At 42.6% G+C, this 60,948-nt stretch overlaps 2 protein-coding genes across 4 annotated transcripts; one reads left to right on the top strand and one right to left on the bottom strand.

The window, feature by feature from the left end:
* The first annotated feature begins 2,890 nt into the window (after window positions 1-2,890).
* Window positions 2,891-6,453, top strand: LOC114053403 (small integral membrane protein 29). Of its 2 annotated transcripts, none has more exons than XM_027876422.1 (5): window positions 2,891-2,958; window positions 4,630-4,827; window positions 5,012-5,037; window positions 5,573-5,678; window positions 5,890-6,453. In XM_027876422.1, exons 2-5 carry the CDS (start codon window positions 4,717-4,719, stop codon window positions 5,953-5,955), a joined length of 309 nt encoding a protein of 102 aa, XP_027732223.1. In that variant the 5' UTR covers window positions 2,891-2,958; window positions 4,630-4,716; the 3' UTR covers window positions 5,956-6,453. The 2 variants fall into 2 exon arrangements, with proteins under 2 accessions (XP_027732223.1, XP_027732224.1); XM_027876423.1 differs by having other exon boundaries at window positions 2,906-2,958; window positions 4,516-4,827.
* Window positions 6,454-6,713: 260 nt separating this feature from the next.
* Window positions 6,714-20,254, bottom strand: HMGA1 (high mobility group AT-hook 1). Of its 2 annotated transcripts, none has more exons than XM_027876425.1 (6): window positions 20,183-20,254; window positions 19,389-19,525; window positions 14,770-14,919; window positions 11,178-11,261; window positions 9,700-9,750; window positions 6,714-8,231 (listed from the first exon to the last, which is right to left on the bottom strand). In XM_027876425.1, the coding sequence occupies exons 3-6, from the start codon at window positions 14,869-14,871 to the stop codon at window positions 8,178-8,180; spliced, it is 291 nt and encodes a 96-aa protein (XP_027732226.1). In that variant the 5' UTR covers window positions 14,872-14,919; window positions 19,389-19,525; window positions 20,183-20,254; the 3' UTR covers window positions 6,714-8,177. The 2 variants fall into 2 exon arrangements, with proteins under 2 accessions (XP_027732226.1, XP_027732225.1); XM_027876424.1 differs by lacking the exon at window positions 20,183-20,254 and adding an exon at window positions 19,849-19,946.
* Between the last annotated feature and the right edge of the window lie 40,694 nt (window positions 20,255-60,948).

The raw sequence follows: 60,948 nt of genomic DNA, 5'->3' as shown, positions 1-60,948 counted from the left end.
TTTTCTAAGTCAATATGTGGCACACAGGGATTAGTTACTGTTTGAGTTGACACCACTGCCCTACATGGTTAGCCTGAAAAAGGAAGTAAATAGCTTTTATTAAGTGCCTATTACATACCAGGCACTGTGCTAAGTAAGCAATTTACAAATATTATCTGATTTGATCCTCACAACAATTCTGGGAGGCAAGTACTATTATTATCCCCAATTTACAGATGAGGAAACTGAAGCAAACAGAAGCTAAGTGGCTTGCCCAGGGTCACACAGCTAGTAAGTCAGGGGCCAGACTTGAGCTTGTCTTCTTGATTTTAGGCCTAGCACTCTATCCACTGGGCCCCTGAGAGAATACATTTCTTTTCTCTTCTTTGCAGAGGTATCGGTGGATTATGGATGTGAACTTTTGTATATTTGACTCTTTATTAATTGTGTAATTAATAATTGTGTATATAAAATGCAATACATCAGACCTAGTTGATGTGTTGGTTGATTTTGCTAAACTGCTTTTCCCCTCCCTCTCCTGTTTTCTTTTTTGACCTTTATTATACAGAATGTCTTTCTGGGTAATGGAAAGATAGACAGGAAAGGGATATTAAAACAAAATATATCCATAAAACATTTAAAAACCCTTAGATCAAAAACAATGGCTGGTGTCATTGTAATAATTGCAGACAAAAACCAGAAAGCAACATACATCCTGTTACAATCAAGCTATTAGTTTTACTTAACTTTTTTTGTGTGTGGAAAAGTAGGTATTATATGGAAGAAATTGTTGGAAGAGACTACATCAAAATGAAATGTATGAATTTTAAAGGAAATAATAAAATTCATGTGTTACCTGGGAGGGATTCCTACATTATTTTGTCCTGGCTTACAAGTTGAACAAATGTTCAACATTTTATCTCTCCTCTCCATACTTTTATCCATGTTCTCCATGACTAGAATGGATTCTCTCTATATCTTCAATTCTCTAGCTGCATTCAAAGCTCATCTCAGATGCCAGTTTCTATAAGACACTATTTCTGAAGTCCCTTGGGGAATTGTTTCACTTTTGTCTTGTCATTGACTCTGAGCTTGTAACACTCTGGGCATGATTCACTTCTTTCTGGACCTCAGGTCTCCTCCTGCCTCTCTCCAATAAAGGAATAGGTTCAACTATGTGGCTTCTAAGGTTCATTCCAGCTCAGGTGATCTGTTCTATAACAATTACATAGTATGTTCCTAAAGTCTTAGTTCAGTTCTAAGGTATTAAAGCTTAAAACCACACTAAGATTTTGGAACACCTTGTATACAAACACCCTGTTTGTATCTATTTACATAGTGTACATAATATATGTATAATAATTATATGTATCTCCAATATTCCTTTCAGCAGTTTCTTTGCCTCCAGTCTAAACTCTAGAGGGGAATTGCTATGCAACCACCCATTTTTGAGCCTGCACCTTCTACTCTTGTTCTATTAGACTGGAAACTCCCTGAAGGCAGGAGCTGCATCTTTTGTAAAGAAGGCACTGCTGAAATATGAGTTATTGTGGAAGAGTAGCAGTGGTATGTCGTATTGGTAAACATATTTGGTGGCACAGTGGATAGAGTACTGGCCCTGGATTCAGGAGGACCTAAATTCAAATGTGACCATGTGACCGCAGACACAAAACACTCACTAGCCGTGTGACCCTGGGCAAGTTACTTAACCCCATTGCCTAGCCAAAAGAAAACAAAACAAAACAAAAACATTTGGAGTCAAAAGATCTGCGTTCCAGTCTAGCCTCTACCATTGCTAGCAGTGTGACCATGGGCATCTGTAAAATAATGGTAATTGTCCTTGCCTTGCTGGGTTATAGGGGTCATCAAATGACATAATGGCTTTAACGCAGTGGAATGAGTGCTGGACTTGGAGTCAGAGAACCTAAGTTCAAGTCCTGTCTTTTATCATTTACACATGTGAATTGAGGCAAGTCACCTATGTGGGTCTGTTTCCTCATTCATAAAATGAGAGTGCAGGACAAAGACAGAGGCCTTTTCCAGCTCTAAAACTTTGATATAATAAACAGTCAATTTAAAATGAATTTGCATAAATATAAGCTATTATTTTCATTCTTTGCCTTGCCCTCTCTCCCTCCTGGGTGTAGCAGATGGAAAGAGCTAATTAAAGGCTGCGGCCCTTCCTGGACCTGCTCCCAAATCCTCCCTGAGTCTGTGGGGAAGGGAATGGGCACGGGTGTCTCTCCGCATCCCAAAGGGCTTGATCTATGGATCTGGGAATCCTAGCATCTCCTGGCTCCCCAGAGGACGGATTAGGAGACGAACAGACCTCGGGAGATGCTACACCCCGGGGATTTAGGTCAGCCATCAAGAAGTACTGGGGGGTGGGGGTGCGGAAGGGGAAGGATTCGGTGGGCTTCTCTCTCTTTCCCCGGGGCTTCTGAGCCACCATGATTAATAGGGGTGGATGCGGGGGATGCCGGAAACATAAGAGGAACGGTCACCATAGCTTCTCCATTTTCTTTGCCAGCCTCAAAGGATGCTGGGAAAATAGGTTTCTCTTCTCTCTCTCCTCTTACTCCCTCCCTCCCTCCTTGATCCTCCCCTAACCCTCCCCGGCTCTGCAGCCCTCTGCTGCCCCCTGACGTCTCGCTCTGGCCCCTGCGGCTCCCGGCCGCGCCCTCCGCTTCCGTCCTCCCGGAGCAAATTGGTCCCGCCCCCTCCCTCTCTTCTTTGTAATTGGCGGCTCGGGGACTCCGCCCATCCTGCCATTTGGGGTTGAGCGTGCTTTTTACCTCTCCGGCCCCGCCCACCGCCTCCTCTCCGGATTGGCTGCTCTCTGGCTCCTGGGCCCCGCCCGTTTTCCCGGGCTCCTGGCGTCACGCGCTGCTCCGGCCGCTTCCGGGGTGGGGGGGTGGGGGGGGGTCCTTGCTTGCAGCCTTGCGGAGGCCGTGTAAGCTGGGGCCGCAGTCGCGGGAGGTAAGGCCGTTTGGCAGTGCCCGGGGGGGCTGCAGAGTGCGGGCACAGCGTCCGTGCCCCGTAGTGCAGAGGCCTGGCTGACCAAAAGCAGCTGTCTCCTCCGCCCCCCCAGGAACTCCCCAGGAACACTGCACCCCATTTTTCTCCCACCCGGGCCCCGGAGAATCCGGAGGCGCTTGGGTTGCGGGAGGTGGGGGAAACTGAGCAGGTGCTTTTTGAGGGAAGTGGCTCTGGGGCAAAGGATGCCCGGCGGTTCCCCAGCACCAAGTTAGGCGTGTGCACGAGCTGGGGAGGCGGGAATGTGTGGGCCGGGCCTGATAAATATGGGGGCCAGTCCCGGACACCTTGACCAGCGGGGATTTGGAGGGGTGGGGTGGGTTGCTTCTTGGAGTTGCTCAGGGAGCCTGACTGCTTGGGTCTGAGTTGCCCCCATCCCAGTGTGATGTCACTTGGTCTTGGCATCCTCAGGATCTTCAGAACTTGGTGCTGGGTCAGGTTGATACTGCCCAGGTCTCCCAACCTCATGCCAAACTAAGGGTGCTACTGGCCCTCGGTAGATGATGGGAAGGAATTAGAGGTGTCACCAGATGATGACATCATCCTTTCTCTTCTCTGTGCCCGCCCCAAATTTCAGTCCCTGCTCTCGTGCGTTTTGGGGATTGGAAAGGTTGAAGCCATGGAGCCTCTTCCTGGCCCTGCCCAGACCCGAGTCTGGGGATGGGGGTAGGGCATTGTAAAACTGGAAGGGATCTTTTAAAACCATGTTTAAAGAGTGAGAGGATAGGGATGAAGGGTGTGTCACATCTTGCCTTCCCTCTTTGGGATGGAGGATGGCTTTGGGGTGTGTGGGGCTCACTAGGTCTGCCCTGAGTTACTTATTTGGTGCTCTTGGAAATGGAGCCTCTGGGTGTGGTCATATATCCTCTAGAGCCCAGTCTGGCCTTGGTGCCAGAGAGTAGAAAGTGGAAAAGGTGCATAGTCAGGTGGGTTGCAACACCTCTTCTGAGGTAGGACTTTGCCTCTCTCTGCTGGGACTGGTTCCAATCCAGCACTTAGTATAGAACCCTGCACACAGTAGGTGCTTAATATCTGTTGCCTTGAATGAAGAGTCTGAAGTGGACAGTGGAACAAAGATGAAATATTTTAAGAAGTGGAAAAGACCTTAGACATCATTGAGTCCAACTTTTTCATTTAAAAGATAAGAACATAGGCCCCAGGAAAGGAGGTTATGACTTGCTTGAGGCCCCAGGGATGGGATTTGAACCCAGGTGTAGTACATTCTATTGGTGGATCACAGGTGTCTGACAATATGAATTGTATCTGAAATTAGGAGTTTGAATGTCTCACCACTTACTAGCTTTGTGGCCCTAGAGCAAGTCACTCCTCTTTCTGGGCCTCAGTTTCCTTTTCTTTAAGGAGGGAAATTTTGCGCATTTGCCCTTATTTTAAAACCCTACCTTTCCACCTTCCTGCCTCTTAGTGCTGTTGTGAGAAATGCACTCTGTAAACCTGAAAGCCCTATAGAAATGAGTTAATATTATTATTGTTCTCGTACAGTGTCCTGAGGCCTGGGGTAGGGGAAGGGCAAGGTCAAGATCAGCCGCCTGGAGGGGTTCAAGGTTTGAATCCCACCCTGAGTGAAATGGAGAACTTTTGTGCCCCCAACCCCAGGGACCCGAGTGGAGGTGTCCCTCCCGAAGCGCCCCATGCTGACGGCTCTTCCCTGCTGTTCCTGCCCCTGCCCTGGCTACTGGTGTGATGAGTAACACGACAGCACCCAGTGCCCCCAGGGCTGCCAGCGACTCCATGGTGGGCTACGTGCTTGGCCCTTTCTTCCTCATCACCCTAGTGGGGGTGGTGGTGGCTGTGGTAAGGAGAGAAGCCCTGCCTTTATCCCTCCTTGCACCTCCCTTTACCCCAAAGGCTCTTCCATAGGGTGGTGGAAGGATCTCATGGTTGGGGATGGAAGTTGATGACGGGGAGGGGAGAGAGAGATTCTTCTCCTGCCTGGTGCCCCCCTACCACCACCCAGCGTGCTTTGTCTTTATTGCAGATGATGTACATCCAGAAGAAGAAAAGGTAAGTGCTCGTTTAGGTGAAGGTAAGGCAGCGGCTCTTTCCAGTGGAGGGGGAAAAGCAGCAGGGGAGGTGATTCTGCTTCTGACTGGGGACCTCCTCAATTGGGCAGCTAGGTGGCGCACTGGACACAATACTGGAAATGGGGCCAGGAGGACTGGTGTTCAGATTAGGCCTTAGGCACTTAATAGGCCACACTTAGCTCCCCATCTGTCAGCACACCTACCTCATAGGGTTGTTGTAGAGATTAGATGTATAAAGTGTTTTGTAAACCTTAAATTGCTGGCCAGTTGACTCAGCCTGGGGTTAAAGTACATTTTACCTTACAGGTTTTTGATGTCTGTTTTGGGGCCTAAGGCCACTTGGGCTGAGGAATGGTTAGAGGGAAATTAGGAGACCCCCCTTCTTTCTGGGGTGAACAGGTTCCATCACCACCTGCTAGTTCCCCAGCCAGTAGACAGTGTATTGTAGTTTTCCAGTATGTTCTGAGGCCTGAGGAATGGGAAGAGGGACATTGGGGGACCCCCTTCCTTCTCAGGGTGGACAGGCTCCGGCACCATCTACTGCCTCTGTACAGCTATGACCCAGCAGAAGAGCTGCATGAAGCCGAGCAGGAATTGCTGGGTGAGGGGGGGGACCCTAAGGTGAGTGACCAACCCTCCCAGGCCAACATGGTTGGAATTCTGAGCATCCTTGAATAGGGGTTATTTGGGTCATCTGGGAACGAGAGGAAATACTTCCCTGATGGGTCGGGGAGGTGGGTTCACACCTACCCACTTGCCATGCCAGGACCTGCGGTTCAGGGTTGTACAAGGGGGGGAGAGGACTTTTCGGGTCATCTTTTCTCCCTTACAGGTGGTCCATGGCTGGCACAGTAGTTACCAGCACAAAAGGATGCCCCTTTTGGATGTGAAGACATAAACTAAGGAAGCAGACCCCCACCAAGCTCTGGCTCCACTGGAAGGGAGACCTTTTTACCTGTTACAAGAGTTCTGAATTGCTCATTTCTGCCCTCTCCCACTGGAAAGCCTCCTCCTCCCTTGCCCAGTAATAGGACACACAATAGTCATTCCTTATTGACCTGCTGGCAGGGGCAGCTGTCCTTTCCTAGCAGAGGATTAGAACCCCATCTCTGTCTTACTTTTTTGAACTGGGCACTTGCCCATAGCATCTTTTGGCAAATCCTAAAACTGGAGAGGAGGGGGCAGGCATTACCTGGACTTTGGTTGTATCCCTCACCTTCCTCAGAGATGTCCCAGCATGCTCAACTTTGCCCTTGCTACTGTCAGGTGCTGGGTTATGGTTTCCTAGGGAGGGATTTGTAGAATCCCACCTCTAGGGATGGCTTTGTTTATATTATACAGTGTATATATATTTTGTAAATAAAATGTTTTGTGGATGGGAATGTGGCTGAAGATAGCTCTGGCTAAGGAGAAAGCACTTCCACTCCCCTACTGACATGTCCATTGCTAGTAAGGTGAAAGTCCCAAATAAATAGTCCCCCTTTTGGGTCCTGGAGCCAGCTGTAAAACTGGCCCAAGAACATTTAGGAGTAGACGGTTTAAGCCTTTACAAACTAACAGTTCAGGATGTTGCCCTCCTTTCCCTCAAATCAAAATTTTAATTCAGCCTTAGGACATATGGCTCTATCTGCATATCCCCTATAATGAGACTGTTTGTCCAGAAAAAAGGAATTTTTATTCAAGTAACTGCAAATAGGAAACCAGAGTGGGGGGCCTCATGACAGTCTGGGACCACCCCTTCCCCCACTTCAACTGGACCTCCTTCCCTTAACCCTCCCAACTTGAAGATTACCAGAGGAGGGACTGATAGAAGTGGGGTTGGGCAGCTCCCCTGGGGCCCACCTCCCCAAACAATGTCACTTTTTAGTAAACTAGGCCTGGTGTCCACTATCTCCCCAAGCCCTCCTTTGTGATGATTTGGGGAGGATGAGCAGGGCTGAGATGGAGCAAGGGTAGAGGGCAGGTGAACATGACAACCAACAAAACTGCATGGCTGAGTCTGGAAGCCACAGAATATAAGAACAGAACCGTTTAAAAAAAGAAAACCAACAAAATGTTCAGAGGTAGATTGTGAACGGAGGGAAGATGTAACCAGCTCCGGGGGGGAGGGGGATGGCATTCTGAAAGGAGGGAGGGGGGGGAGGAAAAATCCTTGCAAAACATGCATTCCAAAGGCAAAAATCACGGGCCAAGGAAGGCCAACCCAGGGTTGGGGGAATTTAATAGGATTGTCAAGTCCCCCCCCGCCCCCTTCTCCCTAGATCTCCTGAGCAGCAAGGAAACAGATGAATCAGACCCTCTCCCTTCCCCTTAGCTACTTCTCAATTAGTGCCTGACACCCTAGGCTCCAGCCCAGCCCCATTCCAGTTTGATACTCAGGAAATGCCAGTGTGGAGAGGGCAGAAGGGGGAAAGGGGAGGGTATTGGACCCCCCCCCACTCCCCCTAAAAAGCCTGCTCCCATCTCCACCCTCGGGACCAATCTTGACTGAGTAGAAGGTAGAAAGGAGGGGTTTCGGGGATACAGAATATCCCCAAACAGAAGTCAACTGAAGCTGAGTTCTTATGATCAAGATACTCACACATCTGTCCTTCCCTCTCAAACCCTTTTGAGTTGGAGTGGGGGAGTGGGGAGATGGGAAAACAGGAACCCTGGTCCCATTCCAGAGGGGCAGAGACAAAGAAACAGGTGTTGGCAGCTAAGTCAAAAGGTTAGCTCTGTCCAGGGAAGGAGGCATACAAAAAAAATCCCAATCCTTGGAAAGGATGGGTGGGTCTGTGGATGGGTGGATGGATGGATGTGGGAGATGGGGGGAGGGAGGCTTAACCACCTGCTGCTGTCTGCTCCACCCTACCCAGCACAATCCCGTATGGGATGGCCAGGGTTAGTGTGAATATGTTCAATGTGTGAATGGGGAGGCATTTTTCCCAGGTAGAGCTATTATTTCTCTGACCAGTAAAACCAGGAAGGACAGATCGAGGGAAAGGAGAAGTGGGGGAAGAAAAATGGGGGCTTAAAGATCAACATTTTTCTGTCTAGTCCCAGAACGAAAGGGCCGCCGCCGCCGTGGTCGTCATCGTCATCAAGGGGAATGAGGTAGCGAGATATAAGCAGACTTGGTTACTGCTCCTCCTCTGAAGACTCCTGGGATATCCCTTCTTCCTCCTCTTTCTCCTGCAGAGAAGGGAAGCTACTAGTTGTAGAAGGATGGGAGGGGGCTGCCTGTGTGGGGAGGGAAGAGGGAGCCCAAGCCCCCACAGAAACCCACAAACACCAGCTAGCTCCCCATCCTCCTAGGGAAGGGCCCTCCCCCACCCCCCGAACCCACAGGGCTGGACACATCAGGAAGGGGGGCCCAGACTGCCATCCCCCAACACACGCCCAGCCCCCCCACCCCACCCCCTGCATCCAAGTGCTCTAGGGTTGGGATGACTCAGGGCTGAGTGTGTGGGTGACTCAGCACTCTTGCTGCCCGGTTTCATTCATAAAACGAGGAGGAATTTAAAGGGAAAACAGAGCTCCTTCCACTTGCTTCCTCCCCTCCCCAAGCCCTGCTGGCTCCCACAGCAGCCTGGCTGTCTTTCCCCCACCCCCCAAAGCATTCTTTCCTCTCTACTGCAGTGGGGGAGGGGAATTCAAGAGGAGGGGGGAAAAGGAAGTAACTGGCCTAAGCTCAGAGCGAGTCTCCTCCTTGGAAAGAGAATGCTAGGAAAAGCAAGCGCAAAAGGAGACAGAGGGCAGGGGGACCCCATGCCCTGGTGGGCAGTCCTGGCAGAGCAGGAATAGACCAGGTGAGTAGCCACCTGGATAGCTCTACCCTATGTTCCCTGGTCTCTCCGGGGGACCCTGGCCAGCCTAGAAAATCCTTACCGGGTCTAAACAAGATCCCCAGAGTACTAGAGAGCAGGAGCTGGCTGAGGGGGTGGCCGAGAGCTGACCTTGGTGGAGGAAAGGGAAGTGAGTTCTGGAGCACACTCACAGGGTGGGAATTCGGGGACACCGCACGGACCCAGGGCGGCCCCCATGCCAGGCAGAGACTCCAAAACAAGTTGCTTCCTGTTACTCACTCCTGGAGGTCTGCCAGATGCTGTTTCCTCTTCTTCCACCCCCCACCCCAGGGGAGGGGGACTGGTTTGGCTGAAGACAGAAAGCCACTGGTAGTAGGACAAGGTAGAGGGGGTGAGTGGGAGGAGGAGGAGGGGAAGGAAAACGGTTACCATACGCAGCTGCTTAGGAGACTACAGTACCTGGCTTCAGGCTAACCACCACCTTGCAGGGTCGTCAGGAGACTACCCTGGGCAGCTTCTCCTCACCAAGAGGTCCCCAACCTTGACACCAGTAACCACGGTACCCCTGTTAGTGCTTCCCTACTTCTATTGGTCTACAGTAGGTAGTCCTTGGAGGGGGAATTGGGATTTTTAGTGGATGAAATTTCCTTGGGAGGAATATAGGAAGAGTAGGAAAAAAGAGAAAAGATTGGAAGGAGGAAAAAGACACTGTGTTCAGGGCACTGATGCTTGAGATTTCTAGCAGCATCCTTCTCCCTTCCTCCAGGTTTTGTCCTTGGCCAAGCCGGCGCCCAGTCTACCCCAGAGTGCAGTCTCCCCTCTCATGTGCTCACGTGAGCGCCTCTTGTACTTACCAGTTTTTTGGGTCTCCCTCTTGGTTTCCTCCCTGGTGCAGTGGTAGTTTTCTAGAGGAGAACAGACCCGGGAATTAAATAGTTTAAAAAAAGGAAGTAAAGGCGCTCATTTTGTCCCACAGGTGTGGTGCATTGATCCCATCTCTACAGGACAACCCAGAACTCTTGACATCTCTCCCAGGCTAGGTGGGATTTGCCCTCCAACGCTAGACCTTCTATACACACACCCCATCACACAACACACACACACACACACACACCTCCTCACTCCTCCTTTTTCCTCCCACCCATGACTCAGAGGATATGAGTCGAGCCCTCAAAACAAATAAATAAATAAAACAAAAACAGCTTCTCAAAGAAGCCATCATATGTACCCCCCCACCCCAAGTGTTTGGCCCTTTCTCTAGCCGTCCCTCCTCTTCCTTCACCACCCCCTCAATAACAGAATTTCCTGGGGGATGAATGGAACACACCCCCTCCCCTTTCCCTCTATACTCCAGATGAATCATTTCCCATTCTCCCCAGGGCCAGGAGAACCAGAAGGGGGCCGAAGCCCCTCTGGCCAACATCAATCTCTTTCCTCTCCAACCCTAAGCAATAAACCATTTTTATAAAAGTTTTGTAAAAGACATTTTTTAAAGCGCTAGTCTATAGCAGATCATCTTTTAAAATGTTTTTCATTCTTCAGACCATAAACAGCCCCGTGAGATAAAAATACAAGTATTCTTTGATCTCTCATTTTACAAATGAGGAAACCAAGGCACATGTGTAACAAGGTCACACGGCAAGTAACAGAGCTGGGAGCCTCAAGTCTTCTGGCTGGAAATTCAGTGTCCTTTCCCACTAATAATAGTAGTTTATATTCATATAGCTCTCACTGTGCAGCCAGGCACAGCGCTAGGCTCTTTACAATTACCCTCATTCGATCCTACAACTACCCTAGGAGAGAGGTAGGTGCTATTACTTATCCCCATTTTACAAATAAGGAAACTGAGGCCAAAAAGTGACTCGCTGTGGGTCACGCTTGAACTCAAGTCTTCTTGACTCCAGGCCCACAGCTCTATTCTCTGAGCCATTCCCAACCCTGCCACTGTATCCTCACCCCCAAAACAGGTTGCTGCTGAGGACACACATCTCCCCAACCTCCCAAGCCCACCAGACACCTATGGAAGCCATACTTTCCACAGATCTTTTTGTACACAGACTGCACAGACTGTGCTGGTCCATCTGCTACACACACACACAAGCCTATACATACACACATCTACATAAACCTTGCCTGTGTATGTATACACATACACACACTTTGCCTCCAGCAGCTCTCCTCCCACCTCCATAAGTCATCACTGGGTCTTACTATGTCTTCCAAATTCTGCTGAGGAAAAAACCTCAACTTTCTCCTAATCTATGCCCCATGAGACCAAAATGGCTGCCTAAATGGAGGAAACCTTTTCTCCTCCACAACCCCAGGAACTCACCCGGCCTTTAGCAGCCCCCTTGTTCTTACTCCCCTTCGGTCTGCCCCGAGGTCTCTTGGGAGTTGGTGCCTCACTGGGCTCCTTCTGGAGGGAAGACAAAATAGGGCAGGGATAAGAAATAGTGGGAGAGTAAACAGAGGGGACGAGACAGGTGTCTGTCACCCATCAAATAAACAATTGCGTCACATTTCTGAAGCATCTTTAAAGTCTTATCTATACATTGGGATACCATTCTTCCTCAATGCTTTTTCTTAGGGCAAAAAGACCATTAAAAAAAAACCCCTCTGGACCTGCTCTCTGCCCGGGGCCCCAGGAGACTGATAGCCTAAGTTCCCTTCTCTCTGATTCTATTCTATTCCCTGTCTATTGCCCCCTACACATACTCCAACTGCTCCCTCACACCTTTCCCTATCAGTCCTTGGTGGGGAAAAGAGGAAGGGAAGGATAAATTTAACTTGGAGGGGCCCAGAAGGAAAAGTTACTTCCACCACTCTGGGGCTTTGCCAAACTACCTCCCCCAGCAAAGAAAGTGAAGCCTAGGACCCCACCTTGGAGGCCCCTACCTTTGCTGTTGAAATTTTCATAAGCCAAAGAGAAAATAAAAAGCTCATGAATGATGCATGGACAATGAGGGAAAGGCATCCCAGCTATCGTTTCTTCAATCACCTGGGCTGTTTATAGCTACAGTCCAAGTAATCCAACACCCATTCCTCTGCTCCACAGTAGCCAGCCACAAGAAGTAAGGTGACCACTGGGATAAGGAGGGGCAGATGGAAAGGATGCTCAAGGGTGATGAAGGGGAGCAGAGAGTGGCCAACCTCTCCAATTAGGGCAGACCAAGCCAGTCAGCCTCCCAGGGATGGGGAACACTGAGCTGACCCATTCTGCCCCTACACAAACCTTCTCTCTCATCTAGAAACTATCCCTTGAAAGATTTCACATCCATTACTCATCCAATGACTCTGGGAGACAGTGAGCAGGGATTGTGGACGATGGGCCTGTGTCTCCATTTTACGGATGGTTTCCAAAGGTTCCTTGGGCATACCCAAGGTCATGCAAAGCCTTCCCAGCTCCAGATTAGGAACAGAGAGGATAAGAGAAGTTTTCTCACCTGAGGCCCTCTTTACATCCTTCATAATCCATCCCACAAAGGGGTTTAAGTGTTTAGATTTACCAGAAGATGCTTAAAGGGCTTGGACATCATCTACCAGATTATAGCTGCAAGGCTCACCACTCAGTAAATACAGCACATTCTAGTAAAACAGCTAACATTTATTAATATAGCACCTACTATGTGTCAAGTGCTTTACAAATATCATATCATTTGGTCCTCATAACAACCCTGAAACATATGTCCTATTATTTTCATTTTACAAATGAAGAAACTGAGGCAAAGAGATTAAATGACTCGCCCAGGGTCACACAGCTAGTAAATGTTTGAGGTCCCCACATCAAACCTATCAGACTGGCCAACATGACAAAACAGGAAAATGATAAATGTTGGAGAAGGTGTGGGAAAATTGGAACACTAGTGCATTGTTGGTGGAGTTGTGAAATGATCCCACTATTTTGGAGAGCAATTTGGAACTATGCCCAAAGAGCTATAAAAATTGACCCAGCAATCGCACTTCTAGGGCTGTATCCCAAAGAGATTATACAAATGGGAAAAGGACCCACATGTACAAAAGTATTTATAGCAACTCTTTCTGTGGTGGCAAAAAATGGGAAATTGAGGGGATGCTCATCAATTGGGGAATGGCTGAACAAGTTGTGGGATATGAATGTAATGGAATACTATTGTGCTATAAGAAATGATGAGCAGGCAGACTTCAGAAAAACCTGGAAAGACTTGTATGGACTGATGCTGAGTAAAGTGAGAAGAATCAGGAGAACACTGTACACAGTAACAGCCACATTGTGTGATGACTTTGATAGACTTAGCCCTTCTCAAGCAATGCAAAGATCTAAGACATCTCCAAAGTTCTCATGATGGAAAATGCTATCCACATCCAAATAAAGAACTATGGAGTTAGAATGCAGACTGACTATACTATTTGCTCTTTTTTTCTCTTCTGTTTTGTTGCCTCTTTCTTGTGGTTCCTCCTATAGGTTTTGATTCTTCCTTACAACATGACTAATGTGAAAATATGTTCAATAGGAATGTGTATGTAGAGCCTATAGCAGATTTCGCACTGTTTTGGGAAGGGAAGTGGGAAGGGAGGAGGAGAAAAAATTAAAACTCAAAAGCTTATGGAAGTGATTGTTAATAAATAAAAAAAATAATAAAAATTAAAATACCTAGGTCAATAAAACTTATATAATATTTTACATTACGTACTTTAATAAATCAACAATATAAAAAAAAGAATGTTAAAAAAAAAAAAGTTTTGAGGCCAGATGTAAACTCAGGTCTTCCCGACTCCAGGCTTAGGACTCTATCCACTCTAACACCTAGCTGCCTTGGCTTCTCTCCCTCACCTCCAAACCTAACCATCCCAGTGGTCACCTTCCTTCCTTCTGGCTAAGGTAGGCCAGAAAGAGGCTTGTGGGCAAAGGGGAGTGAATGGGTGTTGGATTACTTGGACTTCAGCGATAAATAAGCCACCTGGGATCCATCCCAAGGACAAAAGCTCATTCGTTCCCTGCTTGGTGCAAGTTCCCCATTGCCCCCAACACATCATACTGATGCTTACAGGGTTCTCATCACTTACTTATCTTGCTTCCCTGGAGGATTGTAACAGAGCAACAGAAAATGTTTTCTCCCCTCTCCTCACACAAAGGGTAGGGCTGGGGGAGTTGTGGCAGAGAGGGAGAAGACTGATACTATGATCCAACCCTTTCATGTTACAAATGGGAAAACAGAAGGTCGAGGGTCAGTGATTTGCTTGGGGTTACACAGCTAGCAAACAGTAGAGATGGGAGCAGAAACCTGGTCGGCCGGTAGTGTACTTCCACACTCTCCTGGCTGATACGATCCTGTGTCTTAAGTTTAGCTCAAGGACAGGGGCTAGGATGCCCTGGGTTCTGTGCCCCACCTCCTCAGCATTGTGTCCTTCCTCCTTCCCCAAGGAGATGACTGAAGATACCACGTTCTTTCTCAGGGTCAATATTGTAGCAGTACGTATGATGGGAGGGAGGAGAGGATGAAGTCTGTCTCCCTACTGGCCTTCCTTTCTTCCCCTGCTCGAATTTTCCTGGTATTCCAGATTTACTTCCCACAGTTACCCAGAAGGTTAAAATGAGGCACCACTAGGTACTCATTCTCAGGTCCAACAGAAAATTGTTAGCCTAAATCTTCATAGTCATATAATAAGATTTATATGTTGCAGGATTTAGTGACTGTTTTATAGGTGGGGTTCCAAGAGGGGGAGTCACTTTTCAAATGCTGAAAAACTGATTAAGTAGGAAGGCTAGATTCGAATCTGGTCCCCTGATTCCCAACCCAATGATCTTTGTATTTAACAGATGGGTGAAATAAAAGCATTCTACCCTTATTTGAACACCCCGAGAACTTGAGGGGGGTGGGGATCTCGAAGGACAGGACAGGTTGGGGGTTGCTCATGCTTTAGACATATCTTTACCATGCACTTACCGGGGGTTGTTTCCGGGGTCGGCCCCGCCCTCTCTTCTCAGACCCGTCTTTCTCCTGTTTGGAGGCCAGAGGCTGGCTGGACTTTGAACTAGATTCACTCATCCTCCCCCTTCTCTAATGAGAGGTGGTAAAGGGTAGGGGGATGGCGTTCTGGGTAAGGGAGAGAATCATTAAATAAAAAAAAAAAATTAAAAATTCTTTTTGTAGCCACCTAGCACCAAGATATTACCACTGTCCCTCCCTCTGTCCTAAGGATGGAATTCCCTGGCTCCAACTCAAGTCGGTTCCTCCCCTCCTCCCCCAGTAACGTGTGCTATCGGAGCAGTGGTGGGGGCCAGACAGGATAGAGTTAATCTGTGTCTTATCTCCCCAGCTCAGAAAGGTTCTTTGTCCTAACCCCAGCTTCTGCCACCCCCACAGGGCCCAGGGCAGAACCCGCCTACTACCCTGGCTTTTCCAGGTAGGGACCCACCCAGATGCCCTAGCCCAGGAGCAAAGTTTGGGACAGGAGGGAAGGGTAGCACAGAACAGAGACCGTGCTCAGCACCACAATCACTTAGAACCCTCCCTTTCTCTGCCAAGCCTGTTTCATATGAGAAAAGAAACTGAGGCACTAAATAGGGGAGAAAGTACCTTGAGGATGGGGCATGCTTGTAGAGAATGCAGGACTTACCACTATGCCCTGTGTGACCTCAGGGAAGCTACCTAATTTCCCTGGTCTCAGTTTCTTCATCTGTTAAATAAGGGGGCTGATGATCCTGGGTTCTAGTCCAGTTTCAGCCATTGAACATTTGAGAATTATTCAGGGTCAGCTAGGTCACACATAGATAAAGCTCTTCGCCTACAATCAAGATGACCCAAGTTCGAATCCAGCCTCAGAGACATACCTACCACTTATGTGACCCTGAGCAAGTCACTTAACCTGTTGGTCTGTTTCCTCAACTGTAAAAGGGCAATAATAACAGCACCTACCAGGCAGGTTTATTGTCAGGATCAAAAGAGATAATATTTGTAAAGCTCTCAGCCTAGCAGTTGCCATATAAATGTTTATTCTTTTCCCCTCCCAACTCAAAAGACTGAAAGATCTATGCTCCCTCCTTTTCGGTTTCCTTCAACCCCCCATCCCTTTCCTACTTTGCTATCTCCGAAAGAAGATCAAAGGTCCAAACATGCCTTTTGTGTGCCCAGGAGGGAATAGTTGGAGATGTAAAACTTCCAGAAAGTTCTAGAAACCTGGTTCTAGGGAATCTAGTCTATCCCATTTGCCTACCAGCCGATCACTCTTTTAAAGCATCCTCTTTTAACTTTTCTCAAAGTTATAGAACTGAGTCACCTTCAGCTAGAAAAGTCTTCCAAACATTAAACCTGAGATTTCTCTTGCTGCAAAAAGGTGAAGCATTTCACGACCAGACAGCAAGAAGAGCACTGTATGGTACAAAGGAGGTCCAATCAGAAGCTTGCTCATTTAATGATAAATCATTTCCATTCCAAGCCTCAGACCCTATCTGTAAACTGGCAATAATATGCTATTACTACCTACCTCACAGGGTTGTTGTGAAGCCCCTAGATGAGGAAATTCCTTCCACTAATGCAGATCTTAGAGAACTGCTGAGGGTGCTAAGAGGCTGAGGTAAAGTGACTTGCTCAGGGTCACAAAGTCAGCATTTGTCAGATGTAAGGCATGAACTAGTCTTCCTGACTCAGAGATGAGCTATGTACTAGTTTACCTCACCATCTCCCCTATTCCTTAATGTAATCCTAGAACGGGCTAGGGAACCTGCAACCTTGAGGCCACTTGGGGCTCTCTAGGTCCTCAAGTGTGGCCCTTTGACCAAATCCAAATTTCTTAGAACAAATCCCCTTAATAAAAGGATTTGTTCCGTAAAACTTGGACTCGGTCAAAAGGCTTCACCCAAGGAATTAGGAGGCCGAAGGCTGCCCACCCTTGTACTTGGAACCTTGAAGAAAGGAAGCATGGCTCCTATGAGAGAATGGAACCTCTCTTTCCCAGACTTAAAATATGAATTCCATGGGTATCACCCCATTCTAAGTTATGATTATCATCATTCCCAAGTTACAGATGGGAAGAGCAAGGTTAAAATGACCATTGATCACAGTCACATAGTAAGGGACTGTAGCCTCTTGAGAGAACAGAACCTTGGAGTTTGGACTCCCAGATCTTTTGTCTGTCCAGGATTAATCTTTCAGGAAAGGCTCAGGGAACAGGCATTCATTTGCTCCAAATTCCACACACTTTTCCCCTGAACACCCAACCCATCACTTTAATGAGAATCAGTTTTCCTTCATCTACAAAATGGGGATAAATAAAAACTTGCAATGCTTATTCCTGGAGGATCACAATGAGGATCAAACAAGATGATGGAAGGGGAGGAAAGAAGAGAAATAGACTTGAAGCTGAAAGGAACAGAGAGTTTAAGTGGCTTGACCAAACTCATACAGGTGAATGAAAGAGGCAGGATTTGAATCCAGGTTTGTCCTCCAAAACCAGCCCTCTTCCTACTGGACCACATGCCTTTCTAATTCTACATGCCATTAAACTAAAGAAACTACAAGCCTTGAAACTTTTAATTTTTTTGTTGTGTTTTTAAGCAGTTTTTTAAAAAGTTTTTCCAGTACATACTCATATGTACACACAGATTTTTAAAACAAAACATGTTTTGTAAACTAATTTCAATGGATTCTGAAGCCCCCTCATCCTTCTGCCCTGGGGAAATTCTCTCTACAGCAGGTCTCTGCCCTATTGGTAATTATTCTATTTTATAACATTTCAGATTTTGAGATACTTTTAAACAAGGTGGTTTCATGATTTATCCTGCTTTGTAATTAGTGGTTTGCCTTGCTTTTTAATTAGACAGTGATTAGAATCTTATATTACACCACAGGTTTCCGTTAAAAACTAAACAAAATTAATCAGCTAAATGAGAGCCCAACTCATACGAAATCTGGACCATCTGCCCCATCCCTCCCCCAAGTTCCCACCCAGGAACTGCAATTCACTCAGTCATTCTTTCAAGTCAACTCTGAGCACAAACACCTGCTTGTTCTGGGACAAGAGGTTTTGGGGGGGTGGGGGTGAGGTAAGGGATGGGGAACCCAGCCCTAGCCCCTTTTAAGTATCTTCCTGCTTAGTCATACCTGAAACCTTTCAGACTCATTCTCTAATAGTCTGGGTGACTTTAACCCACCCCAGTTGCTCTTGCTAAGTTCACACAAAACCTGTGTGTTTCTACTTCCTGGGAGAATGGAGAATGAAATTAAAATGAATGGCCTAACTAAAAGGAGGTCCAATTTTTGCGAGATAAATTAAGTCATTCCACCAGAAGTCTTGGAAGACTTTCGAGCCCTTTGGAAACGACCTTCCCTATAAAGCCTATCCAACTCGTGCACTTTAAATAATGGGGAAACTAAGGCCCAGGTTGGGTGAGAGGCGGAAGGGAAAGAGTGGCTTGCTGAAAGTCACAGATGTGACTCCCTTCACTTCCCTTTCACAGGTGGAATCACACTACCTGGGTGGGAGACTTACCCACCTCTCCTCCCCAACGAAGCTGGGCTTGTGCAGAAACCAGGCCATAAAACCCGGCAGGCAGGCCAGGCCAGAAGGGCCAGCCTCCGAAGCTTTTGGGGGAACCTCATTTCCAGGCCTTCTGTTTCCCACTGAGTTAGTGGCTACAGAGCACTTCCCCACCCCCAATACCTACCAGCCCGCCTCTCTACACCCCACTCTAGCAGGGGGTTACCTGTCCCTTTAGGGGTGAAAGGGGAAACAATGGCCGAGTGTCGGGGGCGAGTGCCCCTTCACACCACCACCCCCGGTAAAACGTGGGGTGCCAAAAGGGCTAGTTCCAACAGGGCCCAACAAAGCTGAGAAACCTGTTTGTGGGGGCGGGAAGGCTGGCCTGGCCGAGCCCGGGGTGAGAAGAGCAGCAAGCCGCCGGCTCTGGTCTCCAGGCGGGGTGGGGCTGGGTCGCAAACTGGGGGTAGGGGCGCTTCCCCCTCCTCCCCTTCCTCCTTCACTACCTTGACTTTCCTTTCCCTCCGCTCCCGTGGGGGGATGGGCATGAACCCGACGCACGTGCCCACTCTCTCCCCCTCCCAGCCCCAGCTTCTCCCTCGTGCCCTTCCAACCCGAGCATTCCCCCCCCCACCTCCAGCACCAGGTCGGGGTGGGCTCCGATCCTCTGCAAAGAGCAGCCCATACCCTTATTATTATAAAGCCTCCATGCAGAGCGGGAGGTGAAAGCGGGGGATGGGGAAGGCCAAAAGAACCAAACCCCGGCGTCTCTCTTTCCCGGGGGGCTACCTGCGGGCGCGCGAGTCCCCTCCCCCCCCAAACCTCACGCGCCAATCCCCGGGTTTCCGCCTCAGAGAACGGGGGAGGGGGCGTGCAGAGAGGAACCCCCCCCTCCGAATGCGGCCCCCTCCCACCTCGGCGGCCGCTCGCGCAGCCCGGGAGCCTGGGAATAAAGCCGGCAGCGCGCGCGCTTCCCGCCCCCCTCCCCTTCACGCGCGGCGGCGGCGGCGGCGCCCCCCGCCCCCCTTACTTCCCTTCCCCTCCCCTCCCCTCCATCGGCGGCCTCCCCGAAGCCGCAGGCACTCACCGGCGGGCCGGCTTGGGTGCGTAGCTCCGGGTTGCGGGGGAGCAACGCGGACTGCGAGCGAATGACCTCGCTAAGCTTCCCTGCTCGGGCTCCTCCCGCCGCCGTCGCCGCCGCCGCCGCTTGTTGCAAATGCGGATCTGAAACCGGGAGAGAGGAGAGAAGCGCTCAGAGACCGCCGGCCGCGTGCTCCGCCGCCCAGGCCCCCGCGGGGTATTTATGTGTCACATTCGGGGGGGGGGCGGGGGGAGGAGGGGGGGGGGGGGGGGAAGGGGGGGGGAAATAAATATAAATTTTTTAAAAATCAAGGCAAGAGGCAGGAAGCCGGGTCCGGCCCGTGCATTCCCCCCCCATAAATAAATAAATAGAAATTATTTAAAGAGTGGTGGGTGGGGAGAAGGAAAGGGGGGGGGAGGAGAAAAAAAAAGGTAGAAAACCGCCCGAGCAGCAGCCGCGAACTCACGCCCTCTTGGAGTGGCGCCAGCTCCAGAAATAGCCCCGGCTCACACTCCCAATTAGAGAAGCGCAGCCCCGGCTCAGGAGAGCTTAAAAAGAGAGACCGGGGCAAGGGGGGGGGAGAGTTTGGGGGGGGCGGCCCGGGGGCTGGCCCGCGCGGAGGCTGTGTCACCGCAGGGGGCGGGGCCATGCAAATGAGCTGGGGGATTTAAAAAGGCGGCCTCGGGCTATCGTGCTAGGTGGGCGCGGATGGGGGTGGGGTGAGAGGGGTTGGTGAGTGTGGGCCTGAAGGATCAGGTTTGGGGGGGGGCAGGTTCGGGGCATGGTGGGTTTCTTAGTACCTGTCTCCACGTGGTCCTGGGGTTGGGGGCTGAAGGCGCGTGGTCGAGTGTGGGGTCTGGAGGTGGAAGTGCGTTACTACGCACTGTTCGAAGAAGCCCTGGGGTTGTGGTTCTTGGGGAGGGACGCACATGCCCGATTGGATAGTCTCTTTCCTTTTCCCCTCCCCTTTTCCCCTCCCCCTCCCAGTTTCCCTTGGTGGAACTAGGGGTCTCTTTTCTTGTTTGTTAGGGGCAGTTGTGAGCTGGAGAGGCCGGGGTGGTGTAGTGAAAAGGGCGCTAGGCTTGCAGCCGGGAGGTCTTCTCTGCCATTTGTCGGCTGTAGTACTTAGAGGAAGTCAACGTAACCTCTGTGGGACCCAGTTTCCTCATGCGTGAAAAGAGGGACTTGGACTAAATTATCTGTAGGGTCTTTTCCAGCTTTATTCTAGGAAAAAAACCAAAACAAACCTCAAATCCTGCTGTGGAGGTGGGAAAACTTGGGTGGAACGATCCTAAGTATATGGGTGGGGGAGGTGTACAGGTATGTGCACGCGGGCTTAGTCCCGGGGCCCCCCGAATAGGTGCCTGCAGTGTTAGGGCTAAACACTGAAAACACCTGTTAGCATGGATCCAATAAGAAAGAAAAAGACAATTAGCCAATTTATGGTTTTTCTCCTTATAAAGTACTCCACTTCCCTAAACTAAGTTAGGTTGTCTAGGGGCTTTATTCCTTGTCTACTTGTAAAAGGGTTGACCAAAGTTTGGCTGACTGGTGAAATGCGAGACGGTTTGAATTGAAACGTGTGTGAAATCAAACTAATTTATTAGTGGACACTAAAGGCTTGTAATCAAGGGACAGCCAGTTAAGGGAACAATTAGAACATTTGGCTAAAATGTAAACCAGGGAATGCCCTTTGGGCAGGTGACCTAGCGATTGTTTCGGTTTTTCTGGGGTTTCTTGTGCCCGACACCCATCTGTGCCCTCTCCCAACCCCATAAAAACGGGAGGCGGACAGACTTGAGGATCGGAAGAAGGAGGAAGTAGAAAGTCACTTGCAGTGAATGGGACAGACCTGGAGAGGGGAGATGGCGGCTTCAACTCTTCCCAAACCTTCGGGCCCCTGAATTCCTGAAGGAATCCTCACACCACCTCCCGTGATTAGGGGTATAGCAATGCGGGGCTCGGTGACACACTCCACTGTGACTCATCTGTTTCTTTTCTTTCTTTCTTCCTTCCCGTGTCATTCATTCCCTGGCCCTTTCCCTTCAGGAAAAAAAAAAAGTTCCAAGGAAGAAAAACTCGGAAACCCCTAAACCAAGAGTGATAGTGAGGATCCAGTCCTGCCATGGGGGACCTCCTCCTTTCCCCTACCTTAATCTGAAAGTCTTTAAAATGTTTTTAAAACTGGAGGTGGGGAGGCACTGTGCAGTTGGCTGTAACTTTGGGTTCTGTTGAGATGGGCTTTTAGGAGGAGGAGATAGAATTAGGGGCAATCCTAGAAGGTTTGGATCATTTCTCTGAGGTTCAGGACCAGGAAATCTGGGAGAGAAGATGCCATGTGGAGAAGGGCTTGGACGAATGAGGAAGTTAAGATTGGAGGATGTAACCCAGACCATTCCTGGGGGTAGGGGGGGCAGCCCAAATCACATATATGTCAATGGATTTAAAAAAAAAGCAACTGAATCCCTTCCTCCGGAAAGAAAAAAAAAAGTTTTACACAGGTGAAATCAGGTCACTTTGAACACCAAAGGGCAGCTTTGAAGGCAGGGAGGGAAGAGTTGAAATCACACAAAAAAAAAAAAGCCCGGAGGAAGAGGGGGAAGAAGGCGGGAGGCTGCGGGAGGCAGCAGTCCCTCCACTAGACCTAGTCTTTCAGAGAGTGGGGGGCGGGGTATTGAGAGTTGATTGTATATGACCCTCTAGGCGCTTTTAATAGAAACTGCTGGAGCTTCCTCTTTCTTTTCCCTTCCCAGCCCTCCCCCACCTTCTCCCCAGTCATTGACCAGAGCAGCAATGTTGCATTCCCAAAAGTCCTGAATTGGGAGCCATCTTGTTGTATCCTAAGGATCCATCTGTCCTTGAAGAATGTGGTTAGGGTTTCCCCATTTTCTACTGGGGAAGTGTCTGAGGCTGGGGTGGGGGTGGAGAGGGCTTGTCTGTTCTAGGGCTATTTTAGGTTTCCTCTACTCCCCCCTCCCCCTTAAAAGTGTTTTAATTGCTGGAAGTATGCATCTCCCTGCCTTCCTGTGTGGCCTGGAAAGGGGGAGGGGCTTCTCTGCTACACAGGCAACCTGATGTGATGTGGAAAGAAACCTGGGTCTTCCTGGTTCTGCCATGAACTTACTAAGTAACCTTAGAGAAATGAATGGCTTCTCTTCTCTGGGCCTCGGTTTCCTCTTCTGTTAAAAGTAGAGAATGGGGCTACTAGATTGTCTGTAAGGTCGATTTCAGCTCTGAAATTCTGCGAGTCTCAAGAATCCAGTGTACTTTAACTTCGGATAATTTTCCCATTCCTCCTTCCCAGATTTCCTGGGTCCTACTTTCCTGAATTCATTCATTTCTTCACCCAGTGTTGACTTACTTTACTACATGCCAAGCCCTGCACCAGGTATTTTGGAGGAATATGAGAAGATTTCCAGCCCTCAAGGTCTCTATATCAATCCAGCACCAAGACACACCATGATTTAAAAAAAAAAAAAATGAGGAAGCTTCAAGAGAGATGCTGTAAAATATCTTAAGAAGAATGTTAGTGCTAAAGTAGGAAGTGCAAAATTGGAGTCTGAGGACAACTTACCTGAATCACCTTGGGGCACTTAATTTACCTCTCTGGGCTTCCATTTTCTCATCTGTAAAATGACAGGGTTGAAGTGGGTAATCTCTAAGGTCATTCTATCTCCAAGTCCATGATCCCATAATCTGAGTTTTAGTCCCAGCTTTGCTATTGTGTTAGCTGTGTATACTCGGGCAAGTGATTTCCCCTTCTCTTTGGGACTTAATTTGCCAATCTGTAAAATGAGAAGGTTGGACTAGATACACAGGTGGGGAAGCTTCGGCCTCAAGGCCACAGGTGGCCATCTAAGTCCTCAAGTTCAGCCCTTTGACTCCAAACTTCACAGGAAAAAATCCCCTTAATAAAAGGATTTTTTCTGTAAAACTTGGATCTTCCAAAGCTGTCATAAATTTCTTCCAGCTCTAAATCTAAATTCCAGCTCGTATGCCTCCTAGTACCAAATTTGATCAAATGATTTAGACTGTTAGGAAGGGGGGAGATTATTTTTGTGGGTTAGAGCGGGTTTCATGGACAAGGTAGGTCTAGCATTTATAGAATGTTTTTAGGTTTGCAAAGTGCTTTATGAATATTTCATTTTGTCCTTACAACAACTTTGGGAGGTAGGTGCTATTATTATCCCTATTTTATAGATGAGGAAACTGAGGCTGACAATGGTTAAATGCCTAGCTCAGCTTCGAACAACTAGTAAGTATCTGAGGATGGTTTTGAACTCAGGACTTCTTGACTCCAAGCACATAGATGTTTAGTAGTAAGCACAAATTAACTAGAAGTTTCTTAAATTTCTAGAACTTGGGTAGAGAGAGGAGTCCATTTGGGGCAAGAAAGATGCTGGTAGGCACATGTGGACAAAAGTATGTAGAATTTTCCCTGTCAGATGAGGGGAGGGGAGAGGAGTGAGGTGCTCATTTTGGTTGGGATTTAATCATATATAGTGATTTTGGCTCTATTCGTTGTGATTTTACCTTGTTCATTTTTATTTTGGTAATTTAATTTTCTACTCTCTTTCAAAAAATCCAGTTAGCTGAATATAATAAGATGAAAGGTAATTGGGATAAATGCAAAATCTTATACTCGTGTTTGAGAAATCAACTTTACCAAGGTGGTAGTGGGGGGAACATTTAGAAAACAGTTTGAAAAAGATAAATGGGGGTTTTAGTGACTTGCATATTCAACATAATAGTGTGACTTAAAAAAACATTCATCATTCTGCATTAAGAGAGGCCTGGCTTCCAGGAATGAGATGGTGATCCCTCTGCACTCTGCCTCAATCAAACCTCATCTGTAATATGTCTTTCAATTCCAGACACTATCACATTTTAGGAAGGACATTGATTTCTGGAAAATTCCAGAAAAAGACAGCCAGAATGGTCAAAAACTTTTGAATCCATGTCATCAAAAAAAACTGTGGCTAATAAGCCTATAGAAGAGAAGATTCAGGGGAATGGGTACATGACAGTTGTCAGTAAGTGTTTATTAAGCATTTACTGTATGCTACATGCTGAGGATACCAACCAGAGCAAAAACAAGGTCTCTGCCCTTAAGGAAGTCACCTTCTTCGTCTTCTTTGTAGTCTTTAATATCTTATTTTTTCTAATTACATGTAAAGACAAATTTTAACATTCATTTAAAAAAATTTGAGTTCCAAATTTTCTCCCTCCCTCCTTTGCTTCCCTCCTACCTAAGACAGTAAGCAATTTGATATAGGTTATATATGTGCAATCTTGTAAAACATTTTCATATTAGTCATGTTGTGAAAGAAGAAACAGACAAAAAAACTCCACAAAAAGATAAAGTGAAAAAAAGATAAAGTGAAAATAGTACATTTTGATCTGAATTCAGACTCCATCAGTTCTTTCTCTGGATGTGAATAGCAATTTTCCTCATGAGATCTTTGGAATTGTCTTGGATCATTGTTGCTGGGAGTAGCTAAGTCATTCATAGTTGATCATTGTACAGTGTTGCTGTTACTGTGTACAATGTTGTCCTGGTTCTGCTCACTTCACTTTGCATCAGTTCATGTAAGTCTTTTTTCTTGTCATTTCTCATAGCAGGGGGTCACATTCTAATGGAGAAGACAATATATAAACAACTTTGTACATACAATTACGTATATATATATATATGTAGTGTAAATTGGAAGTAATCTCAGAGGAAGGATAAGGGATGGTTGGGGAGGAAGGGAGGATATTAAATGAGGAAAGAGAGAAGGTGGGATTTGAGCAGCTGAGTCTTCAAGGAAGCCAGGGAATTGAGGAAGCAGAGGTGAGGAGGGAGGTCTGTTTCTGGATCATAGAGAATGGAGAGCAAAGAAAATTAGAAAGGTATTAAAGGACCATATTGTGAAAAGCTTTAAAAGCCAAACAGAGGATTTTTATATTTGAATCTGGAGGTAATATAACCACAGGAGTTTATTGAATGAGAGGGTGACATGGTCAGATCTGCACTTGAAGATCACTTTGGTAGGTGAGTAGAGGATGGGCCAGAGTAGAGATAGACTTGAGGCAGGACAACCAACCAGAAGACTATTTCAATAGTCCGTCCAGGTGTGATGTGAGGTGAAGAGGCTCTGACCAGCATGGGGGCAGTGTCAGAAAAGAGAAGAGAATATGGATGAGAGATGTTTCAAAGGTAGAAATGACAACACTTTGGTAAGAAGTAGGAGCCATTGGTAGAAGTTACAAAGAGGCAAATTTAGGATTGATTTCGAGAAGAACAGGGAAATTCAGTGCTTTGGTAAATTCTTCCTGGATTCACATCCTACCTGACCACAAAACCTGGCCCTCTCAATGCCCTCTGTCTGGCCCCCCTTTTCACTTCTTGCTCAGGGAACAGTAATCAAATCAACACTGCCATTTTTCCTATGGCTCCACTCATCATCTCTATGACTTCTTCAAACAAAACACCCTTCCCTGGCTATACCCTTTACTAGAGTAAAGAGTCAGTTGTGGAGTAATGGTTTAGAGAAATAGCCTCGAGAACAGGAAGACCAGCATTCAAGTCTTCCCTTTGGGGGAAAATACATACATATACATAGATGTATGTACAAGTTTGTATGGATATACATATGTATATGACCCTGAGGAAGTCGCATAATGCTCTAGGCATCTCTCTTAAGTGACTAGCTCAGGGTCATGCAGTTAGTGTGTGCATTTGTTGTATATATCTATGTGTGTGTGTATGTATGTATGTATGTGTATATATATATGTATATACATATTTGTGTATGTATATAAATATATATTGCAGAGAGGGTGCCTACCTTCAGTGGTAGAGGGAATTTTTTCACCTGGAAATTCTCTATAGTTAATGAAATCACAAGACCAGTCCCTAAATTTACTGCAGCGTGAGTTCCTTTTTCTACCTTTGGCCTAATGGCCTTCTTACCCTGGAGATGCCTCCACCCCCTCTTCTCGTGGATGAGTTGCTGCCTAGAACCAGCTACCTCTCTTCCAGCTCCACTCCTGACTCTTGACTTTTCCACCTCCAACCTAGCATATCAGAGCTAGCAAACTGACCAGACAGGGTAACAGCCTCATGCCCTTTGAATCAGGGATATGTATGTGTGCCCATCCTAGTACACATTTCTATCTGTAAGTGTGCATAAGCTGTTTGGCACTGATTCCTTCAAAATATTAGAAACTATATTGTATAGAGGAATCATATGAGTTGGTAAAATCAAATCTCATATCAGTCAACTATCTGGAAATCTCAGTGAACTGGACTTGCTTCTTTTCCATCCTTCTCAAGCTCCATTTCCCTCTTTTCTTCTTTCTAGCCCTCTGTGCCCTTGTGAGCAGGGACTGTCTTACTTTTTCTATCTGTATCCCCAAGAATTTAGCACATAGCACTTAATAAATACTTCATTCATTCATTCATTCCTCTCTTTTGCTTTTTCTCCAGACCTTTCTTTATTCTCTAGACCTTTCTTTTTTCTCTTTCTATCCCTTGTTTTTCCCTTCTTCTCCCCCCTCTTCCTCTTTATCTTTTTCTTCTTTCCCTCTTTTGTCCTCTTTTATCCTCCCCGTTTCTTTATCTTTAGTGATACTGGTCTTCTGACTATTCCATGAACAAGATACTCCATCTATGACTCTGGTCATGTTCTCTGGCTGTCCCCCATGCTCTCCCTCCCCCTACTCCAACTATTGACCTTCCTGGCTTCCTTTAAGTCTCAACTAAAATCCCACCTTCTACAGGAAACTGTCACCAACCCCTTTTAATTCTAGTGCCTTCCCTCTATTAATTATCTCATATTTATCCTGTATATGTCTTACTTTGTATGTATTTGCATGTTGGCTCCTCCGTTTGATTGTAAGCTCCTTGAGGGCAGGGACTGCCTCCTTTTACAGTCCCTGAGCTGAGCTCAATGTCAGGCACATAGTAGATGTTTATTGATTTTATTTATTTAAATAAATTTATTTATTCTTTAATTTCTTTCTGTTTGTCTCCTTTCTACTTTCTCTTCTTCCATCCCTTTTTCTTTTTCTCTTTTTAAATTTTCTCCCTTGACTACTGAATTAGATTGTGAGGAAAAGGAAGCTGATATCAAGGACATTTAATAAACATACATTGCTTCTAAGGTATGAGTAACAGGGTAACTGCAGGTTTCGGCATTAGAATGTCCATAAATATTTGTTTGCTTATTATCTCCCCCATTAGACTGTGAGCTGTTTGAAATCAGAGACTGTCTTTTGCCTTTCTTTGTATCCCTAATACTTAGCACAGTACCTTTCATAGAGTAGGCAATTAAAAAATACTTACTGATTGACTGATTTATACAGTTATAGAGTTAAAGAATCTCAGAGCTGGAAGGGGCTGTGGAGATTCTTTAGTCTGTCTTGCTTATTTTTCCCTTTTGAAACTGAGGCCTAGAAATGACTTGCCTAAGGTCACACAGGCAGGTAAACTGGGATTTGAACCCAGGTCTCTTTATTCCCAGTCCAATTCTCCTGCCACTCAGCTGCCTCCTGTCTCCTCGGAAGAGGGCATCCGTGTACCAAAAAAAAAAATGGTCTAGAGCAGGCTTCTTTTTTTTTTTTCTTTCAGATTTTAGGGAGTCTGTGAACTTGGATAGGGGGAAAAAACCTACATCTTTATTTTCACTAGCCTATAATTGAAATTTAGAATTTCCTACAATTGTGAATTAAAAAAAAATTACTCTGTGAAAGGTTTCATAGGTTTCACCACATTGCCAACACACGCACGCACACACACACACACACAGTCACACACACACACACACACACACACACACACACACAAGATTGTCTATCAGATCCTTTACTAGCTATCTCTATGACCCTGGGCAAGTTACTTAACCCAGTTTATCTCAGTTTCCTCATCTGTCGGAAGAGCTGGAGAAGGAATGGCAAACCACTCCAGTATCTCTGCCAAGAAAACCCCAAATGGGGTCAAGAAGAATCAGACATGACTAAAAAATGACTGAACAACAAAAATCAGATCCTTTATCACCCAAGAAAGATTCCAGCATGTTTCCTTGTGGTAGGATATTGAAACCACAAAGATGCTAGAGGTAGGGGGGTATATTAGGAAACACTGATGTTGGAATTAGAATACCTGGAGTATCAGCTCTAGCACCTACTGACTGTGGACAAGTAAGTCACTTTATCTCTCTAACCTCATCTTTCCTCTGAGGAAATGGGAATGATCACTTGCACTTGCAGGGCTGGGGTGAGAAGAGAAGCCATTTGTGGTGTGTAAATGTTAGTTATTGCCAGCTTCGTAGACTCCCTGTCTTCATTCAGCTCAAGAGCCTCCTTCTTTGCCAGGTGTTTCCTGGTTACTGTGCCCGCCCCACATCCAAACCCCCAATTATTCATGTTCTCACCTTCCTCTCGTGATGACTTTGCATTTACTTATCACCGTACAGTCCTTACTTGTGTGCCTGTATACTTCCAGGAGAATGAAAACTTCTTGAAGGCAGAGAAAGTCTTGGGGATTTTTGGTTTGGTTTTGTGGACCCAGCACCTAACGCAGTACCTTGCATGAAATAAAATCCTAATGAATATTTGTTAAATTGTGTATGTATATAAAGCATTTTAGAGATTCCTAAGCATTATACGAGCACAGACTATTATTTCTCATATTAAACTGTAAACCTCTTGTGGACACAGCAAGGACTATGTCTCATTCTGCTGGGTATCCCCCATAACACCTTAAGAGGTGCCTAGCCTGCATTCAGAGTTTTTCATTAAATAGCTAGGGGAAGGAATAGACGAATATGAATGAAAGGAAAAGGTCGGGCAAAGTGGGAGAAGTGGAGTGGGAAACTGGACAGTGGTATCTGGGTAATGAGAGGGGAGCGTTGGAGGGAAGGGTGTGTACAGTGGCCAGGCTTCCCCTTCCCCCTGAAATTCCTCCTTGGTGACAGAGCAGTTGATCTCTTGGAGACCTTCCTTGGACCCATCCAATCACTTTTAGAAGCTCTGAGTTGGGGTGTGTTGGTTTGGTGTAGTATAAGGAACCCTGAATTAGGAATCAAGAGACTGGATTCTATTCCTGGCTTTGCCTCTGATTTTCTGTGTGACCTGTAAACCTGAATTTCCTCAACTGTAAAACTGAGGGAAGGCAGTATCAATGGACTATATGACTCCTGAGGACCCTAGGGCTGAGAGCCTGAGTTCAAATCACTCAGTAACTTGTGTGAGACCTTCTTAGTATGGCTTAATATTCTAATACTAGGCTTCATTTTTGTCACCTGTAAAATAATAGGGTTGGAATAGATGTCCTCTAAAATCTTGCAGTCCTGTGAATTGTACTAATTTGTGAGCCTTGAGCAGGGAGGGGTTGGGGAAGGGAAGGGAGAGGGGAACCTAACATAACTTGAGGTTCCTGTATAATCCTCACCATTAAATTCTTGCCTTCTCCCTAGCACCTCTCCCACCCCATCCATACCAAAATAGCATCACACAGGATGTTTGTCACAGTTGGTATCTTTCTACCCCCCCCCCTTTTTTTTTACAAAATATGTTTAATTGATGTCCTTTGTGTCTATATAAAAATCATTTTCCATCTCCCTCCTGATTCAGATATTGAACCCTCACTTGAGAGAAAGAACAATTAAGCAAAAACATTGGCTATATAAACCTTGTCTGACAAAGTACATCATAAATAGTGGTCTCCTGCCTCTCTACAGTGAGGGAGGAGGTTAGGTTTTATTATTTTTGCTGGTTTTCCCATTACTCAGTTCAACTTCCTGTTTAGTGATTTTTTTTTGCGATTATTGGTATACTCATTCCGTATATTGTTCTCTTGGCTCTGCTTATTTCACTTGGTATTGGTTTATGTAAATCTTCCCATGTTTCTCTGTATTCCTTATATTATTTCTTGCTGGACAAAGTTCTTACATTCATATGCTACAGCCATCCTCTGATGGATAGGCACCCACTTTGTTTCTAGTTTTTTGGGATCATAAAGAAAGCTTCTATGAATATTTTGATCTATATTGGACCTTCGTTTGAATCTTTGGCTTCTGGGAGTAGGAAAAGGAAAGAGAGAGGAATTATATAGGAGTGCTTCCTACATGAGACCTTCTCTTATCCCCCCAGCTACTAATACTCTCTCCCTACCCCAATTGCCTTGTATTTATTTATTTTGACTATGCTTATCTGTGTACTAATGGCAGTTTATCTAGTAAGTAGAGAGCCAGCCTTGAAGATAAAAAGAGCTGGGTTCTGGTCTTACCTCTGACATTGATTAGCTGTGCCCCCAGAACAACTCTGTAAGACCAGATACCCCCTTGAAGAGAAGGTGCCAACTTTGGTGGAAGGAGTTTGCTATTTCACTGAAATCACAGGTCCATTTCTTGTGCCTAAACATGTACTTGTTGTCTCTGATGATAGATAGTACATTTCTCGAAGGCAGGGACCATTCCATCTTTTTATCTTTATATCAAAGAGTGAAGCATTTCCCTTTCCCCAGGACCTTACACAATGCCTGGCACACAGAACACTTAAAATGCTTGTGGTTGATTGATTGATTGATTATCTCCATACCTGCATCATAAACTCCTTGAAGAAAGAGAGGGACTCAGTCTTATAGTTTGTCTTCTTCCTGGCACCTAGTATAGGACTGGGCCCTTTGTCAAAGCTGAGTAAATGCTTGTTGAGTGAGTGAATAAATAAATGACCTCTTGTTTTTTTGAATATTGTACAGATGTGTCAGAGGATTAGAACATGGGGTTCTTTTATGCCCATCCTGCTGACTAAGTTTTTATGTCCTGTTCAGGCTGTCTTTTCCCCAGATGTGGGCTGTGATACTTCTCTCTGATTCCTTGGTATTGCTGGAACAGACTTGGTATTCAAGGGAATGAATGAATGAATCAAAGGCATTTATTAAACATTTAAGCACATGCTAACCACAGTAGATACAAATAAAAAAGCAGGACAAACCTTGTCCTCAGAGAATTTATATTTCTGAGGCAAGTAGGAGAAGACAGATTGGGGATGTGTCATGATAATGATGAAGAAAGATATTTTTGCTTGGAGAGAAGGGAAAAAGAGGACCTTATCTTTCCTGCCCTCAAACCTTGACCTTTTCCCAGACTTTTCAGTCAAACTGGGGAGCAGCTTAAGTGCATTGGAAAAGAGTGTTGAATTTGGAATCTGGGGACCTGAGTTCCAATCTTATCTCTGCCATTTATTACTAGTATGACTTAAGGCAAGATACTTCACTTTAATTGGTTTCAGTTACCTCATTTGAAAAACGATAGGCTTTGATATTGCTTGATCTTCAAGGTCCTGTCAATTGTTAAATCCGTTATCTTTGGTGAACCCTAGCTAGTAGAGATAGCAGAGTATGATAGTAAGAGCAATAGACTCTGGCAGTTCAGTCAGTGCTCTTGATTAGCTCTGAGGTATTAAGCAAGCCTTTTGGGCCTCAGTTTCTTCATTTGTCAGATAGAGGTGAGGATGAATTAGAGGAGTGTGAGCAGTGTGTTGGCGTCAGCTCCAACCAAATCCTGCCTAGAGAGTGATTGTTAAGTTTTCATCAAGAGCCATTTACCCCTCAGGATGAGCAAAACTACAGATCAGAGCTTGATTTATTGTTTTGTGAACTGTCTAGACTTGTTGTTTGTCCTTCGTTTTCCAAGAGGACCAATGACATCACAGGAGAGGTCTTGACTTGTGGGAGAATTGGATTTAAGCGAGTCAGAGCTCCACAAAGTCATCTGCCTCACTCTCTTCCAGAGTCATGGAAATCCATTGGTAAGAGAAAAGTCAGTGGTGATTGGTGATGGCTCAGGATGCAGTGGATAAACTTGGTGTCTTAGATGTCTGACCAAGCTCTAATGCTCCATAGCGCCTGCTTTAGCTGCCTTCATGGCCTTTGGAATAAATTGATCTCGTCCTCCTGTTCCATTGGGGGAAGTCTTCACACGCTTGGGTAGACATCCCCAATTCACCAGTCGTTTGAGGCCGTCAACCTGGTTTAGCCTTCTGCTGAGATAGCTTACTGGGGTGTGGCCGCTGTACGTGCTAAAACTTCTTGGAGCCACAGGTGAGAGTTGGGGGACAGGTGGACACCAAAGGTGGATGGGCAGCCTTGAAAAAGGGTTCAAGCCAGCCCTCACTCCCAAGGTGCTAGTCCTCTCTGAACAACCTGTATACCCTAACTTATGAAAGTGTTACTATTATATACTACACTTTAAAAGTATGTCATTCGTATTTTTTTCCCTCATTCACTAGCACACCCCTGATGATCTCATATGCCTTGAAAAGTAGAAAGCCCTATAAAAAGGTAAGGTATTATCATTACTAGACCGACAACAATCTTACGTTTTTAGCTGCTGGAAACATCTTATTCTGACTGCAAATCTGTAAATTGGAGAGATTTAAACTGGAATGGAGGAAGTGATTAGAGATTACTCCATAGAACGGATACTGATGTGATGTTCATCTCAGGTCCAAGAAAAGTAAGAAGTAAGGTTTGGGGGAGTGGGGTGGGGACACAGAGGTTCAACATAAAATCTGGGGCCACCATGCCAGCTCAGTTGATAGGAGAATCCAGAAGTCCTAGGATCATAGGAATTGGAGCACAAAGTAAAATGAGTTCCCCCAGTTTCCCCCAGGTGGAAAAACTGAGGCTTAGAAAGGGGAAATTGATTTCTCCCAGGATAGCAACTAGTAGATAGCAGAACTGGCAACCTAGGTCCCCCAACTGTGAATACATTGCTTTGTACTCTAGACCATCCTGACTTCCCTTTAGACAGGCAGGTGTACTGAGGACAGCTCAGGCAGAGATACTAGGCTACAGGGAATGGAGGAGAGACCCATTTGTGTGTGTGTGTGTGTGTGTGTGTGTGTGTGTGTGTGTGTGTGTGAGAGTGACAGGCATACTCTGGTGCCTCCTGGTGACACTGCCTTAGCCACTGGGCAGTGCCAGGTGGGGCTTCCCTGGGCTGCTGGAAGCATAGATTTCTAGGTTGCTACTCATGGTGCCCTGCCAAATCCCAGGCCCTGCCCACATCTGGGCCCCTAAAGCCAAGCCCTTCCTCCCTCTACTCAGCCTTCTAGTTCCTCCCCCAGGGCAGATTGGTCCTAGTTTATACCCTTCTCACTCAATCCTCAAGTTTCATAAGCATCTCAGTTTCGCTCCTTGACATGGGGGTGAAGAACATCTGTATGTGACAATAGTAGCCCCCAACTAAGGTGCCTTTATTGCCCCATTTAGTTCTTCATCCTGTCTTTAATAACACAGAAATAAACAAGATCTCTAGAGATGGAACTAGAGAGAAATCTTCTTGTTTATCTAGTCTCTTTTGGTGATCCTTGGAGATATTTGGGGTGGGGGGTGGAGGGAGGAGGGAGGATGTGTTTGGAGGCATTTCTTCCTTACTTCATGGTATACCCCTTGGTCTAGTCATAACTTAGGTGAGAAGGGGGATGGACAACTCTTTATCTTAGTTCTGGCCCCTAGCTCAATCCAACTCCTGAGATCTACCCAAATTCAATTCAATTAAATTTAAAAAATAAATTGAAATTTTAAAATTTAATTTAAAAAAACATTTAGGCATCTACTCTATGTTGCCTTAACACCTTGTATTAGATTCTGGAGGAAAATAGAAATTTTAACAAACAAACCACTAACCTTGCCCTTAGGGAGCTTACATTTTAGTGGGGATATGACATATGCCCCTGAAAGTTAGACTAGCTTTTCCTTAAAGGTATTTAAACCATCCTTGAGACTTGAGAGGAAACTAAAGGTTGAGGCTCTTGACATCACTTCTTGGTCACCTGAATAGAAAATAGAGCTCCAGGTACTCTCTGATATTTGGCTGGCAGACAACTATGGGCAGCTCCGAGGTAGGGGAGTATTGCTCAGTTGAATCAGCTCAGGTTGTCCTCATGCATGTCTTAGTTAAGTATCCTTCTCTTATGGCTAAGTAGATTACTTTTGTTAACTGTTGTTAACACCTATGAGTGTCTCATTTCATTCTGTCTACTGAGACCTCTTTCTTAGAGTGCATCTTTCTTTTTCTTCCATGCTTGTTTTTCTTGGTTTCAGTATGACTTAAACTGCCAGAGAAATAGCCTGAGGCCCAGCCCAGAACAACACACATGGATAACTATAACATAAAACTATTACATGAGTGCATTAGAGCACAAACCCCAAGGAGGTCACTGATAAGAAGAAAGCCCTCCCATACATCGAAATATTTATAGCAGCACTATTTGTGGTAGCAAAGACCTGGAAACAAAGTAGATGCCCATTGATTGGGGAATAACTAAACTATTTGTGGTATGTGATCGTAATGGAATATTCCTGTGCTGTAAGAAATGACAAATATGATGAATACAGAGGAGCATCCAAAGAGCCAAGAAAACAGTATGTGAAATGACTATAACAGTGTAAATGGAAAAAACAACTACTACAAAACCATCAAAAGGGAATGCTGCAGAATTACAAAAAATAAGGATGGCCCCAAAGAAGAGATAAGATTCTCCGAATCCATCCCTTTGCAGAAGTGGTGGAGGTCCCTGGGTGTAGAACATTGTATATATTTTCCATTTTTTGATGTATCAGCTTTGCTGGGTTTTTTTTTCTCGTCCTCCTTTTTTTAAAAAAAATGTTCTTTCTTATATGGACAAGGAGTGGGGGAGAGATACTGGAAGAAATTTTAGCAATGTAAAAACAAAAGATGCTAACAAAAATTATTTTAAAAAATCAATATACTACAAAATATTTATAGCAGCTCATTTCTGGGGGCAAAGAATTAGAAATTGAGTGGATGCCCATCAATTGAGGATTGGTTGAACAAGTTGTGGTATGTGATTATGATGGTATATTATTGTAGTTAAGAAATGATGAGCAGGATGTTCTCAGAAAAATCTGGAAAGACTTGCATGGACTGGTACAAAGTGTACTATGTACTATGTACAAAGTAACAGCAATATTGTCAGCAATACAACCATCTAAGACAACTCTGAAGGACATATGATGAAAAATGCTATCCATTTCCAGAGAAAGAACTGATGGTGTCTGAATATAGATTGAAGCATATTTTTTTTTTACTTACTTTTCTTGTTTTTTTGGTCTATATTTTCTTTCACAACATGGTTATTATGGATATGTTTTGCATGACTACATATGTATAGCCTATATAAAACTGTTTGCCTTCTCAATGGGGGAGGGTAGGGAGAAAGGGAGAGAATTTGGAACTCAATTTTAAAAATAAATGTTAAAAATTGTTTACATGTAACTGGGAGAAATTTTTTTTAAATTAAACACATGAAAAAAGAATGTACTAGAAATGAATAAATGATACTTATGACCTATATGATCTTGAACAAATCACTTCAACTCCCAGTACCTCAGTTTCCCCATCTGTATAATGAAGGGGTTGGATTAGATGGCCTTAGAGGTCCCTTCCAGCTCTAAATCCAGATCTTAACAAATTTGTAGAGATGGTTTTGAAGTTTATGAGGTCCTAAGAGTATCTATCCATTCTCTGCCCAAAGGGAAAGAAGAACCTGTCATGAACCTTGGTTGGTCTGGTTCAATGGTCCTGACTATAAATTTGGGAACCAAGGGCTACCAGGTGAGGTAATCACAGGTTGCCCTAGGAGGGAGTAGGGTAGCAATTGGAGTATGACTGATACCCACAGCTTGCCCTTTTACGTGCCTGATTTCTGTGCCCAGGAAAATGATGGTCCGAGGAGAAAGACTGCAAAGTGAATTCTAAGGTCCTGACACATATGGGTGGCTGATTGCCTGTCCTTCCCCTTTCATCCTCACTTTACCTGAATTGGGAGCACATGCTAGTGATGGGTGGAAAACCTCGCAATGGAATGAGAGACATCAACTCTGGACCCTGGCATGCAGCATTCACTCTTTCTCCTTCCATTTCCCTCTAGATTTGTTGATTGGGACTCTCAGCATTGCTGTTGGAAGCCTTACAGGTATGGCTAAGTGGGAGCCACCTCTGAATTCGAATTACTGTGCTTTTAGGAAGTAGACTAGATCAGCTTGGGCTGGGGCTGGCTACAGGTGCTATTCCTATGGCCTGAGACGTGGGATAGGACTGCAGAAGTGACCTGGCATGGTAAGGTGAAAAGAAACTTAAGTTAGGGGTCTGGATGTAGGTCCAAATCCTGGTTCCACCACTTTACTTGTTAAATGAATCTGGAAAAATCACTTCACCTGGTGGGCCTCAGTTTCCTCGTCTGTAAAATGAGGGCATTAGGTGACCTTTAAAGTCCTGTCTAGCTTTAAATCTGTGCTCCTAGAGTAAGGGCTGGGATCCTGCAACTGGCAGCTTTTGACAAACCCAAAACTGGTAAGCAAGGAGGGGAAGACTGATTTTTCTAACAAATTTTTGCCTTGATATAGTCTGTGACCTGGAGCTAAGGTCCTGGACACATCCCCCTCTCTTTATTCTTCTGTGAGAATTTTGGATACTTGTGACTTGGGAATTCCTCTGACTATACTCTAAGATCTAGAGGGTAGAGGGAAGAAACTGGGGGAAGGTTTGGGAGATTATTGGAGATGGATTATTCATATGAGAACGTTTAACCTATTTCCAATTTTGCTGTGCCCAATAAACTATATAATCATGGTATGTTAAGTTTCTGAGTCCTGTGAATGTGGAAGGTCATAACCAGAAAGAAGATATGAAATGGGGCTTTATAACTTCTTACAGATCTTATATTTTAGATATTTTAAATAATATTCTTGTTTGATCTACTAGATTAAATTCTGTACTGACACAGCATGTCACTGAAAGCCATGGGCTTGTCCCCAGTTTGGGGGAGGGAAGGAAGGAAATAGTCTAGGCATCTGTAAGCCAAATACCATCTGGTGGACATAAGGGGTGCTGCAGCCTCTCCTGTACATGTGCCAAGACATCTGGGGTGGCTACTGGCCTGGTATCTTAAGGCAAACATCACCTTGTAGAAAACTCAGATATTGGACTCCCTTGTTGGATAATTAATACAGTGACACACTACCTTTCTTTAGGCTTATGGTTGTTATAAGGATTAGATGAAAAAACATAAATGTGGATCAAAACTAATTCTCAGGGTGTCTGTTAATAAGTAACATCTAGGATGGCTTACAAGGGCCTGATACTGAGGTAAGCAACAAATTGTTGAGTTTCAGAAGCTGTCAGTTTTCCAGACTCAAATGTTCTGGACCTGTTTTTATATCCAGGATTGAATCACCATCTCCACTATCCAGCTTCCTCTGAATTCCCTTTAGATCTGAGATTCTCAACCTTTATTTTTATACCCTGAGCCCCTTCTGGCAGTCTGGGGAAGCCTATGTACACCTTCTCAGAATAATGTCTTTAAATGCCTAAAATAAAATACATAGGATTTATATTAAAACAGTTTAAACATAGTTATTATGGTTTAAATTTATATTAAAACATTTAAAAAACCAAGATCAAGGTAAGAGCCCCTGTTTTAGATAAAAAGATGCTATTCCACATCCCTAATTGTTTACCAGGGCCATGGTTGATACGTTACTTACTTGGTGTTGGGGGAATAGGGCAGAAGAGGAGGGAAAAGGGATGGAAAGGGGATGTGGGAAAAAACATTAGGTTTCATGGAGAAGACATTTGAGGTGGAGCTATAGCTTGTGGCTTCTAGGAGCCTGGGCTGATGCAGAAATAGTTCCTCTTTCCAATGGGAGGGAGAGGGGTTACCTGAGCATGAGTAAGTGAGGTGAAAGAAGATGCTTCTCTACCAAGGAGAGTAATGTTCTTTTTCCTCTTCTTTCTGAGACAACTGGACAAGAAGTTGTCCTCCCAGACCTCAGACGACTTGAGTAGCCAGCTGCTTCATACATACAACAACACCACTGCATGTAGACACAAATCAAAGCTTTTGTTTCATGTATAGATGCCAGTCTGGAGAGTTCTAGGGAAAGTTTTAGACAAGGTGAAGTTTAGACAAGGTGAAGAAGAACAGATAGAAATTTAAGAGAGATGAGGAGAAGGCATTCTAAACATGAGTAATGTTGTGAATATAGGCAAGAAGGTGGAAAAGCATGGGCTATCTTCAGGTGAATAGCCCAGCTCAGAGGTGTCAAATACAACTCCTGTTGTAGCCCCCAGATTAAAATGTAATTTGGGAAATATTTAACAAAATAAATAAATTTTGTTGTTGTTGTTTTTCAGTTGTGTCCAACTCTTTGTGACTCCACTTGGGGTTTTCTTGGCAGAGATACTAGAGTGGCTTGTCATTTCCTTCTCCAGCTCATTTTACAGATGAAGAAACTGAGGCAAACAAGGTCAAGTGACTTGCCCAAGGTCACACAGCTAGTAAGTGTCTGAGGCCAGATTTGAATTCAGGAAGGAATTTTCCTGACTCCAGGCCTGACACTGTAGCTACTGCCCCATCTAGCTGCCTACTGAACCACCTAGCTGCCCAAATAAAATATGAAAGGACATAGATAATATTACCAGGTTTTCTAAGTCAATATATGACTCTAGGAATCCTTATGTACTGTTTAGTGGCCCCCTTCCTGTTTGAGTTTCACATCACTGGTCCAGTTTATTTGTATTGTAGAGTACACAGAGGTAAGACTGTAATAATAGAGTAACACTAGATTTTGGTAGACCTTAAATGCCAGCCTTAGAGATTTGAACTTTGTTCACAGTAAGCACATAACAATTTGGAAGCTGTATGGCTATGAGGTCTGTGTGTCTGTGTGATAGGTTTTGAATAGAGGAATGATGTGACAGATCCTTGAATTAAGGTGAAAAATATACGAGATGATTGGAAAGGGAAGGGAATGGAGGCAAGACTTGTTAGGAGGCCGTAGCATCTGTTTAGATGGATGGTAATGTGGGATTGTACTAGCGCAGTGACAATGGAAAGAGAAGAGAAAATGGATGGAGAGTTATTGAGAAGAAAGAATCACATAACAATTTGGAAGCTATGTGGCGGCTATGAGAGGTGAAGGAAAAGAAAGAGTCAAAAATAACCCCAACATTATGGTACGGTGGACAAAAACAGTCAAGTCAGAAGGAGACTCAAGTATAGGATAAAAGAATATATGCTGGGTTTTAGACATGTTAAAAAAAAGTCTAATGTTTTTCCCACACTAGAGATCTATTTAGTAGAGGCACGGCGTGGAAGGGCAGAGAAAAAATGAGAAGGGGTGGGCATCTGGAGGTGGAAGTAGAGCAACTGGCCCGAGATGGCGGGGTGGTCTAGCAACCAGAGAGGATTCATTCTTTAAACAGTGAATATTTGTTAAGTGCTGCTCTAAGAGCGATGCATTTTCAACACTGGAGGAGATATAAAACTTAGATTAGATAGAATCCCTGCCTTCACAGAACTTCTAGACTTTTCTCTCTACTAAGTGGGACGAGGTATACGTCATGAGTACAGAAGAGCTCTCAGGAAATCCCTCTCTTTTGTTCAGAGTATTTGTGTGACAATAAAACAAACGCAGAGGACTATAATATACAAGGAGGGCGTTGTTCCTCAGTTGTTTTAGTTGTGTTGATTCTTCTTGGCCCCATTTGGTTTTCTTGGCAAGATATCGGAGTGGTTTGCCATTGCCTTCTCCAGTTCATTTTACAGATGAGGAAATTGAGGCAAGCAGGGTTAGGTGACCTGCCCAGGGTCACACAACTGAGAAGTGTCTGAGGCTGGATTTGAACTCAGATCTTCATGACTGCAGACCCAGCACTCTAATGAGCCACCAGCTGCCTCTAATGAGTGTATTATAGAAGTACAAAACAAATCATGAGATCATAGAGGGCTCGATGGGACCTCAGAGGTCATTTAGCCCAACCCACTCATTTTACAACTGAGGCCTAGGGAAGTATAATGACTTGCCCATAGTCACAACAGGTTTTAAATATCAGAGTCAGGTTTTGGACCCTGGTCTTCTGATTCCAGAGCCAATGCTCTTCCATTGTGCCATGATGCCTCCTTCTTTTTAGTGTGTTAGGTTTGAGTTTCCATATTGACCTACTTGAGGACACCAGTAGGACAATACAACCTCCTCTCCCTTCCTCCCTGCTCAGTTAGCTAACATTTGTGAGGCTGTTAAGAACAAAGGCTTTCTCATGGGGAATTGGGACTCGTTCCCTCCCTCCCTCCTCTACTACCCGGGCCATTGCCAGTTACTTTGACTTTTGTCTTGCCCCTGGACTTCGATGACTGGAGGAGAGAGTAAGGCTGCCAGTTCATGAGCAAGTCAAGACATCACCCTCATGATATCATTGGTCTTCTTCAATAATAGCAGAAGAATATGTGATAGGATGGGCGTGTGTATTCATATGAGTGTGTGGAACAGTATATGTTTTTTCATATGTAATAGCGGATAAGGATTTATGCCTTTGTGAGTGCACAGTTGTAAAGAGTTGTGTCCAACTCTTCATGACCTCACTTGGTTTTATTTTGTTTTTTGTTTTTTTGGCAAAAATACTAAAGTAGTTTGCCATTTCCTTCTCCAGCTCATTTTACAGATGAAGAACTGAGGCAAACCCCAGGTCCCACAGCTACTAAGTATCAGAGACCAGATTTGAACTTAGAAAGATGAGTTGTCCTGACTTCAGGCCTAGCACTCTATCCACTGTGCCAGATAGCTACTCAAATAATTTTTACATAGCACTTAATGCCCTGGGAGGTAGGTCCTGTTATATTATATCCACTTTACAGATGAGGAGACCTAGGTAAACTGAGGTTAAGTGACTTGCCCAAGGTCACATAGCTAGTAAGTACCTGAGGCTGAATTTGAACTTCCATCTTAACTCCAGGCCCAACTACTGCACCACCTAGCTGCTTTTGTGAAGAGTATGTCCTGCCCCACCCCTTTTTTTCCAGATAATTGCTCTAGCTTCTACAGTACCTTGAGGCTTATAAGAGAGACTTGGATGTAGAATAAGAGGGCCTGGGTTCAAATCTCAACTCCATATGTGTGACCTTTGGCAAGTCAGCCTCTCTAGGCCTTAGTTCCCTCCTTGGTAAAATGTCGGGGTTGTCCTGGATGAGATCGTTTTCCGCTCTGGAATCTGAGATCCTATGAATCCTTCTGAGGCAGGTATGACATGTGATATCATTTCTATTTCATAGAGGAGGAAATGGAAGCCCAGGCAGGCTAAGGACCCACAGCTAGTAAATGGCAGGGCCAGAGTTAAAGACCTTTCCACTTACTGGCAGCTGCCTTTGGACATGCTGCATACACCTCTGGCCATAGCTATCTTACAAACCTGGATGACTAGGGGAGAGAGAGTGGGGATGGTTCTATGGAATCTCATCCACACTACTAGAAAAGCAGCTCCATTTCTCCAGTAGCACAAAGTGCCCTGTGCTCATGGTGGATTGGTAATATCTTTTGGTATGAGAGTCAGCATCATTATGTGAGCAAAGGGGGAAGGGAGAAGTGTGAGTTCCAGGGTGTGTGTGTGTGTGTGTGTGTGAAAGAGAGAGAGAGAGAGAGAGAGAGAGAGAGAAAGACTGGCTCCATCAGCCTGGGAGCCTTGTGTTCCTTGTCAAATGCGCGTGAGTGTGAATTTCAGGCTTCTTTGTGTGTAGGAATTCATTTGTGCATCTCTGTCTATATGCTTGATTTTTGTGTGCATCTCTGGGGGGGAGGCGGGGGGGGGGGGGGGGGGATATTTGTGGGCATAAGCATCTGTCTGGCTTTCCAGGCTCAGTCAAGGTCACTGTGTCAAAGGAGCATTTCTGACACTTTCTCTGCCTGTGATCCCAGCTCTGAAAGCCCCTACTGCAGGGACTTCCCTTCCAGCCTGACTCACGATGCCTCATGCCTCTGACTCAGGCCTGGGCTTCCAGCCAGTTCCCTCCTTCCCTCTCCCCTCCCCTTCTGTTCACCCGGGCCTGCCACAACCCAGCTAAATGAACGTGGAAGAGATACACAGAAAGAGATGGAGAAAGACTAAGACTGAGGAACAACAGAAAGATGAGTGAAGGTCAGAGATGGAGAAAGACTAAAAAACTGAGGGACCCAGAGATGAAGAAAGCCAAGGACAAAGATACGAACACAAAAGGATAGATGGGGAGAGACTGAGGGCCAGAGATGAGGAGGAACTAAGAAACAGGTACAGAGAGATGGAAATACTCAGGAATGGATCACATGAGGAGACAGAGAGGTGCAGAGCCTGTGGGACAAAGAGGGAGAAGCCAATGGGTAGTGAGACCAAATGACCAAGAGATAGCAAATCCATAACCAGGAACAAGAAAATTGGGGGGTGGATGAGGGACACAGCAGGTACAAAACACAGCATACCTGTGGGTACGGTGAAGGCAAGAAAGGTTCGACTCTTGACCTCCTAGATTGTGGGGAAAGAGGAACTAAGTTGGCTGAATGGCCAGAGACAGTCGGTTTCTGATAGTGATCTCTGATTATAGCCAGCAGCAGTAGAGGTCCTTGAGATGAGGTGTGGGGATAGTGATCGTTTCAGGGAGAAAGGATACTCTCTCCCATGTCACCCTGACGCCAGGCACCATTTATCTGGAGAGATGGAAAGGCTAAAGGCAAGAGAGGTGGAAATGCTGAGGGACAGAAGAAAGACCTAAGTGAGGGAGAGACGGAAGGGCAAAGAGAAGAGATGTATAGATGACTATAAAAAAGAGAAATATGGGGCATCTAGGTGGTGCAGTGAATAGAGCGTCAGCCTTGGAGTCAGGAGAACCTGAGTTCAAATTCAACCTCAGACACTTGATGGTTACCAGCTATGTGACCCTAGGCAAGTCACTTAACCCCAATTGCCTCACCGAAAAAAGAGAAATGGGAAGAAATATTGATAGGAAAAGATCAAAAGAGACTGAGATGAAGAGGTAGAAAATGGAAAGAAACACATGGAGACATCTAAAAAAATCAAGTAAAAAATAGACAAACAGTGGCAGAATGAAGATTAAGGAACAGAGAAAAAAAAATCTGCAAGCAAAAAGAAAAAGAAAGACAACAAAGGAAGAATAGCTGTGATGCCTCCAGGGTTGGGAAGAGAGGAGAACCCTGGGAAGGAAAGGAGAGGATGGAGGAAGAATATGAACACGCAGATTCCTAGCCAGGTTTCACCATCGTCAGTTGCTGCCTTCAAAGCCCTTGAGCTGACTTCGCCCCTTCCTAGTCATAGTAGGGAAAGACAGTCATAGAGTTGTACATCCAGGAGCAGATTGAAGCATAGAATCAATCATTCTGGTCCCCAGACCTTGTCCAACAGAAGTTGATGATTTGGGGGAGACGAAGGGAAGGCTGAACAACAGAATGAAGGGGCAAGGAAGGAGCTCGATATAGTGGAAAGAGCAATGAATTTGGACTCGGAGGACTTGGGTTTAATCAAGCAACAATTAATCTCTCTCTCTGTCTCTGTCTCTTTCTCTCTGTCTCTCTCTCTCTCTCCCCCCACCCCTTCTGTTCCTCTCCCTTTCTGTCCTGAGAGGCAGGGTAGCATAATGGATAGAGAATTGACATCTAAGTCACAAAGACCTGGGTTTAGATCCTGTCTCTGACACATGCCTCCAGGAGTAAATACAAAATGCTGTGTCTCAAATTCAAAACCTTTCGTAACCTAGCCTTCTCCTACCTTTCCAGTTTCCTTACACCTTACTTGCCAACATGTACTCTTCTATCCAGTGACACTGACCTCCTGATTATTCCACCAAGAAGACACTCCCTCTTTCATCTCCTGGCATTTCTCTCTGGCTGTCCCCCATACCTGAAACACTTTCCCTCCAATTAGACTACCCACCTCTTTGGCTTCCTTTGAGTACCAACTGAAATCCCACCTTCTGCAGAAATTCTTCCCTAACTCTTCTTAATTCCAGTGCCTTCCCCCTATTATTTCCTATTTATCCAGTATATAGCTTGCTTTTTTTTGCATTTATCTGCATGTTGTCTCCATCATTAGATTGTAAGCTCCTAGGGGACAGGTTCTGTATTTTACCTCTTTTTGTATCTGTAGTCCCTGGCACATAATAGGTGCTTAATAAATGTAAATTTATTTATTTATTTTTACCTTGGGCAAATCACCTGCATTGGCAGAGGGAATTTTCTCATCAGACATTCCCTTTTTCTCTACCAATAAAATCATAGATCTGGTCTGTTTCTTTCCTCCTTCCTTCTCCCTACCCCCCCCCCCCCCCCCCCCCCCCCCTATATATTTGATTCCACTTCTGGATAGGTCTATTTTATTTCCCAATGGTATGTCTAGGACTTCTTTCCTTTCTTTCTCTACCAGGTTGCTTATTTTCACTTTCCAAGGTGACACAGAACAGAACCAGACCCTCCATTGTGTGAGATGAGGGGTTATAGAAAGGCCAAACTACTTTTCCCATTTAGCATGGAATTCATGGCTTCTTAGATATATAGAACGTCAGAGCCAGAAGGCACCTTAGAGATCATCTAACCCTCCCCCACCCTGATCCTGTTTTATTTTATTTTTTAAAAATCAATTTTTATTATAAACTTAACAAAGGTCTTAGCAAATATAAAACATCAAATAAACGTAATGAAGACTAAAATCCCCAAATGTAATCATAAACTCCAATCTGTTTACATTTCAGTAAAAGGGAAAAATATATACGCTTTAACACAATAATAACTGATTTGTTCTTGTTTGTTGCCTTCTGAGCGCTTTTCCATCTGTGTACTTGTAAAGTTTTGTTGCTGTTATAATTTTTTATGCTGTCGTAGTCAATGTGTGGGCAATTCCTATTTCACTTCCTGGCTCTGCGTAAGTCTCTATAGGTCTTTCCATATTTCTTCGTAGGCTTCATGTTTATCATTTTTTTATGGCTCAATACTATTCCATTACAGTAATATACCACAATTTATTCAGCCATTCTCCCGATCGTTGGAGACATAGGCTTTTTCCCCCATTTTTTTTGATAGAGCAAATAAAGCAGCTATAAATATTTTTATGCACCTAGGTCTCTTTCCCTTTTTAATAACACCCTTAGGGTATGAGTCCTAGCAGTGGGACAAAGGATCTGCTCCATAGTGTAACTCTTATACAAATGACCCAATGGCTGTCCAAAAAGAGGACTTCATGAACATAAATCAATGCCCATCTTCCCAAAGTCCCACTAGCTGTTAATTTGGAATGTTGCCATTTTAAAAAACAAATTTTGCCAATTTGATGGGTGTCGATTTTATTTAATTTAACTTGTTTTCATTTTCATTTCTATGACTGTTACAGAGTTGGTACAATTTTAAAAATGATTATCAAATATTTATTTTCCCTCCTTTGAATGTTACCTGTTGTGCCTTTGATCATTTCTCTACTGGAGACTGTGGTTTACTCTTGTAAATTTCTCTCAATTCCTCATAAATTCCAAATGTCAGTCCTTTATCAGATAAATTTACTGTAAGTATTTTTTCACCATCTGTTGCTTTTCATTGTATTTTAGGCAAAATGCTTTTTGTTATAAAAAAATCTTTTCATTTTTACAATTAAATTAAACTATTTTGTTTCAAGCAATTTCTTTGATTTGATTTTTTCTTCTTTCCATAATAGAAATTAATATATCTTTTTTCTTCTTTTAGAATATTTTTGTGAGTGGCATTTGGATTATTGATCCAGTTGCAATGTATGGTAGCATATGGGCCAAGATATAGCTGTGAACTTATTTTGTGCTATTGTGCCAACCGATTAAAAAAACATTTATTGAATAATTATTAATATATTAATATTAACGTAATCAAAAAATTATTAAATGAGATAATTCTTATAAAGTGCTTAGCACAATGGCTGGCACATAGTAACTGCTATTATTATTATAATATTATTTCTTTCCCTGATGTTTTGTGGTCTTAAGTTTTTTGAACCCTAAATTTTCATATACGGGGAAGCCCAAACAATTTAGTGAAGTTCTAAGCTTTAATAGACTTTTGTGACATCTTGTGTATTTGGTTCCATTTCTGAACACTTTATTCTGTTCCAGTGATATATTTTAAAAATCCATTTAGTTTTTATAATTGTCACTTTATTGTGGTAATAAATATAAAATTAACAAAATGCAAAGTGTCACTCTCCTCTCATCCCCACTCCCAACAGAATTACTCCTTGAAAGCAGAGATTATCCTGGAGGCAGCTTAGGCAGCCAAAGATTGCTGAATTTGGAGTCAAAAGACATGGGTTCAAATGCTGGCACTGCCACTTAATAACTCTGTAACCTTAGGCAAATTGTTTTATTTCTTTTTGACCTTGGGCAAATGGTTTAACCTTCCTGGTTCCAAGTTCTTTATCTATAAGATGAGGGGCTTAGACTCAATAGCCTTGAAAGTCTCTTCTAGTTGTAAAACGGTGAGCCTAGTCTTTTTTTTTGTCTTTGGAACCCCAGCACTTAGCATGACGCCTTGCACAGAGCAATCCAACAATCAAAACTTTATTAAGCACCTTCTGTGTGCTAGGCACCAAGCTAAAGTCTGAGGATACAAGAAGAGGCAAAATACAGCCCCTGCCCTCAAGGAACTTACAATCTAATGGGGGAGACAATATGCAAATAAATGTATACTGAATAAGCTACATACAGGGTTTGTAGGAAATAATTAGCAGAAGGAAAACATGTAATAAATGCTTGTTGAATCGGAATGAAATATGATATGTAATGGAGTCAGTTGCATTTAGAGAACATCTCTCCAGTGGAGCACCTGAAGAGCCTGCTTCTGGGAGAGTTGTGATAACATGGTAATGGAGGTGACTTAGAGAGACTGGAGAACATTTGTAGACAATCTATGACTAGTTTGGCTTCTCCTAACCACAAGGTTAACAGGGACAGTCTCTCCAAAGCATATCAATTCCATGTTACTAAGACTTTTCATGTAGAGTCTTACCTATCAGAGGAACTATGTGTATGTGGCAGATTGCTGTTGCAGGTATATTTTGAAATATGGAACATTTTGAGAAATAAAATAATATATTGGAAAGGTCACTGATTTTAAGACCTGTATTCAGGGTGCATATGTTTGAATACATTTGAGCCACACATATGCCTGTATCATAGTGAAAGGGTCACTTCTCGTGTATAAAATAAGGGGGAATAAATCTGTAGTTACCAATCTGTGGGCCACAACCTCCTACAGGGCCATAAAATTATTACAAAGTATCCATCTGATTAAATTATTCAGCATAATAAATAAGCAAACCTACTTCTTATGAAAGCACTAAGTTATATACCTCATGTATTTGTGAAAGCGAGTGGTTCCTGAAAGCCTGGGACCTGGCTACAGAAAGGGGACAGGGGACATAATGAGCCGTTAAGCTAACTATAAAAGATGCCTCTGAATAGGTGATCACTTTATGCAACGAAAATTAGTCCCATGAATAAATTAGAGGGGAAGCAATACAATAGGATGAAGAATGATAGGCTACTCCTGATGGTGACTTTTAAAAGCCAGGACACCAAGTCTGGGAAAGAGAATCTCTCTGGAAGAGGAACCCAAGAAAATGGATAAATACAAGATGAATGAAACTGGAAAATGAGAAGATGTAAGAGGCCACTTGAAGCTAGCTGAGAGAGTGGAAGCACAGGCAGAAACAATTGCCACAAAGAAAAGGGCTCTGGAAGTTAGGTTGCATGGGACAATGAGACAAGATGTGAGTTGAAACAAACTATGTTAATGAACCTCTCCTTTCTTCCCTCCCTAACCCAAAGAAGTAATCCTCTATCTCTTTTCTCCCCTATAGCCTACATAGGAGCTTGAAACCGTTTTCTCTGGGCACAGAAAGTCTATTTGCCTTTCTTTGCTTTAAATGTTTACATCTTTATAAACAATATAACCATGAACATTTAGAGTCAGAGTTTGCCTGTTGGGAACAGGCAATTGAAAGGGAAATACCAGAGAAGGGATTTAGATTAAGAGCCAACATGAATTGTTTTGCCAGAAGTACTGTCTCTGACTGGGGGCTCAGAGCTAACAAAAAGGTGAAGAGAATTACAGATCCTTTGATACTACTTTCCACAGCAGAAAAGGAGTGTCTATACCAGGGAACCCAAGTGGGCAATGAATCAATAGGAGAATGAAGGATAAATAGGAGTGGTTAAATAACTCTGATCACTAAAACATCCCTTGAACGAATGAATGAATGAACAAAATGTTTATTATGCATTGTGTGTAAAGCACTATGCTAGGTGCTGGGGATACAAATAAACAATCCCTACTCTCAAGGAGCTCACTTCTTAGTGGGAGAGACAACATATACAGAAGGTTTCACCTTTGAGTCAGATGGAAAGATCCTGTGGTCCATAGGGTACAGTGACATAGAAGGTGGTAATTCCTCTTTTTTGAAAATGTCATTTTCACTGATCAAATTGTATCCATTTCTGATGTTGAGCCATTTGACAGTGTCAAGGATTTTAGTGATAAGAACTTCTTTACTGGATCTTCAGTAGCAGCAGCAGGAGCAATTACCGGTCCTCGTCATCATGGAGATTGCTTTGCAGGATGAGGGTTCAGGGTGTTGGGCTGCTATTCCAAAAGCTCTTGAGTTCAGAGCCCTGGGCTATCTCTATCAGGGTCTGAGGGGAGGTGGTGGTCAAGATGGTGATCTTGATGGTTTGGCTTGCTTGGCTCCTGCTTCTGCCTTACAGTCTGTCACTCAAGGAGGCTTGCTGCTTCAGTAGGCTGATTTACCTATCCTCCTGTGGGTGGCAGCTGGGAGGGGTGGCTGGACCCTTCACCATAGGATTTGCTTCCTTAAATGATGGCTTTGAGGGGTGGGCTGGAAATCGGATCAGTGGTCTGGAGTGTGCTGCTTATCAGCAGTCGGTCAGCAATTATTGGTTGTGGTGATGATGATTTAATAATGATACATTTTAGGTATTACTAGTTTTCAAATGTAGATAGATGATTTTGTAACTGGCAAAATAAAAATGGGTTAAAAAGTGATACTGAATTCATAGTCACTTTTCCCCATGCATTTTTTAATTGAAAGGATATTAATAAGTACATTTATTGCTTGAGGAGATCTGAAAATTTGTCATCAAATGAAAAAGGGATCCTTGTACTCAAAAAGGCAGAAAAGCACAGAATTCCTCAAGGAGCAGTGTGAGGACATCAGGAGAATACATTGATTGTGGATCCTGTGGTGTTGGAAATACAAGTTGTCTTGGTCATCTATGTTCTTTTTTTGTGTGTCTCTCCACTTATGAATTCTGTGTTTGTCTTTTCCCACTGATGTTGTATATTTGTGGTAAAGTACAATATGTATTTATGGGAGAAATGTTTTATTGTTGGGTTTTTTTTGGTATGCCATTTTAATAAATGCCTTTGTTAAAACACACACACACACACACACACACACACACACACAAAACCAAACAACAAACCAAACTAAAAGGCTGGAAGCTACTGGAACAGATGACCTGTAAGATCTAGCTCTAGCAATCTATGATTCTGTGAGACTAGCAGGGCAAGTCATAGGACCTAAAACTGGAAAAGGACCCTAGATATCATCTTATCTAAATTTTTTATTTTATAGGTGAGAAAACTGAAAAGTAAAAAAGTGTTAATCAAAGGTTAAGTGGCTTGCTCATTATTACAGAGATAGTGAGTTGTCTGGGCCAGGCTTCAAATGCTGCTTTTCTGACTTCAAGTCCAATATTCTTTCTAATATATCGTGGTGTCAATGAAGTTATCTGAGGCTTTTTCCCTTTTGTAGGTCATCTAGTTTATTTGTTTTTACTTATAAATTTTGTTATAGTTTATCTAATTCTACAAAGTAACACATTGTTGTTTTGATTAACATTTCATTGAAATGATAATTAAAAAATTTTAAATTATTGACATTTTTTACTATGTTGGCTCAACCTAGTCATGTGCCAGGGATATCCCTCTGATTGTTTAGTTCTTCCTTTATTTTTGTCAACATTATCTTAAATTTGTCTTCCTATAAAACTAGTGCACGTTTTAGAAGGCCAATTCCTAGATATTTTACACATTTTGTCATTATTATAGATGGTTTTTGTGTTTATGCCAATTTTCCCTTTATAGCCAAGTTCCAGTTTGCCTCTTCAGGCTTGTTTAACGGTTTTTTTTTTTTTTTTTGGCTAGACAATGGGGTTAAGTGACTTGTCACATTATTTTCATTTACACATTTCATCTTCAAAGCTAGTCAAACTAGCTTACTTGGTGTTCCTCATTCATGCACTCTATCTCCCCACTCCTGCCTTTGCACAGACTGACCCATACCTGGCATGCTTTCTTTTCTCCAGTCTGTTGCCATGCCTAGAATGCTATCCTTCCCAAAATGTTGGCTCTTACAATCCCTAGCTTCCTTTAAAGTTCAACTCAAGTGCCAGCTATCTCCTGCAAATGATCCCCATCTCCAGTTGTAACCCTTTTCCTACTTTCCTAAAACCTCTTCATTTTTACTTTACATATGCCTTGAAAATACTTAGCTGTACATGTACTAGATCTTCCCCAGTAAAATGTAAGCTCCATGAGGGCAGGAATTGTTTTGTTTTTGTCTTCATATCCTCAACACTTAGCACCATGAATTGCTTGTAGTAGACATTTAATAAAAGTTAATTGAAGTTTATATTATACCTTGCTAAATTCAATTAATTTATTGTTGAGTCACTTGGATTTTCTGACTATACAATTATGTTATCTGCAATTAAAAATTATTTTAACCTCTTTATTGCTAATATTATTACCTTAGTCTCTTTTTCATACCTTATTGCTTAACTTCTTTGTTGTAGCAAAAGACCTGGAAACAAAGGAGATGCAAGTCAATTGGAAAATGGCTAAACAAATTATGATATATGAGTGTAATAGAATGTTATTGTGCTGTAAAAAAAAAGATGAATATGAAGAATTCACAGAAGCATAACAAGACTTATATAAACTGATGCAAAGTGAAGTAATCAGAACCAGGAAATTACAAAATTACTACAGTGATATAAATAGAACAAAAAATTGAAACTGAACCTTGTATGATTATAGTGGCCAAGCTTGACTTTGGAGAAGAATTGAGAAAATATAGTCTCTTTTCATTGCAGAAGCAGGGACTATGGATGTAGAGTATTGTGTGTTCTATCAGACAATGTTGATGTGTTGTTTATGCTGAATTACCATTGTTCTTTCTTTTTTAAATTTTGTTATAAGCTTGTTAGGTATAGAAAGAAGGAGGAATATATATATATATGTTTTATATATATATATGAATGTGATATAAAATATAAATGAATGTGATATAAAAGCAAGAGGTATCAATAAAAAATAAGTAAAAAAATTTAAATTATTGTTATTGTTTCATTTTCAGTCGTGTCTGACTCTTCATGACCCCATTGGGGTTTTCTTGGCAAAGATACTGAATGGTTTGCCATTTCCTTTTCCAGCTTATTTTACAGATGAGGGAACTGAGGCAAATAGGGTTAAGTAACTTGCCCAGTGTCATACAAACCATATTTGCCTTATAGGAAAAAATAAGGTTATATGCCATCCTTTTCTGTATTTAAAAGTCATATATGTATATCTATACATATATATATATATATATACACACACACATATATACATACACACATACACAAAATCTTTTCTTTGAATATTTAGGAAAATTCACTTGTGAATTTATCTAGTCCCAGTTCTTTTATATATGGCAGCTTATTAATGATTTCTCTGACTTCTCCTGGAATTAATCTCTCAACTTTTCTATTTCCAGTTTGGGTATTTTATTTTTCATAAATATTCATCTGCTAGCAATATTAGTAAGTCAAGATGAAGAAATATAAAGGTGTAGGTAAAGAGGAGATAAAATTATCCCCATTTGTTGCTGCTGATACTTAGAAAATCCTAGGCAATCAATAAAGATACTAATTGAAATAATAGCTTCAGCAAAGTTTCAGGCTACAAAATAAGTCTTTAAAACTGATAGCATTTCTATAGAATACTGACAAAATCTTGGAGGCAGTAATAGAAAGGGAAATCTCCAATTAACTATAAAATAAAGAAATAAATAACAATTTTAAAAGCTGGACGAATATTCGGTTCTCATGACTGGGCCTCACCAGTATAATAAAAATAACAATACAACCAAAATTAATTTATACTTGTAATACTATACCAGTAAAATTATCAAAGGGATACTTTATAAAACTCAATAAAATAATATCAAAATTCATTTAGAAAAATATATAAGGTCTAATGTATCAGGGGAAACAATGAACAAAAGTAAAGTGGAAGGGAGAATAACACTTTTAGACCTCAAACTATATTATAAAGCCGCAGTCATCAAAACCATCTGGTATTGACTAAAAAACAGAGAAATAGATCAATGGAACAGACTAGGCAAGGGAGAATCGGAAACAATGGAATTCCATAACCCAGGTTAATAAACTGGAAATTACAAATTACTTAGGAAAGAGCTCCCTATTTGATAAAAATTTCTGTACAAACTAGAAAACAAGCCTGGTCGCAATGAGGCTTAGACCAGCGTCTTATACCATATTCCACCATACATACAAAATGGATATGCAACAGTAAAGATCATACCATTGAAAAAATGAGAAGACAAACAGATTATAGACCTTTCACAGTTATAGGTAGAAGATGTATTATTAACCAAACAAGGAATAGAGGCAATTACAAAAGATAAAATAAATAACTTTGATTACATGAAACTGAAAAGCTTCTTCACAAGTAAAATTAATGTCCCCCTAAGAGAAGTGGTCAAATAAGGGAAAAAAATCTTTGTATGAAATTTCTTAAGGATTTGGTATCCAAGATATGTGAACAATGAAGAGATGTAAAACCTAAAGCCATTCCTTAAAAAATGTTGTCAAAAGAAATGAAAAAAAAAACCAACACAACAAAACAAATGGAATAAATAAAAAACAAATTAATAAATGAAAATAAAAATAGATCTGTGAACTCTTAACATATGAAAGAATACTTCAAATCTCTAATAAGAAAAATTCAAATCAAAACAACCCTGAGGATTCATCCTACATCCTGAAAATTCACAAAGACAAAAGATGGGAATTCAGTCAATGTTGGCTAGGTTGTAAGATGATAGGAACACTTTAGTCTGTTGTCCTTATAGTTGTGAATCAGTACAACCATTTCAGAAAGCAATTTTAAATTATGCAAATAAAGTAACTAAATGTTCATACTCTTTGGCCCTTTCCATTAATTGGCTTATACCCCCAAAGAGGGTATCGATTAGAAGAAAGTCCCCATTTACACCAAAATACTTATAGCAGCACTTTTTGTGAAAGTAAAGAATTGGAAACAAAATAGATGTCCATCGATTGGAGAATGACTAAACAAACGGGGGTACACAAATATAAAGAAGTATTACTGTGCTGTAAGAGATGATGAATGTGATGAACACAGAGAAGCATGGAAAGATCTACATGAATTGATGTAGAAGGAAGTAAGCAGAGCCAAGAAAAAAAATATACACAACAACTACAACAATGAAGGTGGAAAGAACAGCCACAAAATGAAAGTGAATGTTAAAGAATTACCAAGAACAACCATTGCTCAAAAGAAGAGATATAGGAAGAAACTTTCATTCCACCCCTTTGCAGAGATGGGAGATACACAGTGGTGGCACTTGGCACATATTTTCAGATTTTTCAATGTATTGATCAATCGTGCTGATTTTTTTCTTTAAAAATAGTACTTGTTCTATATCATGGCTCTTTGGGAGGGGAGCAGAGGAATCCTAAGGGAAATTTTAGTGACATAAGAAAACAAAGACAACATATAAGGCATATAAAATACTTATATACTTTTTGATATACATAAAAATTGATAAAAATTATTTTAAAAATATTTGTGTTTTTTAAATTTCAAATGTACGGGCATAAAATTGAATATAATAATGCCTGATTGATGACTGTTTGCTTTTGCATTGGTTGTGGTCTCACCTTTCTCATTTCTAATTTTGATAATCTGACATTTTGCTCTTCTTTTTTGATTAAATATTAAAGTGTTTATAATTCATTTTGGTCTTGGAAAATAGTTCTTTGATTTATTAATTTATTGTTCTTTTGTTTTCCATTTTATTAATATCTGATTTTTGACAGTCTCCCCTTTTCTGGTTTTCTTTAGTATTTTCTTTTGTTTTTTTTTGCAGTTTATTTAAGTGCAGATTAATTTGTGTTTCTCTTCTATTTTGTTACTATAAATGTTTAACACTTACCATTTTACCACTTAATGTGACTTTGGTATCCTCTAAATTTTAATATGCAATAATTTTTTGTGGTCTTGTAGGTAATCTGTTACTGATTTTTAAAACATTTCTTCTCTAACTTTAGCATAATATTGTTTCTAAATTTCCACATAGATCTGCCTCTTTTGCTTAGATCATTGTTTACTTCTAGTTTTCATGCATTATAACCTGTAAATATAATATTAGATATTTCTGCCTTTCTAAAGTTACCTAGAACTTCTCCATGATCAAGAACACGATGAACATTTTGTAGTTGTTTCACGTGTCATGAGAAAATTATGTATTCCCTGGTTTTCCCATGAATTTCTTACCATGTCTCCATTAAAATCATTTTATTTAACACTGTGGTCATGTCTATAATATTTTTCTCACTTTTCCTTTTCTTTGATTTATCATAATCTATTAGTGACATTAAAATCTACAGTTGATTTTACATCTTTTTTTGTGAGACTTTTTCCTTTATAAATCTAATTAATATTAGTCAGTGCAAAAATTAAAGTTGAGACTCACTCAAAGGGCCATGAAGAAGCATATGTAACGGTAGTACAATGAGCCTGCAACATGCCAGCAATGAAGTATTTATGAGAAGAGCAACATAAAGAATATTATCAGGTATGTATGACTTGAAAAGAAGGTGGGTTGGCCATAGGGCAAGAGCTAGGTATAACTGAACATTCTCCATTGGAATTCAGATAATGTCAAGGATATGGTGGAAGACCCCTACATATTGGGTGAATTCCCTATGGAGAATTTACAGAAAAACAGAGACAAGGTTTGTACAGGTTCAGAAGGCATGGCAGAATTTCAATCTGCATTGCTGGAGAGAAATAGCCATATAAGTGAAAGCCATTTCCATTAAATTAGTGAGTGACAAATATATTTTTAAAATTATGTTTTCATTTTCAATGATGTTTTTAAGCATAATAATTTTTTTTTGTTTATCTCTATATTTTCTGGCTTCAGTTTCGTTTTGTAAGATATCAATAACATTCTAGATTTTTCTTCAAATAGCTATAGCATCATAATTTAAATCCATAATTTCAGTTTAAACCAACTTATTTCTTTTTGTATTAGATGAGTTTTCTTTAGACGACCTATTGTTGGATTCTGTTTTTTAATTTGTTCCATAATGCTTTTTCTTTTTATGGGACAGTTCAGCCAATTTATATTAATTGTTATAATGCTTAAATTTGATTCATTTCTATTATTCTTTGTTAAATTAGTGTTTTGTCAGAATGAAACACAACTTTCCAGTTTTGCTATTGTTATTCCTAAACCAAATTGAAAGAAAAAAATGCTACATTATTTTATGCTGTTAACTCTATATCTCAAGAACTGGACTCCTCTTTTTTCAAAAGTAAGAATAACATGTCTGTGTACTTCTCCTTCGGTCTCACCTGCCTTTTCTCTTTTTTCTCATTTGTATTCTATTTTTATTTCTTTTCATTCCATTTAACTTTGTTTCCTCTTTTTTTTCCTTGCACTAAGGCCAACATTATTATTCAGTAATTTAACCAATATAATATTGTTGTTATTTTGATCACCTTATGAAAGAGACTTATAGGGATGTGCTGGATCAATCTTAATTGCTCAGGAGAGCTGATTGTTAAATTTCCAGTGTGAGCATTTAAAACTCAGAAATCAGCAAAGCTACAAATCAGAGCTTTTTTGTTTTATTAAATGTCTAGACTTTTAAGAAAACAATGGAGAAAATGTTAATAATGCAGATTAAGTTTAAAAGTGTGTTGTACATACTTTTTTCCATGGTTGTTAAACATTTACCACCACACCTCTGCTTATATATATATATATATATATATATATATATATTTTTACCTCTGCTTTTATATTAAGAAAACAATTAATTACAATCGAAATCTTCTAAGTACTTAACTTTCTGGGTATTTTTCCTGTTCAGTTACAATGTTGTTTTGTTTTGTTTTGTTTTTTCAAAGTAAGTGATTTTCCCTTCTCTACTAATTATTTTAGGTTTTCTTAGTTTTTAAATGTCTATATTTGTTTTCTTTTTTTTAAATAAGATTTTTCATTGATAGTTTTTGTTTTTTATACCATCTTTCCGCCAGCATCCCTCATCCTTCCCTTCCCAGAGAGCTATCACATACAAAATATAGTATTTATTAAAATACAAAAAGAGGAAAAAATCAGCATAACTGATAAAAAAAAATCTGAAAATATGTTCAGTATACCAAGGCTGTGGACCTCCCACCTCTGCAAAGGGTGGTGTGGGAGTGTCTTGCCATATCTATTCTTTGGAGACATGCTTGTTTTGTGTAATTCTGCAACATTCCCTTTAGATTTTTTTTGTGTATGTGGTTTTTCTTATTATTTACATTGTTGTAGTAAGTGTTTATTTTGTTTTCCTGACTTCGCTTACTTCACTCTGCATTAGTTCATGTACATCTTTCCATGTTTCTCTGCATTCATTACATACATCATTTTTTACATAACAGCAATATTCTATTACATTCATTTACCATAATTTGATTGGTCATTTCCCAATTGGTGGGTACATGCTTTGTTTACAATTCTTTGCTATCACAAAAAGTGCTGCTATAAATATTTTGGTATGTATGGGAACTTTCCTCATATCAATGTATCATTTGTTTAAAAAAAAAAGAATGCTTACATTTTCTGGGAAGTTAGTCTTAGCATCTAGACCATAAAGTTCTAAAATTTCACACACACACACACACACACACACATACGTAGTCTATTTTTTTTTTGGTCATTTGTGGTTTTTGTCAAAAAATGTTGGTTTATCCCAAATTAATGTTGATAAATGTTATCTAAATGACTTTGAAAGATTTTTTTCTTTGTCTTTGCAGTCTTGAAGTTTACCAGTGGTGTGCCTTGCTGAGTTGAATATTTAATTTATCTCTTCTTGAGGGTCTGTGACTTATTTTTATTTGCAGAATCAAGATTATTTTTGATCCTTATGGGAAATTTTCTTGCACAATTTCCTTAGGTATAGTAATTAAATTCTTTTCTTTTAAAATTGGCTCCAGAAGCCCCACTAATTTTGAGGTTTTCTCTCCTTGATTCATCTACCAAATCTATGATTTTCAAATGTATTGCTTTGGATTTTTTGTTTGGTTTCATTATTTTCTAAGCCTGTTATTCTTCTGCTTTAGTGGTGATGTCTGCCATTCTGTTTTCCACTGATTTGATCTTATTTTTTTTGTTATGTAGTATGGATTCCATACAATCCCAAAACCTTTTGGAGCTTCTCCACGTCAAGCATGGGATGTTTGGGGGTAATCATAGTTATGCAAATACAACTTTAGCACTCATCCATTTTCTATGGCAAGAACATAAAATAGCAAAGCTTTTAATTAGGATAGAATAGTAAAGTAGATGACAAGATAAAACCAGTCATAGAATCAATCTAACTTCTCCCCCACCCCCTTACACACACACACACACACACACACACACACACACACACACACACACAGAAGAATAGTCTCTCATGGTTTCCCACCACGGGAGAGAGAACACTGCCTGGACAACTGGCTCCCTTATGGCTCTGTCTCCCAGCAACAAACTATGCTCTCACGGGCGCGTCTCTGCCTTGCCTTTGCCTCGATGCTGCTGCCATCTTCTGGACATCTCTTCAGTAGCTGAGGTTTCTTCCTTCTCAAAAGGAGGGTTATCAATATTGCTCTTGCCCTAGTTAACATTCCTCGGGTTAATCAACACATTTTCAGCTCTTTTGTTAGTCAAGTCTAGAGCCCCATCCAGGAGGCACAGCAAAGGGTCCCTGTGGGTTATCAAAGATATTTTCAATGCACTCCAACTACTAACCAAGCCTCCCTAATAAAGCTTCCTTAAGCTTTAGGGAGGCCCCTAGCAACGCTGTTGACTGTGGGGAAGAGCTTGCAACCTTTGCCCTGACTTCCCAGAATCCCAGAATTCAGGATTTCGGTGACTGTTTAGTTCAAACTCTGCCTGAAAAACTGTACCCTTCCACAATATACTTAATAAGCCATCATCCAATCTTGCTTGAAGACTTCCAAGGTAGGAGAAGTCCTTACTTTCAATCAGTCAATCAACCAGCATTTACTTTTTAAGCTGACATTTATTCACCAGGCACTGTGCTAAACTATGAGGATATGAAGACAGAAATAAGACAGGCTCTGCCCTCAGGGAACTTACATGGAGACAATACGTACCCAGCTGAAAGTGGGTTGTCCAGCACATTCCAAGATACTCCCAGCCTCTTCTGGTTGACTGTGAAATACCTTGTGGCCACATATGACCCAAGGTTTGCTATGGGACATGACTGAGATCCCTTAATTGACCTCATGAGAGCTGATGACTAAAACAATAGCTAACCTTTATATAGTACTCACTATATGCCAGGTACAGTGCTAATCACTTTACAGTTATTATTTCATTTGATTCCCCACAACAACCTTGGGAGGTAGGTGCTATTGTTATCATCCTCATTTTATAGTTGAGGAAACTGAGGCAAACAGGGTTAAGTGACTTGCCCAGGGTCACACAACTAGTAAGTGTCAGGGGTCAGACTTGAACTCAGATCTTCCTGAATCAGGGCCAGTGCTCTATACTAATTAGCCACTGATCTTTCCAGCTGTCTCTTTCTGGCATGAAGACTATCTTGAGCTGCATCCAGACATTTTGGTGTGAGAAGAAACCCTTTCTCCCAACCTGCCTCTGGGTGACTGTAAGCATGTGGTTGCCTCTACCTCTTCTGTGCTTGTTCTTTTCTGATCTTAATATCACTTGGTGGATGTGTCTAGGACTGGTAGAGATCTAATGAGTCTGAAATGTCTGAAAGTTCTGACATCCATGAGAAAAGAAGTCAAGTATTCAATGGCAACGTCCATCAGAGTAGAATCCGACTACAGAGGTAAGTTGAGTTGGTAAAAGGAATCCATTATCCTGGAGCTGAGATCTTACTCAGAAGGCAGCTGATGGTCCTAGGGTATGGGTTCTAGTTCATAGTACCCTAGAAAAAGACACTTCCAATGAGGATCACGGCCAACCATTGGAGTCTAACCAAGAGCAGGTTCAAGGGACCCAGTGGAATAAGCCCAGTGGAGATGCTAAGACTCACTAAGACATCAGGAGAAGACATGAGTGCTATGGGTAGTGAGGGAGTAAGTGGTGTTGGAGGTAAGTTATCATGGCTACCTGTATTCCCTACTGGTGTGACCCTAAACTTATGAATTCTATGAACCTTCCCACTGGTGCTGTGTTTATCTGTGGGAGTGTATGCTCCAGGTTTATGGGAGAGATATTTTGTTGCTGATTCTCTTACCATGCCATTTTAGTAAATGCCTTGGTGTTGACTTAATTAGCTGACTATTCAAAGGTAAACATATTAGCAGGGGCTTGTAAGCTATAGTTTTAATAACACAGTCTCACAGAGTACCTTGAAACTGAGGTAATTGTCCCCCGGGGAATCCAAATTACAAGTGTAAGTTGGGCAAGCAAAGCCCAAAAGGGGCCTTACATTAGGAAGTTTTTCTTTGCTCTAAGCCGAAATTTGCAACTTATACTCATTACTTCTAACACTCGTTCTCAGGGGCCAAACAGAACAAATATAATTTCTCTTTCATATAAAGTCTCTCCTCAATCATAATTTCTAAGACGGAATGGTTACTTTTCTCTTAGGTTCCTTCCATATAGGTGAGAATCATTGCTGGAAAAGAATTTCTTTTTCTTACTTCCTCCAACTTTTAAAGGATGAAATTTACTCTAAGCCAAATAAAAAAATTAATAGCTGTTCTTCTTTTGGCAGTGGGAGTGCTGTCAGCAGAGAGGTGGGGGGCTATGGGCCCAGGATGATTCCTACATTGTCAGACGATCAATCATTTGTGATTAGTTTCTTTGGTTTTGCTTCACTTTTTCTTTGTTTCAAGGGAATTTTGGGTGCATGTGGATATATCTGTAATTGACTGTGATGTAAATAACAAACTATATCAATAAAAGGTTGAAAAAAGAAAAGAAAATGGTTTGCAAAAACAAATAGATAAAAAAAAACGAGATCCTGAAATGAACAACCATTTGAAGAGGATTCCTCTGACAGAGGCCCTCCCCCCTCCTCTTCCTCAATCCTGTTGTCTTCAGCTGCTTGAGAAAGGGTTTGGGGGAGGGGTGGTGGAGTTTTCTTTCTCTCTGTCCAGCTGTTCTCCATGGCTCTCCCCAGTGCCATGGTCTGCATAATTTTCTAAGCAAGGAGAGGAAGATGAATCTCTAGGGTACTCCAGTTACCCTCCAGAAAATGCAAGTAAATACCCCAGAGTCCTTTTCCAGCCTCCAAATGCCAGTTTCCCTCTCGGCTTCCCATTCTTCCTCTTCCCCATCTCCACCAGTTA

Source organism: Vombatus ursinus, unplaced genomic scaffold (genome assembly GCF_900497805.2).
Source record: "Vombatus ursinus unplaced genomic scaffold, bare-nosed wombat genome assembly UNPS02014811.1, whole genome shotgun sequence".
Lineage (NCBI taxonomy): Eukaryota > Metazoa > Chordata > Mammalia > Diprotodontia > Vombatidae > Vombatus > Vombatus ursinus.
The sequence above is the reverse complement of the archived record's forward strand: the minus strand, read 5'-3'. Positions and strand labels throughout refer to the sequence as shown.

Excerpts from the sequence above, each read along its gene's own strand:
- LOC114053403 (XM_027876422.1), top strand. The coding sequence starts at position 4,717 with ATGAGTAACACGACAGCACCCAGTGCCCCCAGGGCTGCCAGCGACTCC. Across the intron at positions 4,828-5,011 it reads TGGGGGTGGTGGTGGCTGTG|ATGATGTACATCCAGAAGAA; the intron begins GTAAGGAGAGAA and ends TCTTTATTGCAG. Across the intron at positions 5,038-5,572 it reads TACATCCAGAAGAAGAAAAG|GGTGGACAGGCTCCGGCACC; the intron begins GTAAGTGCTCGT and ends CTTCCTTCTCAG.
- HMGA1 (XM_027876425.1), bottom strand. The coding sequence starts at position 14,871 with ATGAGTGAATCTAGTTCAAAGTCCAGCCAGCCTCTGGCCTCCAAACAG. Across the intron at positions 11,262-14,769 it reads GACCCCGGAAACAACCCCCG|AAGGAGCCCAGTGAGGCACC; the intron begins GTAAGTGCATGG and ends TCTTCCCTCCAG. Across the intron at positions 9,751-11,177 it reads AGGGGGCTGCTAAAGGCCGG|AAAACTACCACTGCACCAGG; the intron begins GTGAGTTCCTGG and ends GTTCTCCTCTAG.